This window comes from Trichosurus vulpecula, chromosome 3 (assembly GCF_011100635.1).
Source record: "Trichosurus vulpecula isolate mTriVul1 chromosome 3, mTriVul1.pri, whole genome shotgun sequence".
Lineage (NCBI taxonomy): Eukaryota > Metazoa > Chordata > Mammalia > Diprotodontia > Phalangeridae > Trichosurus > Trichosurus vulpecula.
The window spans coordinates 255,557,842-255,629,930 of record NC_050575.1 but is presented as its reverse complement, the minus strand read 5'-3'; the positions used below and the strand labels follow the sequence as shown (position 1 = coordinate 255,629,930).

Here is a 72,089-nt window from a genome sequence, read left to right as displayed (position 1 = left end):
TTAAGCCTTGTCTTGAACAAGTAGAAAGTCTGGCAAACTTTAGAGAAGAATATTTTCCTAAATTTAGGGATCTAAAGGAGGCAAGACGGGGGATTTCTTGCATTTTGTAAAATGTCCAGTTTTGTGCCCAAGTTCTTTCCTGTGGTAGGAGAGGAAAAGCTAGGTTCTCTCAGATTCATTTCACATAGATTTGGAGTAACTTCTCCCCCAAACAGGTATTGCTGAAAATGGAATCAATAGGGAGGTCTAGGTATCAATAGGACCAGTATCCCTGATGCCAAAAGGAGGCACTTCCCTACTAAAGCATCGAAAAGGAAAGAAAAAATGTAGATAACTCAGGAGGAATGTTGCTTTTCATGGGGAACTTTCTAAATCAGATACAGGAGGCAATGGTATAGATTGGAAAGAACACTAGATTTGGAATCAGGGACTTGGGTTCAAATCTTGACTCTGCTATTTACTACTTGCATAACCTTGGATGAGTCTCTTAATCTCCACAGACTTCCTCATTTGAAAAATAAAAAAGATGGTCTCTGAAGTCACTTCTAGCACTAAATCTATATGCCTATGATCCAGCTCAGTACAAAATAGGTTCCAGAATACAAACAAGGGGAAATATGGCATAATGAGATCAGTAGATAACACAGGGGGTACACAGTGGGCAGAGTGCTGGGTCTGGGGTCAAGGAAGGCCTGAGTTCAAATCCATCCTCGGATATTTACTAGCTGTGTGACCCTGGGCAAGTCACTCAACCCTCTTTGCTTCAGTTTCCTCATCTATAAAAAGAGCCAGAGAAGGAAACAGAAAACCACTCCAGTATCTTTGCCAAGAAAACCCTAAATGGGGTCACACAAAGAGTCAGATACTACTGAACAATGGCTGAACAGCAACAAATCTGACACTTACTAGCTGCGCAGGCCAAATCACTTAACATCCCCCAGCCTCAATTTCCTTGTCTGGGGATAATAACAACACCTATCTCACAAGGTTGCTGTGTATCTGTAGAGCAATTTCAAGCCTCAAAGAACTCTGTTTTGTTGTTGTTGTGTAGCTATTAATGGAAAGAATAGTGGATTTGGAGGAAGAGCACTTCAGTGTTAATCCCAGTTCTGCTATGTATTAGCTTTCTGACTTTGAGAAAGTCACCTAACCCATCTGGTTAGGCCTCTGTTTCCTCCCTAAGATGAGAGGATCAGGCGAGATGGTCTTGAAAGGTCTGCCCCATGTCTAAATATTATGTTCCTATATTAAGAACCAGTCGGTCTGACAAGCTGCTAAGCTTTCTTCCTGGCCAAGATCTTGGTTGTTTTACATGCCATCAGGCTATCCAGAAGACACATCTTACAAAATACCACCTCCCACTCAGGTGTGAGAAAGACCTAGGCACAATCAGACCTCATCAGATGGGATCACTCTGTCTTCTGACCTAACAGAGGTGTCCTGAGTAAAGTTTTAACATTCACTATGAGTCAAGAGGAGATTGCCATCGATATGGAAATCAGAGAGGAATAGAAGCCCCAAATATTATCTCTTGAGGAAGCCTCTCCGTATGGCAACAACTTAACACTAAGCTCAGCCACTTGGAATTTCTCAGCCTTCCAGACCCTGTAAGGAAACCTAGGATGTTTCCAGACTGAGAGTGTAAAAGGAAAGGGGAAGCCCTGCCATCTGCACCAGCCAGCCCTTTGTTTCTCAGACTTTTAAATCAAAAGGGGAGACACAACTGGCACATCCCTCCAGACTTTTGTAACTGGGGAAGAAACATTGTTTACATTTTCCAACTTCCCTCTTACCACCCTGCTAATGAATGGCCTCTCTCCCCAAGTCAGGAGTTTTCTCTCTATTTTTCCTTAACTGACATTTAGATGGCGCTTTAAGGTTTGCAAAGTATTTTTTAAATGCATATCATCTCATTTGATCTTTTCAATTATCCATGTGAGGTAGGTGCTGTTCCCATTTCACAGATGAAGAAACTTGGATTCTGAGAGGGTTGGTCACAGTCTCTTCTACACTTCTACATCTCATTTGCCTCAATTGTAAAAGGAAAGGATTGGATTAGATGTTTTTTTAAGGCCCCGTTAATTAATTTACATGATAAGCAGAATGTAGGCTCCTTGAAGGAATATTTCACTTTTGTATTTGTATCTCTAGTGTCTAGCACAGTGCCTAATACATAGCAGATGATGAATAAATTCTTGTTGAATGATTATATGGACAGTGGAAGAAAACAAAAGATTGAAATTCATCCACCCCACGCCACCAAGCTGGGTATATATGGAAAAGTTCTCCAAGGCTACTAGATTATAAACTCCTTCAGGGCAAAGATTTTGCTTGTGTTTCTTTGTATTCCTCATGGCCCTTTGTGCAGGATCTTGCATATAATCATTAATAAATTCCTGTCAGATTGTATATGATTGTGGAATATCGACTGATATGAAGTTTCATAGATGGGATTTGAAACCGCAAAAGAACAGGTGCTTTTATGAAATTTTAGGATTTTCATACTGTCAGAGTAAACCAGACACAGCTGGCACATCATTGCCATCTATGAAGTGCCTATGAAGAGTTAAGGTTTACTCCAGAATTAACAAATTTCCAGTATTTTAAACTTTCTGTTCTCACTTTAATTTTTTTAATATTTCTCCAATTAATTAGATCTGTTTCCATTTCCATAAAAAATATTTTGTAGTTGTATTTATATAGTTCTTGTGTATGTCTTGGTAGGGAGATTCCCAAGTATTTTTTACATTCAGGAGTTATTTTAAATACACTTTCTCAATCTCTTCTTGCTGGATTTTGCTGGCAATAGACAGAAATGCTGGGACTATGGAACCCTCTCTTCCTAGGCCTCTGTTTCCCTTCTCTCTAAATGCTGAAATGAGTTAATTACTTAAATTTATTCTGTAGCTTTGCTGAAATTGTTTCAATTAAATTTTAGTTAGTTCTTGGATTCTCAGAGTGAATTTTCACAGCACCTGTATAAAGTTGTTGCAGGCCCCCAGCCTGGCAACTATACTCGGGGTTCCCCCCAAGCCCCAGGCCTTTGCCTAGCAAAGGGCCTGATCTCGAGGACAATGTATGGGGCGGGAGCCGAAAGGTGGTGAATGACCTCGAATTTTATTTTGGCAAGCAGCATTTTTATATCTTTAGTGACGTAGGTACATTCTTTGGTTACGTGGGTGAAGGACAGGTAAAAATCAAAACACCTGGGTAATAAGACTGCCCCGACTCTGCCTACTCTCCTCCCCTTCTCTTCCCGGGCTAACCCAAAGCTCCCTTCGGGCAGGCAGTCCAGACAAAGAACCGGAAGTTCCATGTGTTCTGGCAAACTCAGAGAGCAGGAAGTTCCATGTGCTCAGGCAGGTCCGGGCAAAGACCTGGAATTGCTGGGAAGGCAACAAAGGTGAGACCCCTACTCCTGGCTCCACCCATATCTCAGAGGCCTGAGTTTATCTCAGGAGGCCCCAGGGCGTGGAGGTCGGAGGAGGGCAGGGCTCCGCTCTAACTTGGCCCGTAAGACAAAGTGATAATTTTTTTTTCTGTCTATGCCTAATTCCCTCAATTTCTTTTTCTTTTTCATTGCTATAGTTAGCATTTCTAGCACTATATAAAATACTAATGGTTAATGGATATCCTTGTTTGATTCCCTGATCTTCTTCTACTTTCCTCTAATTAAAAAAAAAAAACACGGGCCTTTCATAGATGGCTAAAGTATCCATTTAGAACTGATTGTGGGTATGTGGAGTAAGATGCTGGTCTATATCCATTAGCTTACTGTTTTCCCTGTAGATCTGGTCATATCAGGAGTTCATGGTCACGTGGAAGGACTTTCAAATGAGTGAAGAAAGCAGAGCAAGGAACATGCCCCCAAGGCAGTACCTCCTCCCCTGGCCCCTCTCTCTGAGGTGGCTCCCACTCAGGTCTCTTCGGTATCTCCTTCTCTGACCCCTACCCCTCTTCAGGTACCAGCTGATCTCTCTTGCCAGCCAGATGCCCTGGCCTTGCAGTCTAATCTAGGTCAGCTGGAGGCTCCCAGCCCCTCCCTCACCAGAAGCAGGACTTCCTATATCCCTCCCCAAGCTCCAGTTCCCACAGCGCCTTCAAGGCTTTTTCCCCTGAGGGAAATGCCTGCCTGCCCTGCTGGGACAAGGAGAGTGCATGTTCCATTCTTCATTTCAGATCTCATCCAAATTAAAGAAAGACTGGGGAGATACTCAGAAGATCCCACTAAGTTTATTGAGGGTTTTAGGGATCTGTCCCTACAATTTGAACTTTCTTGGTGTGATTTGCATATCCTCTTCTCTACCTGTTGTACCACTGAGGAGAAGAGGAGAATCTGGGAACAAGCCCAAAAATTTGGGGATAGTTTGGCTAGCAATAACCCCATAAAATGCCCCCCAGGTACAGCTGCTGTTCCCAATAGTGACCTAGGATGGAATTATCAAAGGAGTGAGGATAGAGAAAAGAGAGACCATATGGTAATTTGCCTGATAGAAGGCCTAAGAACTGCATTTCAAAAGCACATAAATTTTCAAAAAATTAGGGAAGTTACTCAGGGAGAAAAGGAAAACCCTGTTCTTTTCCAGGCCTGGCTAGTAGAAGCTATTAAGAAGTATACAGAATTGGATCCTGATTCTGTTGAAGGGGCGGCAATACTTAACATGTACTTCATTAATAAGTCTGCCCCAGATATTAGGAGGAAACTTCAGAAATTGGCAATGGGACCCCAAACACCTCAGGCCCAATTACTGGGCTTGGCCTTTGGAGTGTATAACAACAGACACCTGGTTGCAGCAGAGGAAAGAAAATGCAGGGAAAGAACTAGAGACAGAGAACATGCTCAATTCTTGGCTGCTGCCATGGCTAGAAAAAGACCCAAGGAGCACCCCTCCAGGGAGCCCCCTTGGAAGCCCATTGGCTTGGGCAGTGGGGAAACCTGCTTTCGATGCCACAAGGAGGGTCACTGGTCTAAGGAGTGTCCCTCTAGGGCGCCACCCTGGAAGAAGTCTCCAGGATCCAGGCCTCCAGGACTATGACCAGCATGTAACCAGGGGGAATATTGGAGGAAGGATTATCCCCGAGGTTGGAAAAGTGGTAGAGCCTCCTCCCAGTACCCTGTCCTCCAGTCTTCTCAAGACTTGGAAGGAGGGGAAAGCCTGGGGCTTGGCGGTGCTCCCACTTTCTCCGCCTCTCTCATGGAGCCCTGGGCAAAATCAAGATAGAAGGTAAGGTTACCCACTTTATAACGGCTATGTTCTCTTGTTTTAACTAATTGCTCTGGCCCTACATTCCCCTCGACCCATCACATCATGGGCATCAAGGATCTGTTGTCTGAACACTCCTTCTCTGGCCCTGCCCCCTTGTTGGGAAGGGACCTCATGGTGAAAATGGGAAGCCAATTTTCTCTAGTTAAACCTCATAACTCCCTTTTCCCTCTGTTTCCCAGACCTCCCCATGTTCCCTCAGAGGTGTGGGAGAGGGTTGAGCCAATTGTTTGGGATCAGGGCAAGCTACTTCTGCCACTCCAGCCATAGTTCCCCTCTATAGCCTTCAATATTCAATTAAGCCCAAGGCTTGGGAGGGACTGCAACCATTAGTTAGCACTCAAGGCCCTGACTCACTCCCTCTAGAGTGGGGCCCCTACCCAGAACAAGCTTTTGGGACTTTGAAAACTAAACTGACCACCACTCCTGCATTAGCTCTACCTAATCTAGAAAAACCTTTCACTCACTCTGCTGATGAAAGGAAAGGACAGGCTTTGGGAATCTTAACCCAGTCCTTAACACCTGACGGCAAGCCCTGTTTTTCAAAACAATTAGATTCTCCGGGTGCTACAGCCACTCCAATTGAGGAAGCTTCTAAACCTCTAGCTGACCATCCTTTGGAAGCTCTGACTCCCCATCAAGTTCAGAGCATCCTAGAAGCAGATGGCCACCAGTGCCTGGCTAACCACAGGCTCACCAAATATCAAACCTTGCTCTTAGATACCCCTGACTTAATTTGGATGTGCTACACACTTGTGAACCCAGAAGCAGTGTGGTATACAGAACAAGTAGTTAGGGGAGCTAGGTATGAAACAGTCATCTTTAATTCCCTCTGTGGAAATTGTCCTTTATCTATACTCCTATACTGTCTGTTTGGTTGTTTGCTTAACCTCTTTGCCAGGATTGTGTCCTCCAGGCTCCAAGCCATCAACTTCCAGGTGACCGCTCAGAGCATATACCCCTTGAACTGGACCCATCGAGGCAGGAACACTTCTACACCCCTTGCGAGCAGGAAGCAGTTTCTGAAGCTCAGATCTCCATCCCTGGCCCCAAAAGAATTTGGGTCCTATTTGTTTGAGGGGGGAATGATGAGGGCACAATCTCTGGGAACCCCCTTGAATCTGGAATACAGTCTCTGGGAGCCCCCTTGAGCTGTCCTTGAATTTTCCAACTATATCTGGCCTTCCCCAGAGACTATAGCCTCACATTATCATTAGGCCTAAACCTTGCCCTCTATTGCTAACTATAGATATGCATGCCTTCAGTTACTTCCCAACCTTGATATTATCAGTATCCATGCCTTCAGGAACTTCCTGCCCTTAATTCCATTCTCTTGGTTCCTGGACTCTGACCTCACCTGGTCCTCCTTAGACTTCCCCTCAAGACCCTCCCTAAACCCCTCCTTTGGTCACCCCGGACCACCCCTCAATCCCTCCTACAATCTTTGTGTATATAATCTCCATCTTGACTCCAAGAAGGTGCTCGGATTCAATCTAATTCAGTGGGTTGAATCTGGCCTGCTTGTGGAAACAGGCGTCACAAAGGAGGGGGATTTCTTAAGACAGCGCATTATGGTGAATCCTTAATAAACTTTCTCTTTTCCCTTGGCTGAGAAGGCTTGAGTCGAATTCTTTCAGCAGGACCCAGCGTGTAGATATTTTGGGGCTGCGGCAGTCACCCCTAGAAACATATGGTTCCGTACAATCTTCATTTTTACAAAAACCTCTACAGAGAGAGAGTTACCCTGTGGAATGAGCAAGGCTTTTGAGGTACCCCAAGCACTAAGAAGACCAGATAGGCATGGAGATGGATCATGTCAGGAAGTAGCCAAGCAACTCTTATCAATTCAAACAAACACATTTGCCATGAGGATAATTAATTTATTATACAATGTTCAGATGTGGACATAAAAAGAATTAGAAGTTGAGAGGAGTCTGGGAGCTCAAGGAACATTGAGTGGAAGCCTCTCGTTTTGGAGAGCAGGAAAACAAGCCTAGGAAGAGGATGTGACTCAGTGAGGGTCTCATAGTCAGTATAAGGCAAAGGCAGCTGGCTTTGGGCCAGGCCTCTTCAGAGTCAGCTGGGGAGAGGCCAATGAAAGGTTATAAGTGAGTCTTCTCCTTGCAGTGGATTGGAGCTTTCTGAAGCGTCGCCTTCGACTTCGTATTAAGGAGGCAAACATTCGATGTCGGTTCTGGAAGACTATCTGGCTGGAGTCCAGTTTCTTGTTCTCAGAAGCTTGTAGCATCAGAGCATGATCTATGCCTCCTGGGGCTGGTAAGTACCTGGTATTGTCTGTTGGGGGAATCAGGGCATTATCCTGATGGAGTAGCTGAAAGGGTGCTTCACCCAGAGGACACACCTGGGGCATCCAGTGACTCCTTTCAGCTGGCCGGCTATAGACAAAGTCCATCTCTGGCTTTTCCTGATTCTCCCAGCTTCTGGCCAGATTGTTGAGTTGTATTTGACTTGCTGAGGGGTGCATCTGGCCTTGGAGGTCTGAGGAAGTTTCATCATGATAGACAAAAATTTCTGACTGGTCTTTGACTTCTGACTGGTCTTCAAAGATGACACTCTCAGGATTCACTGTTTCTGAAGGGTACAACTGGTTCAGGAGGTCTGAGAGAGTTTCATCATCTCTAATGATGATTTCTGGCTGGTATCCGATTTCTGACTGGTCTTCAAAGATGAAAGTCTCAGGATTCACTGTTTCCAGGGGGTGCATCTGTCCCTGGAGGTCTGAGGAAGTTTCATCATGATAGATGAAGATTTCTGACTGGTCTTTGACTTCTGACTGGTCTTCGAAGATGACACTCTCAGGATTGACTGTTTCTGAAGGGTACAAGTTGTCCAGGAGGTCTGAGAGAGTTTCATCATCTCTAATGAAGATTTCTGACTGGTATTTGACTTCTGACTGGTCTTCGAAGATGACACTCTCAGGATTGACTGTTTCTGAAGGGTCTGAGAGAAGTTTATCATCTCCAATGATGATTTCTTGCTGGTTTCTGATTTCCGACTGGTCTTCAAAGTTGAAAATCTCAGGATTCACTGTTTCCAGGGGGTGCATCTGTCCCTGGAGGTCTGAGGAAGGTTCATCCTGATGGAGTAGCTGAAAGGGTGCTTCACCCAGAGGACACACCTGGGGCATCCAGTGACTCCTTTCAGCTGGCCGGCTGTAGACAAAGTCCATCTCTGGCTTTTCCTGATTCTCCCAGCTGCTGGCCAGATTGTTGAGTTGTATTTGACTTGCTGAGGGGTTCATCTGGCCTTGGAGGTCTGAGGAAGTTTCATCATGATAGATGAAAATTTCTGACTGGTCTTCAATTTCTGACTGGTCTTCGAAGATGAAACTCTCAGAACTCACTGTTTTCGAGGCGTACAACTGGTTCAGGAGGTCTGAGAGGGTTTCATCATGACCAATGATGATTTTTGGCCGGTCCTCTAAGATGAGAGTCTCAGGATTAATTCTTCTTGTGGGGGTAGTGAGCCCAATGAACTCCATTGTGTTGTCAGAGTGTGGGGCTTCCAGACGTTCAGACATCTCTAAGAGTCTTCTCCAGTCTTAGCTCCCTGATGCTCACTGCAATCTTCAGCCTGTTGTCTGTAGGGAATGCAGCCCATTGCCTGAGTTGGTCTTTTATACCAAGGTTTAGGGCGGAGCCTCAAAGTCTAGGTGAGAATTTCCAGCCACTGAGTTCTCACCTTCTTGTTGTTGTTTAGTAGTTTCATTTAAAACCCTATTTGGGATTTTCTTTGCAAAGATACTGGAGCAGTTTGGTTTGCCATTTTCTCTTCCAACTCTTTCTACACATGAGAAAACTGAGGCAAACAGGGTTAAGTGACTTGCTCAGGATCATACAGCTAGGAAGTATCTGAAGCCACATTTGAACTCAAGAAGATGAGTCTTTCTGACTCTGGGTCCTGCACTGAATCAGGTCTGCTGCCTAGCTTTCCCACTTAGAGTTCACACCTAGAAGGTGTTAATTACTTCCCAAAATTGACTAGTGTAAACCACAACTTCTGAATACACACTTCTCAGGTACTAAGTTCTCACCTGACAAGTGTGAATTCCTTGTTGGAAGGACCTGAGGAGTAAAAGCTTATAGCAGACCTGGCCATCTCCAGTTCCTAGTCATTTGAGTGATTAATAGGTACCTCACAATCTGTAAGCTAGGGTCCATGAGAGGGCAAAGGGAGTTATTCTTTCCTTGGAGAGGATCACTGGAGAGGGTAGGCAGCAGTTTGACCCCAGCTGTGGAATGGGCAGGACACTTGATAGAATCCTGGAAAATGAGCCTTTTTCTGAGTGAAGGACAGAAGACAATATTTCAAATTGAAAAAGTCCTTCATTCATTGGCTCCTGTCTCATTTGCTCCAAAAATCTCCTCTCCTTTGATGATTTTATAAGAAATCTCTCGTGGAACATTGTACACAACAACAGACATATTGATTCTGTGATGACTAACATTGATAGACTTGGCTCTCCTCAGCTATACAAGGCTCAAAGACAGATCCAAAGGACTCATGATGGAAAGAACTAGCTATATCCAGAAAAAGGACTTTGGAGTCTGAATGCAGATTGAGGCAAACTATTTGCTCTTTCTCTTTCTTTCTCTCTCTTCTTTTTTGGTTTTGTTTTGTCTCTCTCATGATTCATTCCATTGGTCATAATTCTTCTTTGCAACTTGACTATTGTGTAAATAAGTTTAATGCAAAGGTTTATATAGAATCTACATCAGACTATATACCATCTTGGTGGGGAGGGGGGAGGAGAAGGAAGGGAAGAAAATTTGAAACTCAAGAACATGTAGAACTAAGTGTTGTAAACTAAAAATAAAAAATCTAATTAAAAAAAAGGAATCTCTCATGGAAGGTGCCTTGTATGGGGAATGCCCTTAGAAATCTCCTTCTCTAGCTTTCCTGTCTCCTCTCCCAAAACTGGCTTTGTGGACAAACTGGGCCCTGAATGACTGAAGTGTACTCCAACATTTGAGCAAGACTGAAGGTGGACAAGTGCCTGGGCAAGAAATTTCTACTGAAGGCAGTGTCTCGATTTGTATTTTATATGTCTCAAACTGAGCACAGTACCTGGAACCTAATTGGCACTTCCATGTTGAGTGCTCTCTTAATTAAAAGATGGTAAAGGGAAGTGTGGAATTGCCTACAAAAAGAGGGAATAGGCCCAGAGTCCTTCCTGGCTTTGTCAGGAGGAGTGTTGATATTGGGAGCCATGAGACTCAGTAGCTCTCTTTGACCTAAGCACTTAACCTTTTACAGAGGGTGCTCCTTGTAGACATCTTGCCCAGTATTTGCCTGATAAATATGATCACCCTGGAATTACAGATAAGAAAATTGAGGCTCTTGAGGGGATATGACAGAGGATTACAGACTAGGAGTGATCTCATGAGGACTTTGGAAGACATCAAGACACCAGGCTGTGGGGCCTTCCACTCACTTAAAGACAGCTAGATACTGCTTCCTCGCCCCCCACCAGTCTTCTGTTTTCTGGGCTGAAGACTTCTGGAATTCTTTCAATAGAATGCCTCTGTGGAAAGATCTTGAGGCTTCTCCTAATTTGGGTTCTCCTCTGGGAGCTCGCCAGCTTATCTGGGTCCTTAGTAAAATGGAGTGCTCAGAACTGCTGACAATGCTCAGGAAAAGGTGAAATCCCAGATATGCTCTCTGTCTTCAGGCACCCTCAAAATGATTCTCTAGTAGAGTGACATCTGTGTGCCCTAAAAATGGTTCCCAGGGAGAAAAGAGGCTTATCCTTGTCTCCACCATCACAGGACACTCTCTGTTCTCACTTTTAGAGGTAGCTGAGTGGAAAAGTAGAAAGAATTCTGGACCTGGAATCAGGAAGACCTGAGTTCAAATGTGCTCTTAGACACTTACTGCCTGGGTGACTAGGGGCAACTCGATGAATCTTTCCCTGCCTCAGTTCACTCATCTGCAAAGTGAGGACAGCAATAGCACTCTATCCCTTATAGTTGTCATGAGGACAAAGTTAGATAATATTTGTAAGTCACTTTGCAAATTTAAACACTATATAAATGTTAGCTATTGTTCTATCTTTTAGCACTCACTGAGATCTTGGAAATTCCTTCATCCAATCATAATAGTTTATCATGCCATCTGTAGCAGCAATCTTGCTAGCAGCTACTGTGGCTGTATAAAACCAACAACAACCAGCACACAGAAGGCCACTAACACAGGTTCTTTTGATCTGCTTTACTAAGGAAAGCAACTTCAAGAGGTTAACAATCTCAGTTTAATTAAACATATGTATATCAATCACTTAGTTGGGAGGGGGGAGATCAGGCCCCTCAACTTCATTGCAAATACAAATTACAAATATCAACAGACAGACCTTGTCTGATTCAAATCACAATACATAGTTACCAGAGAAGAACCAATGGGTCTGGGTTAGCAAAGCGGGGGGCAGTTACAGCTTGCCCAGAGTCTCAACACTCCTTCCATGAGTGTGTCCCCAAAAGTCAAACACCAAGCTCCCCTCAATTATATACTGTTCAGAGCCCTGAGGGCTCTGACATCATCCAGGCTGGATGCATTAAAGTTCCCCATGCCCATTATCAGGACACCTGATTGTCTCAGTGCTGAGAAATACTCCTAAACAAAGATTGTAAAAAGGTTTCCTACCCATTCAAACAAAAGGGAGACTTGATAGTCTTAGCATCCCAAAAGGGAAGGTATACTATCCTCTATTTTCAAATCCCTTGACTTCTTGTGCCATCATTGATCACATCTTGTCAAACGTCAAACTGAATTATTTTCACAATCTATCTTATTTGGCCTATTCATGTGCTGCTGATTTAGAGCAGGAGAAAGTCTCAAGAGCAGATTCCATTTACTGAAAATTTGTAACATCATCTCAACTGGACTTTCACTGCAGCAAGGTAATCCTTTTACATCTTCCTAATGGATTTGCTCCCCCAAACACACAATGTCTCTTTCAAACCTTTTCATTGCCTTCAAACTTCCCACATTATTCATTTCTCTCTCCTTTCAATTGAAGACCTTGCCTCATATTCCACTAGTAAAAAAAAATTGAGGCCACTTTCCAAGAGCTCCTCCTGCCCTTCTGTAAAGGCAATCAGTAAGTGAGATCTTCCCCCACCCCCACCTCACCCCCAACCCCACCCGCACCCCTACTTGAGTAGGCTTCAGATGGGGCTCCAGGTGGGGCCAATAAAGGGAGGTCTGATTATATCTTAGCTCCTAAGTAGATCCCAAACCCCTAGCTACTACGTGCTAAGCTGATGTGGGTGTGAAGCCCTAAGGGTCCTAAGGGGAGTTGATAAGATCAGAGCCAATAGTAGGCACCCAAGTTCTGGTCACTCAGATGATGTTCTAGTCGATTGGATGATGTCTAAGGACCATATCAAAAGAGAGAACAGAGCTTGGAGAGGCAGGTGTGGTGGAGGCAGGAGAATGAGGAGAAGCAGAAGAAGCTGAAGCAGCAGGGACTACTGAGAGCAGGAATGACTCAAGAACTAGCTTCTGGAGCTTGCAGATCAGAGAGTGCTGAGCAAGGGCTTGAGACCAGTGGGTAATCTTCTTACAAGAGGGCCCAGGCATTGGGGGGAAGCACAAGTATGATTTGGCTTACTGCCATAATATTTTTTTTGTAACCTCCTGGTTACTATTGTGAGGCAGGCTTATTGGATCTGGAAGGTTTTGGTCATGATATCAAATTGGGGACATTGGTCCTTGGGTCTGCTACTTTGGAACTTGAATAAATGCTCTAATTCATCTGCCTTTTACTTAGAGAAATCCTTATATCCTGTGATTCTGAACCATTCAGCAATATTCATGATTTTCTTCGAAGTCAAGAATTCTGCCTTTATGCTATACCTTCTCACCTCATGTTACTCAGATATTTTCCCCAACTACCTTCTTCTTCAAATATTACCTACTATGAGAAGGTAGTCCTTCACTTTGCTAAAGAAACCCCCTCTACATCTATCCATGATGCTATCTCATTTAATTCTTTCCAGTAGATTGCTCCCAGTATCATACAAAATCTCTCTCTCTCTCTCTCTCTCTCTCTCTCTCTCTCTCTCTCTCTCTCTCCTTCTCTCTCTCGCTCTCATTTTCAATATCTCCATAGTTACTGGCTCCTTCCTTGCTACTACCAACAAGTCCATGTCTCTTCCCCATTCTCTAAAAAAAAGTTTAATTGTACCTATTTTCTGAGATCTCTCTTCTTCTTTGGTTACTCAGGCAGCTAGCAAGTATTTATTAAGCATTTATTATTTGCAGGCACTGCACTAAATATTGGAGATGCAAAAAAGGGCAAATATTTGGTCCCTGCCATTAAAAAGCTCCTATTCTAATGGTGGGGGTGAGGCATGTGCAAATAACTATATGTACACAAGATATAGAAAGAGTGGATAAAATTTAGAGAATGTGAGAAGTCCCTTGAAGAAATTGGGTTTTGCTTTGAGACTTGAAGGAACTCAGGGAAGTCAAGAGGTGGAAGGAGGGAGAACATTCTAAGATAGCTAAAGAAAAGGGGCAAAGTCAGGAGATGAAATGTGAGGAACATAGAGCAAGGAGGTCAGTGTCACTAGATAATACGGTACAGGGAGAGGAATAATTTGCAAGAAGATTGGAAATATAGGAAGGGGCAAGGTTACAAAGGGCTTTAAGGGTCAGAGGCTTTATTTATTTGATCCTGAAGGTAAAAGGGAACCACTGGAATTTACTGAGTAGGAGGATGACTGAGTAGGAGTCAGACCTGCACTTCTGGAAAATTGCTATGGAAGCTGAATGGAGGATGGATTGGAGTGGGGAGAGATTTGAGGCAGTGAGAATAACCAGATGGCTATTATAACCATCTAGGTATTAAGTAAAGAGGGCCTGGCTTAAAGCTAGAAAGGACAAGCTTAGCAATGAATTGGATATGTTGAACTGATGATGATACCATAGTTGCCAATGTGAGTAACTGGGAGGGCAAAAATAACATAACAAGGATAAGAAGGGAGGTAGTTGACTGTAAAAAAAATTATATATATACATATATGTATATATCTCTGATGTGAATCTGATATACAAGATATACACATAACTAATAGGAATATAGAAGCTCAAAAGCCATTCCACAATAATCTATCAAATAATATGAACAAACAGTTCTCAAAAGAAATACAAACTATTAATAGCCACATGAAAGAATGCTCCAAATCATTGATAATAAAAATGCAAGTCAGAAAAACCCCAAGATTTCACCTCTCACATAGTAAATTGGCAAAGATGAACAAATATGAGAATAGTATTATTGAATGAGTTGTAGAAAGATGGGTATACTAATGCATTGTTAATGGAGCTGTAGATTGGCATTTTGGCAAGCAATTTAGTATTAGGCAACCAATTGACTAAAATGTTTATACCCTTTGGCCTAGAGATTCCACTGCTAGGCATAAACTCCAATGAGGTCTATGACAAAAAGAAAGGACTCAAATACACAAAATGTGGATAGCAGTGTTTTTTGGAACAGCAAAGAGCTGAAAACAATGTGTATACCCATATATTGATTGTTGGCTAAATAACTTGTGGTACTTAGATATAATAGAATATTACTATTGTGTAAGAAATGATAAAAACAGAATTATGGAAAGATTTGTATGAACTGATAAAAAATGAAATAAGTAGAAACAGAAAAACAATATACGTAATGACTACAACAACGTAAGTGGAAAGAACCACAACAGAACTGTACAAACCAAATACTCTGAAATTATAATTCCAAGTTTGATCCCAAAGAGGAGATAGGAGAAAATACCTTCTGGGGGCAGCTAGGTGACTGTGTTGGTAACCAAAAATGGGCTCCTTAGCACTTAGTCAACAAGTGCCCTTGACTAGTTTGGCTTTTTCCCCTGAACTGAATGCTGTTTGTATGTTGGATTGGAGTAAGCTTGTCGGCCTCTTCACCTTGCTTCCCTTACTTAAACAGATTGAAAGAACCTGTGCTTTCCCCGGCGTACCTTACACCCCCAAAGAAGCTGGATGGTTAAAAACAGCTTCTGTTGGAGCCCGAGGCTGCTATAGCTACAGCCACAGCTGAAGCTGAAGCCGGAGCTGCCGGTAGCAGAGCTGACCTACAGGAGGAAGCTGAACAAGGACTTGAGGCCAGTAGGTAATCTTTTTACCATAGAGGGGAAGCATGTATATGATTTTGCTGTACACCATCATGCTTCTCTGTGGCCTCCTGGTTACTCTTGTGAAGCGTACTTATTGGGCCTGGAAGCTTTTGATCAATATATCAAAATGGGAATGCTGGTTCATGGGTTGGTTACTGTGGAGCCTAAATATATGCTTTGATTCTTCTGCCTCCTACTTTGAGAGTTTCTTATATCCGGTGGTTCCGAACCTTTCAGACATATATATGATCCTCTTTGAAATTATAAACTCTGCTCTTCTACTACATTTGGTGACAAGGATGGGATCCTCTTAGTTTAGTTTTCCTATTGTGTTTCCTTGTACATCTGGGGAAAGGCTGAGAGGAGAATCTTAGTCTCTATCTAGGGTGGGATCCTCTTGCCTTCCTCATTATGTTCCTTTCGAAAAGAAACATTTCCCATCCGAGTTTGGCTCTAATATTGGATCTTTGCATAACTGAAATCTCAACCAAACTGGAGATGATTTTATTTGAAGGATAATAGCCCATACTTGCCTACTCTTTTTGTTCTTTGCTTTGGCTAACCTTTTTGCTAGTTCTGTTTCCTTTAGGCTTAAGCACCCTGCACTTTCCAGTGACTGCCTAAGCATGTAGCATTCTTGGAATTCCTGCCAGCTCGTTAAAGAACTGACCTCTGGAATGGGACTTTTATGGGCAGGGACACCTCTACATCCAATTTCAGCAAGAAGAAGCTATGGAAAATGAGACCTTCACACCTTACCCCAAGATTTTGAGCCTCAATTGTTCGAAGGGGTGGGAATGATGGTAGTGTTCTGTGTACTTATTTTGTGTTATCCTTGCTATGTTGTTTTATTGTTATGATATTATTGATCCAATGTAATGGATACAAGGATCTAGGGGTGGACATTTCAATTATTAATGATTATTTTGGGGATGATTGATTGAAGAGATTATCTTGCTGGGACCTAGGGGAGGATCACATTTGAATCATAAACCAATATTTGGGAATGTCACTGAATGATATGTTTTGCTTTATTATGAATGATATGTTTTAGTTTCCTTTGTAATTGAATCACAATGTATGTTCTAGGATACATGGCTGATTAGATTATGTATCCTAGAACAAGGGGTGGAGGAGAGTGGCTGTGGGTGAATCTTATACCCCCACAGAAGTTGCTAGCCAGGTTGTCCAAACATATGGCGTAGTCAGCAGGATCTGGCTTTAACAAGGAAGCATGGTTGGGGTACTGGGTTGGTTGAATGTTTCCCAGTTTTTGGATTGCTCTTTGTACTTAGAGTGGCTATGGTTCTGTGCAGCCTCAGGAGCAACAAAGTCCTGAAGGAAAACAGGCTGGCGGAAGTGCTGGCCTGCCTGGTTTCAACTCCATGGAACAAGATACCCTTCCCAGGATTAGATAATCACTTCTAAGCTCACCACCATCCTGCTAATTCAAGCTTTGATTGATACCACCTCCCTCAGTCTCCTTTCTCCTCTCTGAGGGGAGGGCTGGAGTACTGAATACCCAACTCTTCCCAATGCCTTCCTTTATAGAGGGCAGACACTAGACTCAACTCACTCGACTTTGCACTTGCTGTCCTCCCTGGCTTCAACTCCACAGGACAAGATGCCTCTGTGCTGGGTACACCATCTCGCTCCCCAACATCCCCTTCATCACTCTACCCATCCCTTTCCTGCCTTCTTTTGTATATTGTCTACCCCCTTTAGGTTGTAAGCTTCTTGAAAGCAGGGACTGTCTTTTTATTAATTGCACCCTTAGCACTTAGCACAGTGCCTGGCTCTTAATAAATGTTTATTGGATTGAATTTATTTGATAGAAAAAAAGGAGGGGCATTGACAGGAATGACAGATGCAGGCCAACCCTTCTGCTAGGATAAATTTGAACTCTACACATTTCCTCCCATGATGCATCCTCTGTTCTTCAAATAGTGTATATAACAGTCAAACAAGGCTGCCATTGAGTGCCCGGGTCAGTGGTATATATAAGCATCAGTAAATAATCACTAAATTGTACAAGAATGTATAAATGCCACTTTGCAATTTGTACAAATTGCCTGGGGTTGCTGCAGCGGCAAGTGTTTTTAAAATTTTTCCACCACCCCTAGGTCTTAGATAAGAAAGCCCTATTTGGTCTCTAGTGCCTTCTGCTTCTCCAAAGCAGCAGTTCTCAAAGTGTTATCTCCTAAAAAGAGGTCTGCAAGGTCAAAATTATTTTCATAATAATTCTGGCATTTTCTTTTCTAATGTGGTAAATATGTAACCCAAATAAGTAAGAGATCTTTAGGGGCTCTTCAATAATTTTTAAGATGGTAAAGGGGTTCAAAGACCAAGAGGTCTGAGAATCATTCCCCAAAAGGACAGAATGCAAGTAGACCATTTCTCTACCTCCTCAGAGGAAGTAGAAGCCAGAGATCTCACACATCAGTTGTCCACAATGAACAGTAGAATGGTTGTTAGATTACGGTTATTGTCCAGTTATTGGGAGGCAGCAGGACCAGCCAGACCAGGACCCGTTCAGAACAGGACCTAGCACCCTGAATCAGTGAGCTGTGGCAGTTACCAGACTTTTCAATCCACAAACACCAAAGACAACAGAGAAGGTTAGTGGAAAAAGCTGCGGGGGACAGAGTTCGAGGTTTGGCCACCGCCCCAAGGGCAGCAGAGGAGGTGCAGCTAAAGAACTACAGTTGCAGTTACTTCCGCCACCAGGCCCACGTGGTGGGAGGAATTAAGTGGCGGATCAATGTAGGAGTGCAGAGCCTGCTGAAGATTTGTGTCAGGTCCGGGTTGGTGTTCCTTGAGGAAGGAGGAGTGCTGGGGTGGCAGAGCCGGCTATATAGAAATAGCTCTGAAATCAATGGTGAATCCCCTCAAGCTTGGAATAAAGTACTCTTTGCTCTACAAGCAGTCATACCCAGTCGAAAAACTCAAGGGTCAAGTTAGTTGGCTGGGAACATGGCCAGGCAGTGAAAATGCACCCAGATTCAGTCTCAGACTTTGGAATCTTTCTTTGGTGACAAAGAAGACCAAAACATATGGCCTGAAGAAGTCAACAAAGTGCAAGAGCCTACACCAAAAGCCTCCAAGAAAAACATAAACTGGTCTCAGGCCATGGAAGAGCTCAAAAAGGAGTTGGAAAAGCAAGTTCGGGAAGTAGAGGAAAAATTGGGAAGAGAAATGAGAAGGATGTAAGAAAACCATGAAAAACAAGTCAATGACTTGCTAAAGGAGACACAAAAAATACTGAAAAAATGTTGAAAATAACACTTTAAAAATAGACTAACTCAAATGGCAAAAGAGCTCCAAAAAGCCAATGAGGAGAAGAACGTCTTGAAAGGCAGAATTAGCCAAATGGAGAAGGAGGTCAAAAAGACCACTGAAGAAAATACTAACTTAAAAATGAGATTGGAGCAAGTGGAAGCTAGTGACTTGATGAGAAATCAAGAAGTTATAAAACAGAACCAAAGGAATGAAAAAATGGAAGACAATGTCAACTATCTCATTGGAAAAACCACTGACCTAGAAAATAGATCCAGGAGAGATAATTTAAAAATTATTGGACTACCTGAAAGCCATGATGAAAAAAAGAGCCTAGATATCATCTTTCAAGAAATTATCAAGGAGAATTGCCCTGATATTCTAGAGCCAGAGGGTAAAATAGAAATTGAAAGAATCCACAGATTGCCTCCTCAAATAGATCCCAAAAAGAAAATTCCTAGGAACATTGTTGCCAAGTTCCAGAGCTCCCAAGTCAAGGAGAAAATACTGCAAGCAGCCAGAAAGAAACAATTTGAATATTGTGGGAAAACAATTAGGATAACACACGATCAGGCAGCTTCCACATTAAGGTATCGATGGGCTTGAAATATGATATTCCGGAGGTCAATGGAGCTAGGATTAAAACCAAGAATCGCCTACCCAGCAAAACTGAGTATCATGCTCCAAGGCAAAATATGGATTTTCAGTAAAATAGAGGACTTTCAATCTTTCTCAGTGAAAATACCAGAGCTGAATAGAAAATTTGACTTTCAAATGCATCAATCAAGAGAAGCATGAAAAGGTAAACAAGAAAGAGAAATCATAAGGGACTTACTACAGTTGAACTGTTTTGTTTACATTCCTACATAGAAAGATGATGGGTATGATTCATAAGACCTCAATATCATAGTAGCTGAAAGGAATATGCATATATATATATATATATATATATATATTATGTGTCATTATAAGGAGAGTAAAGAACATTGTAGGACAAATGACAATTTTACTTCAGGAAGTCACCAGTGAATCTATATTTGACATGAGAAATCTTCTGTGAATGTAGCAACATCTTATAATTCTGTTCATATCACTTAGAATGAAGAATAAGTGCTAAGTCCATAGTGAACATTCCATAAATAGGATGATGGAGTCATAAATTTAGAAATGGAAAGAATTCCAGAGGCCATGTTGTCTAAATTCCATATTTTATAGAGGAGGAAACTGATGCTAATCAATATTAAAATCTTTACCGAATGCCCACAAGTAGGAGCTCTAATTCCAGATTCCATGCTCTTTCCATAGTACCAAAATGTGGACAGAAGCTGAATGTTTCTGCCATAAAAGATTATCACAAAAAAGGCATTTTATAACCTTAAGGTATTAGGGAAAATATGAGCTATTTTTATTATTTTTACTGTTGTTTATAAAGCATTATGGTGAGTGCTTAGGGAATTTTATACCTTATGAAAATGCAGTGCCTTCTTATGAAGTGCCCTAAGTAGGAGAAAAAAGGTGATCCTTTTTGGAATTTATATAAAATGCAAATAGTTCTCACTTAGAATATATCTCCCTTGACATAATTGGTATGTGAGAATACATGTACTCACATAGTCCCTTTGTTAAGGGAAAGATTAGGAGGTAGAGTACTACTGATGTCGATTGACTCTCTTTGAAAAGAGCTAAGATGGTAAAGAGACGATATTTGACTTGGCTTTAACCAACACTTATGAAAATCACTGATAAAATGCACCTCTTTACAGAGCTCAGTAACATGAATTATTTTCAGGCTAAGATGCATCTCTTTAAGAAGACCTGGGGCCTGTGATATAATATCCCCTATATTAAGTTCCTAGTGTCATAGAACTAGAGCTGGAAGGAAATGCAGAAGTGATCTAGTCTAACCCTTCAGTTTTACAGATGAAGGAGCTGAAGCCCAGAGTGGTGTGACTTACTGAAGGTCTCAAAGGTGGTATGAGACAGAGATAGAGGTATGCTGGAGCTAGGTGGAACCAGGTCAGAGGAGTTGATTGTTAAGTTTTCAGTTTGAGCATTTATAACTCAAAAATTAGCAAATATTACAAATAAAGGGCTTTGTTTTGCTAATTGACTAAATTTAGTAAAATGATAGCAAAAATGTTAGCAATGCATATTAAAATTAAAATTGTGCCTACATTTTTAAAAAAGAGCCAGTTGTTAGTCATGTACCAACTCATCCATGTGTAGAGTCTACCAGGATTTAAATCCAGGTTCTTTGATGCTAGATGCAGAATGCTTTCCACATTGTCAGGGTGAGACCTATAATACCAACAAAAGCACACAAAAAATGTGGGGAGAAGAATGTATAAGTATTAGACAAAAGTATGGTAATATACAAGTTCTTTTTAAAAATAATTTGACACTCTATTTTTTAATATTTTTATTTATTTTGTTAAATATTTTCAAATTACATGTAAAAAATCAATGATCTTTTTAAAAAAAATTGAAGTCCCAAATCCCCTCCCTCCAAAACTCACTCCATTAGAAGGCAAACAAATTAATATTGGTTATACCTGTGAAATCATGCAAAATATATTGCCACGTTAGCTATGTTGCAAAACAAAACGTAGGCAAAAACAAGAAAAATTAAGTCAAATATGTGTGTGTTTCACTTTCCATATTTTTCAGCTCTCCATATGGATTTGGATAGCATTTTTCCTCATGTGTCCTTTGGAATTATCTTCAATCATTTTCTTGCTCAGAGTAGCTAAGTCTTTCACAATTGTTCATCCTCACAATATTGCTCTTACTATACACAATATTCTTCTGTTCTGCTCATTTTCCTTTGCATGATTCATATGTCTTCCTATTTTTTTTATTTTTCTGAAATCATTTTACTTGTCATTTCTTATAGCACAATGATATTCTATCACAATCATGTTCCACAACTTATTCAACTATTCCTTATTTTATGGATATTCTCTCAATTTCCAATTACTTGCCACCACAAAGAGCTGATATAGATATCTTTATCACATGCTCAAGTATATACATATACATATCGTACACATGCATATATACATACACATATTATATATATATGCATACATCCATATATATGTGTATGCACACACCATATATGTATATAAACATACATATACATATATATACAAACACACATATGTATGTATTCACATGCACACGCACACACACACATACATACAGACACCAATAAGTGCTTTTCCTTTTCTTGGATCTCTTTGGGATACAGACCTAGTAGTGTTATTGCCAACTCAAAGGGTATGGAAAGTTTTGTAATTCTTTGGGCATAATTCAAATTCTTCTCCAGAATGGTAAGACTAGTTCACAACTCCACCCGCAGTTCATTAATGTCACAATTTTCCAAAATCCCCTCCAACATTTGCCATTTTTTTCTGTCATGTTAGGTATGAGATGGTGTCTCAGAGGCATTTTAATATGCATTTGATGTAATAAGTAGTGATTTAGAGGATTTTGCATGACTATTGATAGCTTTGGTTTCTTATTCTGAAACTGCCGGTTCATATGCTTTGACCATTTATTAATTGAGAAATGGCTCTTATTTCTTTTATAAATTTGCTTCAGTTCCCTTTATATTTGTGAAATAAGACCTTTGTCAGAGAAACTAGCTATATTTTTTTTCTTTCATCTTCCCATTTTCATTCTAATTTTGGCTTCATTTGTTTTGCTTGTGCAAAAGATTTTTAAATTATATGAAATCACAGTTATGTATTTTACTTCCTGTGGTCCTCTCCATTTCTTGTTTGTTCATAAATTTTTCCCTTCTTCATAGATCTGACAGGTACATTTTCCCATGCTCCCCTAATTTCTTATGATATTATCCTTTACTTCTAATCTATTTATCCATTTTGACTTTATCTTGGGATACAGTGTGAGGTGTTGGTCTTTGCCTAGTTTCTAACAAACTTTTCCAAATTTCCCAGCATTTTTGTCAAAACTACACAGGTTCTTAGCTGTTGCTGCTCTTTTAAAAATATAACAGTTTTATATTTTAATACAATTATTTTCATTTCTATTTCTATGAATTTTGTTTTATGCATTTGAAAATATTATTTTTGTGTGTGCATAGATAGACTTGAGCAGACTTCCAAAGGGACCTATGACATAAAGAAAATGTTAAGATCCCCTGAAAAGTGCAGAATATTATGTGGCTCTAGGCTAGGGATGCTGAGATCTATGTCTAGTTCAGCAATGAAATAATTCTGTGATATTGAGGAATTTATTCATTCATCTGGTCTTAAATTTTCTCATCTTCAAAATGAGGAGAGTAGCTTAAATGATCTTTGAAGACCTTTGTAAATTTGAAGTATTATAATTAGATTTCCATATATTTTAATTATTAATATTAAATTAAGGTTTACAGAAAATTATGTATTAAATGTACCATTCCTTGAAATAGGGGCGTGTGTGTGGGAATGTGTGTGCGCTTGTGTGTGTGTGTGTGTATGTGTATGTAAAGTTGATGATATTCTGCTTTGTGTTTTATGAAGAACAGGAAAGAGGGAGAGAATCTGAATGTCCTGGGAAAGTTGAGTGAAGGAATTCAAAGCAGAAGGTAATATTGTATACCCATCACAATCCTGTAGAGGGGCTGAATGCTTGTTTTCTTCCCCCCAAAATCATGTTTGAGCCTATTATGAATAAAAGGAAGGAGTGGATCAGTAGTGAGTTTTAATAATTTATAAAATAAATAAAATGCAGATTTATGGTCCATAGTGTTTAAAAGTCCCCTTCTAATGCCTCTTGATGGCAGGGAAGTGCTTTGGTCTTTTCAAGGTGATGCCAGTTATGGTAAGTTTCACCAAGCTGGGGAGTGAGTGTCTGCATACTGTCTTGGTGATGGATTGCAAATCAGTCATCATAAAACACTAATGAAGTCTAAAGAAGCTTATCCCTACTAGCAAGGTGATTTTGAGGGGAAGAGGGGATGTTGTCATTAACTCAAATAATAATAAAGCATTTAAGTATTTTATTTTGCAAAGTTTATTTTAAATCTCATTTTGTATTCCCAATAATCCTGGAAGGAAGGTACTTTTGTTATTACCATTTTATAAATGAGGAAATTGAGGAACAAATTGTTAAGAGACATGTTAATGGTGATACAGCTAATAAGTGTTTGAAATGGGATTTGAATTCAGGTCTTACTTACTCCAAGTACTTTGTGATTAAATTGATGCCCATACTGTCAACTAGGTAATAGAGATATCACCAGGACTGACTTTGGCAGAAGTGAATACGTCAGGGAAATAATTCATTCTTGATGCAATAATATGTGAATCTCTATGCAATAATAGGTGAAAACTAAAGCTGAATTAAACTTCAAACACATACATAGAGTTTCAGGCCATGACTGAGCTAAAACCTACTCCTAATTTGAGCTTTCTCTGGATTAAAAAGGACATAATTACTTGAGTTTTTGGAGAGTCACTTTGTAAGAAAACAAAGGGTAGGATAAAATATGTCTGGTCTTGAACCATTCATTCTTCTTCACTTCACTTCAAATTTAACCCTAGTTCAGGCACATACAATGAACTATAGATGTATAACTCAACAAGTTCTCCCACAGGCATTATGTGGTTTTGTTTGTCAGCTCAGAGATGTGAGGAGCATGAAAAAATAGCTGTCTGTAGGTTAATAAATACTTGCTTTGAAAGATTTCAGATATTCTACTGGAGGGTACTATATTATAACCTGGACTTTTTTGTTTTAACACTCTTTAGTTTTCCTTGGATTTTAGTCTTAAGGGGTTTTGTGTCTCTTGTCACCTTAAGTCATAGCCAAGAGAAGGCAGGATAGTGGTTTCATTAGCCCTTTCCTATTTCACTATTGATCCAACCCACTAAACTTATTATTAAAATGCCCTCCTCCCATTCCTCAATGGTGTTAAGTATGCATGTTATCCCCAAATCCCATTAGCCAGTCATTCTCCAGCTCTATGAGTCAAATCTGGCTCCCATTCTTTCAGAGGTGACTTTTAACTAATGAAAACTGACACAATATGCAGACACCTGATCCCCAAGAAAGTATGCAGCGACTTCATTTCCAGACATTGCAGAATGTGGGAGCCTCACAGGTCATTAGCATTCAGATAGGTCAATGACTGACAGTCTCCTGTGTGTTTGGACGTCTCTTTCTCACCTCAGGGGGTATTGAATGTGTTTTAAATGAAGGTATTTTTTCAGAAGATTTAGCAATGCTAATTGCCTAACATCAAATTTAAATTCATAATTAGTAATGATATTATTAGAGCACTTTTATGCCATATGATTTATCCTTTACTATATAAATTAATTCATATTGTAGGAAAAATCTCATGCTATGCATCAAACACCCAAACAACCACTAGTACAATTAAAGATAGAATATGTAAGCCTTGGTAACTAATTAGAGTAAATAGTGTATCTATACATTTGCTCAGACAGGTAGGTGATCCAAGTTTCACTCCAATAATGCTGATCACAATCTTTTCACGTCTGACAATCTTGTGGAGCTTTTGTACACAGCACCTCATAAAGTCACATACAGGAGCTCCACTTTATTAAAGTGTGTGTGTGTGTGTGTGTCTGTGTGTGTGTGTGTATGTCTGTTAATGTTTTTCATTCAAATCAAGTCAATAACATTTATTAGGGCCCTAACAGGAACTCTGTAAAATGAGAAGCCTATACTGGATAACTGGCTGAAGTCCTTTTCTGTGATCTTTTTTATTTTTATTTATTTTTTTTTTTTTGCTTTTTGGCAGGGCAGTTGGGGTTAAGTGACTTGCCCAAGGTCACACAGCTAGTACATGTGTCAAGTGTCTGAGGCCGGATTTGAACTCAGGTCCTCCTGACTCCAGGGCTGGTGCTCTACTGACTGCGCCACCTAGCTGCCCCTGTGATCTTTTTTATATATACCTTTTTTTTGTTTATTTTTTCTCCTCCCAAACAGTTCAGGTCTACTTACACATCCTAACTTTCCTTCAGAGCACACAGTTATTTACCTGTTAGTGAATCTCAAAAGAAATTAAACAAAATGAATACCCTTTCCCAAAAATAGGTGGGCAACAGATGAGAATACATCCCCTCCCTGTCTGCTCACATTAGACTTAGCTCCTTTGTTTATTAGTCTTGGGCTGCTACTAGAGGCTAGTTATGTATTCACAGCAACATTTCCCAATTTAGTGAGTGTGCCGGGCCAATTGATTCAGACAATACAATAGCTGTGAAAGCAATCGGGAGACACTCCAAATTTAAAAAGTAACAGGACACACAAAATTGAAGCCTATCGACTGTTTTTTTGTGATAATTGAATTCCATTGCATTTTAGCAGTGAAAGATGAGCATGAATGGAGCTGCTTCCACTGAGGAAAGGGTGAGGGCAGTATAAATTGGAGAAATACACCATTAACATTTCCATTCAGAAACCAGCTACATTATTGATGTCACCTAGAAAAGGCCAGGGCTCCCCCATCCTCTTCTTAAACAGAATGGAGCACATTGCAAAGCCAAAAGTCATGTGTTCAGTCATATGGCATCACTGATGTGATGGGGTAGAGGTAGAAGAAAGTGGCACTGCTTGCTTCTCCATGTCTTCCTTCCCCAGGGCGGAGGAATAGCTTGATTTTGGGGACAACATTTTGATATCTGACACTCCAAAACAGTTATGCAAATGAGGATCTTTTTCTGGAGCTGCTACTAAGAAAAGCTTTCCTAAGCAAAGTTGTTGTCTTGACTCATAAACCTTAATTCAGCTGAAAGGGAAATGTACATTTCCTTTTTATGATGTTGGAACTGCTTGCTCCCTGAGTTCTTGACTTCCAAAGGTCAGCCTTGGGGCCTAGCTTTCAGTGAGAACAGTGGTTCTCTTTCTTCTTACTGTAATAGTTCAAGACCCATTCAGTTGGTATTCACCATCAGTTTTATGAGAAATGGTCTTTGCAACTTCAGAGAACACAGGTTAAGCAGCTGTTCTGAGACTGCTGTCTTGTGCTAAAATAATTAAGATTCTCAACACACTTTTCTATTGATCCATACTTCCTTAAGCAAAAACCAGATAGAATTCATGCAGAATTTTTACAGTGGGAAATCTATAAGTAACTGTCACTGCAGTGACTAAAATTTTGTTCTTTTTTTCACCTGTAGCTTTATGTCCATTTTTTAGAGCACCTCCAGAGTAATCCATTTTACTCATAGATTATGACATGTTCCTCTGCTGCTCAAAAATCTTCAGTTGCTTTTTCTGACCTCTTGAATAGAGTTTAAACACCTCTGTCTGGCATACAAAGCCTTCCATCATTTGCCTCCAGACTCATCTCCTATTACTCCCCTCTATTCACTCTGTGGCGCTGCCACAGTGGATGGTATTTTGACTCTTAGACTTAAGCAGTACTCTTCTTCCTTTTTCCTCCTTTATACCTTTGATCACTCTGTTCCCTATGCATAGAATGCCAACCAAGCACTCACTTCTCTTTTCAATCCCTACCCATCATTTTTTTTTTCAATGCAATTTATTTATTTAACATATTTGGTTTTCAGCATTGATTTTCACAACAGTTTGGATTACAAATTTTCTCCCCATTTCTGCCCTCCCCCCCCACTCCAAGATGGCGTATATTCTGGTTGCCCTGTTCCCCAGTCAGCCCTCCCCTCTATCACCCCCCTCCCCTCTCATCCCCTTTTCCCTTCCTTTCTTGTAGGGCAAGATAAATTTCTACGCCCCATTGCCTGTGTATCTTATTTTTTAGTTGCATACAAAAAGTTTTTTTGTTTTTGAACATCTGATTTTAAAACTTTGAGTTCCAAATTCCCTTCCCTCTTCCCTTCCCACCCACCCTCCCTAAGAAGTTGAGCAATTCAACCTAGGCCACACATGTATTATTATGTATAACCCTTCCACAATATTCATGTTGTGAAAGGCTAACTACATTTTGCTCCTTCCCAACCCATCCCGCTTTATTGAATTTTCTTCCTTGACCCTGTCCCCTTTCCAAAGTGTTTGTTTTGATTACCTCCACCCCCATCTGCCCTCCACTCCATCATCCCCCTGCCTTTTATTTTTTTTTTTTTATCTTCCTCCCTCTTCTTTCCTGTGGGGTAAGATACCCAACTGAGTATGTATGGTATTCCCCCTCAGGCCAAATCTGATGAGAGCAAGGTTCACTCATTCCCCCCTCACCTGCCCACTCCCCTCCTCTCCTAGAACTGCTTCCTCTTGCCACCTTTATGGGAGATAATCCACCCCATTCTATCTCTCCCTATCTCCCTCTCTCAGTAAGTTACTCTCTCATCCCTTAATTTCATTTTATTTCTTTTAGCTATCTTCCCTTCATCCTCAACTCACCCTGTGTCTGCTCTCTCTCTTTTACATATATGTATATATACACATACATACACATACATACATATACACATAGATACATGCATACATACACATTCACTTATATATATACATAAACATATATATATGCATATATATATATATGCATATTCCCTTCAACTACCCTAATACTGAGGTCTCATGAATCATACTCATCATCTTTCCATGTAGGAATGTAAACAAAACAGTTCAACTTTAGTAAGTCCCTTGCAATTTCCGTTTCTTGATTACCTTTTCATGCTTCTCTTGATTCTTGTGTTTGAAAGTCAAATTTTCTATTCAGTTCTGGTCTTTTCACTGAGAAAACTTGAAAGTCCTCCATTTTATTGAAAGTCCATATTTGCCTTGGAACATGATACTTAGTTTTGCTGGGTAGGTGATTCTAGGTTTTAATCCTAGCTCCATTGACCTCCGGAATATCGCATTCCAAGCCCTTCGATCTCTTAATGTAGAAGCTGCCAGATCTTGGGTTATTCTGATTGGGTTTCCACAATATTCAAATTGTTTCTTTCTGGCTGCTTGCAGTATTTTCTCCTTGATTTGGGAGCTCTGGAATTTGGCAACAATATTCCTAGGAGATTTCTTTTTGGGATCTATTTGCGGAGGCGATCGATGGATTCTTTCAATTTCTATTTTGCCCTGTGGCTCTAGAATATCAGGGCAGTTCTCCTTGATAATTTCCTGAAAGATGGTATCTAGGCTCTTTTTTTGATCATGGCTTTCAGGTAGTCCAATAATTTTTAAATTATCTCTCCTGGATCTATTTTCCAGGTCAGTGGTTTTTCCAAGGAGATATTTCACATTGTCTTCCATTTTTTCATTTCTCTGGTTCTGTTTTATAATATCCTGATTTCTCATAAAGTCACTAGCTTCCACTTGCTCCAATCTAATTTTTAAAGTAGTATTTTCTTCAGTGGTCTTTTGGACCTCCTTTTCCATTTGGCTAATTCTGCCTTTCAAGGAATTCTTCTCCTCATTGGCTTTTTGGAGCTCTTTTGCCATTTGAGTTAGTCTATTTTGTAAGGTGTTGTTTTCTTCAGTGTATTTTTCAGTATTTTTTTGGGTCTCCTTTAGCAAGTCATTGACTTGTTTTTCATGGTTTTCTCGCGTCCTTCTTATTTCTCTTCCCAATTTTTCCTCTACTTCTCTAACTTGCTTTTCCAAATCCTTTTTGAGTTCTTCTATGGTCTGGGGCCAGTTCATGTTTTTCTTGGAGGCTTTGGTTGTAGGCTCTATGACTTTGCTGTCTTCTTTAGGCTGTATGCTTTGGTCTTCTTTGTCACCAAAGAAAGAATCCAAAGTCTGAGACTGAATCTGGGCGCGTTTTCGCGTCCTGGCCATATTCCCAACCAACTAACTTGACCCTTGAGTTTTTCAGTGGGGTATGACTGCTTGTAGATTACAGAGTTCTATGTTCTGTGTTTGGGGGGGAGGTGCCAGCTCTGTCAGAGCCGCACTCCTCCTTCCCCAAGGACCCCCAGTCCAGACTGGGCTCAGATCTTCGGCAGGCTGTGCACCCCTGCTGTGATCCGCCACTTAATTCCCCCCACCAGGTGGGCCTGGAGCCGGAAGTAACAACAGCTGTAGCTGCCCCACCTCCGCTGCCCCCGGGGCTGGAAGCCGAACCGCGAACTCCTTCCACTCCCGCAGCTTTTCCCACTAACCTTCTCTGCAGTCTTTGGTGTTTGTGGGTCGAGGGGTCTGGTAACTGCTCACGTATTCAGGGCGCTAGGGCCCCCTCCGCCCGGCTTCTGGACTGGATCGTCCACGCCGCTCAGGCTGGGCTCTGCTCCACTCCGTTCCCAGCTCCCAGCTCCCAGCTCCCAGCTCCGTGTGGAATAGAGCTCACCCAGAGACTATCCGGGCTGTCCTGGGCTGGAGCCCTGCTTCCCTCTGCTGTTCTGTGGGTTCTGCCGTTCTAGAATTGGTTCAGAGCCATTTTTATAGGTTTTTGGAGGGACTCGGGTACGGAGCTCACTCTAGTCCGTGCTTACCAGCCGCCATCTTGGCTCCGCCCCCCCCACCCATCATTTTAAGTCCAGTTCAAAGGTTGCCACTTCCATGAAGACTTCCCTATTGCCTTACACCAACCCTAGTGGTAATTACCTTCCTCCTTAGACCTCATGTAGCACTGTATTTTATTCTGTACTTCTGTAGTGCATTATATATTTAAAAGTCATGTACTTATTGTTATACAATGCATTATATAGAAATCTGAGTTTGTATCTCATTCCCTAGATAGATTATAAGACTTTGAGGGATAGGGGCTCTACCTTATGTTAACATTGTAAGAAAAGTCTGATATTATTGAAGAGTTGTTTAGACTTTAAAATTATCATTTAAGTAAGTGATTAGTTCTGTAGAAAGCAGGTTTACACAAGTAATACCCCTTCCTCTAATAAAGAAAATTCAAGTTTTTTTCTGACTCTGGGATACTGAAAAACATTGTAGAGCTATCTTATCAGGAATAGTAATAGTTTTTTTAGTCCATTTTAGGAGATATCTGCCTACCTTCCAGAAGCATTATAATAGGAAAAAAATTGTCCTACTTGAGAATTGGAACTGAATTTCATTCTACTCTTTCATCACTTTTAACAAGCTAGAGGCAGAGAGAGATGAGGAAAAGGGAGTCAGGCCATGGGAGTCTTTTTTTTTTCCTGAGTGCTAACTCAGCTGGTTGATGTCTTCCTTTTATGTATTCATATAGGAAACAGTGTTACCTTGAAGAAAGGGGAAAAAACTTGCTATGAATTTAAATATTATTCATGGTAATAGATTGGGGCTAGTGCTTAATCAAGAAGATGCAGGCCTCTGCATAAATAAATGTCACTTCTCTTTTTTGTACAATATGGTAGGCCAGTTAGGCCTTTCCAGGCAAAGCTATATTCATTTTTAAAATGAGTTACATGACACTGTTTGATTCTCCCATGAAACTTATTACACAGTAGTTAGAATAAATGGGGCTTCCACATTTAAGAGGATATATACTCATTTTTTATAGAGAGGGGATGAGGCCAAAGTTTAGGTGAATATTCAAGTGGATGGGACCTCCCATAAAGACAGTGAACAAAAAATGATGACAGCTCAAGGAGCCATAAATTCATGAATAAAAATGTGAACCTGCCTTTAACTTGTGATTAAGAACACTTAATCCTGAGAAATAACATAAGTTCCTTCTTACTGGTTTTGTGACTATTAAAACTATTTGGTAATGCAACATGTTTTTGAAGAAAAGGCACTCATCCTATAGGTGAGACCTGGGTTTTAATCCCAACTCTGTCTCTGAAGTACTTGTGTGTTAATATGTTGTCTCTCCTCTCTGGGACTCAGTTTCCTCATGTGAAAAATGAGAGGTTGGATCTCTAGAGTACCACATAGATTTAAATCCTATGCACATGTATTTATTAGATGGCTACTATGGGAAAATGCTTTGCTGGTGTTGAGGATATAAAATAAAAGTGACACAGTGCCTACCTCAAGGAACTTGCAGTCTATGGGGAGAGAGAGGGGGCATACAATAAGTACGCAAATAAGTATATTAAAGGTAGGATATGATAGTAGCAAAGGAGAAATCCAGATGCAATGGTTTATGGAAACTCTATGAAGGAGTATTTACATTCAGCCATTTAGATTAGAGCATAACTCTTTAATGTTACCAATTAATTCAGTCTCCTCTGAAGTGGAATTTGGGCAGCTAAGTGGTTCACTGAATACAGCACTGGGTTCAGAAACAGAAAGATTCATCTTCATGTGTTCAAAAGCAGTCTCAGCCACTTACTAGCTGTGTGACCCTGGGCAACTCACTTTACCCTGTTTGCCTCCGTTTCTTAACTGTAATATAAGTCAAAGAAGGATATGGCAAACCACTCCAGTATATTTGCCAAGAAAACCTCAAATGGGGTCATGAAGAGTAGTGGACAATTAAAATGACTGAACAACAATCATGTGGAATTTGTGATAATTTAAACACCTACTGGACTAAGTTTTGCTTTCAAATTATTGATTGATTTCTTTTTTTAATTTATTTATTTAACATATTTAGTTTTCAGCATTGATTTTCACAAGAGTTTGAATTACAAATTTTCTGCCCATTTCTGCCACCCCCCCACTCCAAGATGGTGTATATTCTGGTTGCCCTGTTCCCCAGTCAGCCCTCCCTTCTGACACCCCACTCCACTCCCATCCCCTTTTCCCTTCCTTTCTTGTAGGGCAAGATAAACTTCTATGCCCCATTGCCTGTGTATCTTATTTTCTAGTTGCATGCAAAAACTTTTTTTTTGGTTTTTGAATATCTGTTTTTAAAATTTTGAGTTCCAAATTCTCTCCCCTCTTCCTTTCCCTGCCACCCTCCCTAAGAAGTCAAGCAATTCAACATAGGCCACATATGTATCATTGTGTATAACCCTTCCACAATACTCATGTTGTGAAAGACTAACTATATTTTGCTCCTTCTCTACCCATCCCCCTTTATTGAATTTTCTCCCTTGTCCCTGTCCCTTTTCAAAAGTGTTTGTTTTTGAATACCTCCTCCCCCCGTCTGCCCTCCCCTCCATTATCCCCCCCCTTTTTTTAATCTTCTTCCCTCTTCTTTCCCGTGGGGTAAGATACCCAATTGAGTATGTATGGTATTCCCTCCTCAGGTCCAATCTGATGAGAGCAAGATTCCCTCCTTCCCTCCCTCTCCCCTCCTCCCACAGAACTGCTTCCTCTTGCACCTTTATGCAAGATAATCCACCCCATTCTATTTCTTCCTAATTCCATCTCTCAATATATTCCTCTCTCATCCCTTAATTTGATTTTATTTCTTTTAGATATCTTCCCTTCAACTTCACCTCACCCTGTCCCTCTCTCTCTCTCTCTCTCTCTCTCTCTCTCTCTCTCTCTCTCTCTCTCTCTGTCTATATATATATATACACACATACATATATACATACATACACATTCATATATATATATATTCCCTTCAGCTACCCTAATACTGAGGTCTCATGAATCATACACATCATCTTTCCATGTAGGAATGTAAACAAAACAGTTCAACTTTAGTAAGTCCCCTGCAATTTCTTTTTCTTGTTCTTTTTCTTGATTAACTTTTCATGCTTTTTCTTGATTCTTGTGTTTGAAAGTGAAATTTTCTATTCAGCTCTGATCTTTTCATTGAGAAAGCTTGAAAGTCCTCTATTTTATTGAAAATCCATATTTTGCCTTGGAACATAATAGTCAGTTTTGCTGGGTAGGTGATTCTAGGTTTTAATCCTAGCTCCATTGACCTCCAGAATATCGTATTCCAAGCCCTTCGATCTCTTAATGTAGAAGCTGCCAGATCTTGGATTATTCTGATTATGTTTCCCCAATACTCAAATTGTTTCTTTTGGGCTGCTTGTAGTATTTTCTCCTTGACCTGGGAGCTCTGGAATTTGGCCACAATATTCCTAGGAGATTTCTTTTTGGGATCTATTTGAGGAGGCGATCGATGGATTCTTTCAATTTCTATTTTGTCCTGTGGCTCTAGAATATCAGGGCAGTTCTTGAGAATTTCTTGAAAGATGATATCTATGCTCTTTTTTTGATCACGGCTTTCAGGTAGTCCAATAATTGTTAAATTATCTCTCCTGGATCTATTTTCCAGGTCAGTGGTTTTTCCAATGAGATATTTCACATTGTCTTCCATTTTTTCATTCCTTTGGTTCTGTTTTATAATATCTTGATTTCTCATAAAGTCACTAGCTTCCACTTGCTCCAATCTAATTTTTAAGGTAGTATTTTCTTCAGTGGTCTTTTGGACCTCCTTTTCCATTTGGCTAATTCTGCCTTTCAAGGCATTCTTCTCCTCATTGGCTTTTTGGAGCTCTTTTGCCATTTCAGTTAGTCTACTTTTTAAGGTGTTGTTTTCTTCAGTGTATTTTTCAGTATTTTTTTGTGTCTCCTTTAGAAAGTCATTGACTTGTTTTTCTTGGTTTTCTTGCATCCTTCTCATTTCTCTTCCCAATTTTTCCTCTACTTCTCTAACTTGCTTTTCCAAATCCTTTTTGAGCTCTTACATGGCCTGGGACCAGTTCATGTTTTTCTTGGAGGCTTTTGTTGCAGGCTCTTTGACTTTGTTAACTTCTTCTGTCTGTATGTTTTGGTCTTCTTTGTCACCAAATAAAGAATCCAAAGTCTGAGACTGAATCTTGGTGTGTTTTCACTGCCTGGCCATATTCCCAACCAACTAACCTGACCCTTGAGTTTTTCAGTGGCGTATGACTGCTTGTAGACTAAAGAGTTCTATGTTCCATGTTTGGGGGGGATGTGCCAGCTCTGCCACACCAGCACTCCTCCTTCCCCAAGAACCCCCAACCTGGACTGATCTTGGATCTTCAGCAGGCTGTGCCCTCCTGCTTTCATCCACCAATTAATTCCTCCCACCAGGTGTAGCTGCCCCACCTCTGCTGCCCCAGGGGTGGCAGCCGAACCAGGAACTCCTTCCACTCCCACAGCTTTTCCCACTAACCTTCTCTGCTGTCTTTGGTGTTTGTGGGTTGAGAAGTCTGGTAACTGCCACAGCTCACTGATTCAGGGTGCTAGAGCACACTCCACCTGGCTCCTGGTCTGGTAGGCTCATGCCGCTCATGCTGGGCTCTGCTCTGCTCAGCTCTGCTCCCAGCTCCCAGCTCCGTGTGGGATAGACAACACGCAGAGACCATCAAGGCTGTCCTGGGCTGGAGCCCTGCTTCCCTCTTCTGTTTTGTGGGTGCTGCAGTTCTAGAATTGGTTCAGAGCCAATTTTCTTATAGGTTTTTAGAGGAACTCAGCAGAGAGCTCACCCTAGTCCCTGCTTTCCAGCCGCCATCTTGGCTCTGCCCCCCCCCCCATTGATTGATTTCTTAAGCAGATTAATAGTGTAAAGTAAGGGAAGGATGAAGAAGATAAATGGTATTGTTTGACTATTAAGTTCTCCTTTCAAGCATTTGCAACTCATTGAGAGTTAAGTGATAAAGGAACAATCCATATGCTTAATGCAAATCAGCCTTTTCCACAACCTTAACTCAAATGGTAAAAGCAATATTTTTTGACTAATGCCAGTCCACTTGGGCATATTGGCTACCTTAATTTACATTTATCCCTTGGTTAGATTTTGCTGATTTAGATATCTAGACCTTTCTCCTAATTAGTCTGAACTACTATGGTTGGGTTTAATATTTTATATTTAGTATCATGATTTTAGAGCTGGAAGGAAATTTAGGGTATAAGTAACATCTCTTCCTTTACTTACAAATAAGAAATCTGAGCTGCAGAGATGTCATTGCTTACTCAAGATTATGCAGCCTAACAATGTAAGGTCAGAGAGATCTACATGGTACATTAGTTTACAAGCACAAAAACACTCATCTCTATCTTTTTGCTACTAGCTTATCTCATTAATTCTCAACCTAAGATAACCAAGGGTTAAAAATCATCACTGTTACTGGTAAATAATTTATTAACAGCGTAACAATACAATGACATTTCAATAATTTGACAATGTATCTGTTATGACAAAGATCTCATTCGGAATCCCCTATAGCCATCAATTTCAATTGCTGACTCCCCCAAAGATGATTGAAACACAGTTCTCACAGGTTGGTAATTCAAAGTCCCTCAGGAATTTCCTTTAGGATATCTTCTCCATAAGAGGAATTAAATTCATTTCTTTTAAAATGTCTCTTCAGTCTTCCATGAAACTGATATTTAGCTCGTTTAATTTCTCAAGAAAGAAATTCTGTCTTTTCTGTGCCTCACGGAGTCCCTGTCACCGTTACAGTTAACACTTTGCAGGTCACATTTAAACTATAATTCTCGTGGAAGCTATTCCTTTCAACACAGATATCTCAATAACATTTGAGGTACAATGCTCATAGGCTTTTTGTGAGAAAAAGAAAAAAATGCACCTTAGAGAAGTACAAAAACATTTCCTTTCCTCAAAAAAGTTGTGAACACAAAATGAATTTTAGAAAACATCCATTGGTAGGCAAAAGAGAAAGAAGGCAATAAGCAAAGTAATGATGTTTGTACGATATGTCATAATTTTTTAAGAGTGTTGAAGAATATTATTCAAGTTTTTGGTGAAGTATTTCGTCAAGAAATGGGGTGAGACTGCTATGCTTCCCCACACTTGGTTTTTCTCATTTTTCTTCATCTACTCTAAAACAGAAAACATTTAAACTTTTGCTTTATTAAATAACCTTTTTCTCACTATGAAAGAATGGCCTTACATAGTTGCAAAACATATTTGAATCTGAAAATAAGAATCTCAACTAATACTGCTCTTGCTTTAAAATTTTGCTTGCCTTAACATGATCCCTTTCACAGGCTCTCTGACCTTCCCTTTCTCATTCCCAGCCCTATTTAATTTCAAAGATATGCCAGCAGCATCTTCTAGGACTCATGCTGGCAGAGAGATTCAGATAACCTGGGTTCCTAGAGGGAATTGTTCAAGATACATTTCCACTGTAAGTGGAGAGCTTTTGGAATTCATTGACATATGAAGGCTATTTTCACCTTCCCATCTTCTGTTTTCTTTATTAAAGGAAACTATTAACAATTAGGAATCAATTTATATGAGTCATTGTCAAGAACTTCAGTCCAAGTTCCATAGGTGCATTCCTGGGAACCTCAATCATGCCTCTTCTAAGGACTCTTAAAAAGATTTAAAAACAGTCTAGCCTCACTTACTACCTCTCCTTAAAAAGAGTAAGCATACTTTCACTTCTATTATCAGGATTTCTTGAATAACAATCTATTCTGTTGCTCCGTGTGCTAGTAATTGGGCACAATTACAAAGACTTTCTTACTGAAGCACATAGCATACGTTCTAATTCCCCCTATTGTGGGCACTATGCACTGTCTTTCAAAGCTGGATTTGAGTATCTTTTTTTTTAATCTCTCTCACCCTGTATTCGGTCCTAAAATGTAAAACTAAGAAGTGACTTAGTCACAGTATATGAAGAACCATTACAATTCTCAAGCTGCAGAGATGATAGAAAGAACAAATGATCATAATTTATTAGGTAATTTCATTCAGTCATCCTTGACTTCTCATGGTCTCTTATTCCCTATATTCAATGTTTTCCCAAGGCCTGGCAATTTCAGCTGTGCAACAATTCTCAAATATACTCCTTCTCACTTCTGACAGTGCACCAATATGCTGTAGGCCCTCATCACCCCACACCTAGACTATTTTACTAGCCTGCTGATGGATCTACCTACTTCACGTCTATATCCGCTCTAATCCATCCTCTATTCAGGCTCTAAAGTGATTTTCCTTAAGCACAGGCCCAACTACATCACCTCCCTACTCAATAAAGTCCAGTGGTTTCTTACCACTCCCAGGATCAAATACAAATTCCTCTGCTTGGCCATCGAAGCTCTTAATTACCTAGCCCCCTCCTACCTTTACAATCTTGTTCTTCCTTATTCCCAGCAATGTATTCTTTGAATAAGTGACACTGAACTTTTTGCTGCCATGAGCAAAAACACTCTATCTCTCAGCTCAAGGCATTTTTCTTTTGATTGACTCCCATACCAGGAATGCTTGTCCTCCTGATTTCTGTTTATTGGATTCCCTGGTTTCCTTTAGGTCCCAAAGAAAATGCTGTATTCTACAGCAAAGCCTTCCCATCCTTTCTTAATTATACTGTCTTCCCTCTGTTATTTTCTATTTATCCTTGTTTGCATATGTTTATTTTTTTGTTGTCTCCCCATTTGATTGCTGTCTTTTATGAGGGCAAGGAGTATCTTTTGCCTCTTTTTGTATCCCCAGTACTTAGCACTGTGCCTGGCACTTAGTAGGCATTTAATAAACATTAATTGATTGATAGATTGTCTTTGGGGATTTTAACAAATATTTATATTTTTTTCTGGACAGAATAATTGATGGGGTAAATAACTTTGAGACTAGGAACTAGATCTGAAGGCTCAGAGAAGGCCTCAGGGCACTGAATCACTGAGCTGTAGCAGTTTCCAGACTTCTTAACCCACAAATGCCAAAGACAACTAAGCAGGTCAGTGGGAAAACTCTGTTGGACCAGTCCCAGACCCAGGAGCAAGAGAAGCCACTGCAGCAGCAGCAGCAGCAGCTCCAGGCCCACAAATGCTGTCCCCCTTTATTCAATTTTCTCCCTTCACCCTGTCCCTTTTCAAAAATGTTTGCTTTTGATTACCTCCTCCCCCTATCTGCCCTCCCTTCTATCATCCCCCCTTTTTATCCCCTTCCCCCTTCTTTCCTATGGGGTAAGATACACAATTAATTGTGTGCTATTCCCTCCTCAAGTCAAATCTGATGGCAGCAAGATTCACTCATTCCCCCTCACCTGCCCCTTCTTCCTTTCCAATGAACTCCTTTCTCTTGCCAGTTTTATGTGAGATAATTATTTTTCTTGTATTTTTAGGTACTTAATATTTATTTAATATTTTTAGTTTTCAGCATAAATTTTCACAAGAGTTTGAATTACAAATTTTCTCCCCATTTCTACCCTTCTCCCACTCCAAGATGGCATATATTCTGATTGCCCCATTCCCCAGTCAGCCCTCCCTTCTGTCACCCCAGTCCCCCCATCCCCTTTTCCTTCACTTTCTTGTAGGGTAAGATAGATGTTTATGCCCCATTGCCTGTATATCTTATTTCCTAGTTGCATACAAAAATTTTTTTTGAACATCTTCTTTTAAAATTTGAGTTCCAAATTTTCTCCCCTTTTCCCTTCCACCAACCACCCCCCCAAGAAGGCAAGCAATTCAACATTGGCCACACATGTGTCATCATGCAAAATCCTTCCACAATACTCATGTTGTGAAAGACTAACTATATTTTTCTCCTTCCTATCCTATCCCTCTTTTTCCAATTTTCTCCCTTGACCCTGTCCCTTTTCAAAAGTGTTTGCTTTTGATTATGTCCTCCCCCTATCTGCCCTCCCTTCTATCATCCCCCTTTGTGATCTCCTTCCTCCTTCTTTCCTGTGGGGTAAGATACCCAATTGAGAGTGTATGTTATTCTCTCCTCAGGTCACATCCAATGAGAGCAAGATTCACTCATTCCCCCTAACCTGCCCCCTCTTCCCTCCCAACAGAATTGCTATTTCTTGCCACTTTTATGCAAGGTAATTTACCCCATTCTCTCTCTCCCTTTCTCCCTCTCTCAATATATTCCTCTCTCATCCCTTAATTTGATTTTTTTTTTAGATATTGTCCCTTCATATTCAACTCACCCTGTGCCCTCTGTCATATTAGTCATTGACTTGTTTTTCATGGTTTTCTCCCATCATTCTCATTTCTCTTCCCAATTTTTCCTCTACTTCTCTAACTTGCTTTTCCAAATCATTTTTGAGCTGTTCCATGACCTGAGACCAGTTCAGGTTTTTCTTGGAGGCTTTTGATGTAGGCTCTTTGACTTTGTTGACTTCGTATATGTGTGCGTGTGTGTGTGTGTGTGTGTGTGTGTGTGTGTGTGTGTGTATTCCCTTCAGCTACCCTGATACTGAGAAAGGTCACACATCATCTTTCCGTGAAGGAATGTAAACAAAACAGTTCAACTTTAGTGAGTCCCTTGTGATTTCTCTTTCCTGTTTACCTTTTCATGCTTCTCTTGATTCTTGTGTTTGAAAGTCAAATTTTCTATTCAGCTCTGGTCTTTTCACTGAGAAAGCTTGAAAGTCCTCTATTATTGAAAGTCCAAATTTTGCCTTGGAGCATAACACACAGTTTTGCTGGGTTGGTGCCTGAAGTACTAGAACCAGACAGTAAAATAGTCAGCAAAAGAATCTACCAATTACCTCCCAAAAAAGATCCCAAATTAAAAATGCCAAAGAATATTATAGCCAAATTTCAGAATTATCAGATCAAGGAGAAAGTACTACAAGCAGCCACAAAGAAAAAAATTCAAATATTGTGGAACCATCCTCAGGATGGATTACACAGGACCTTGCAGCTTCTACAAAAGTCTTTGGAGGTGTTTGGGGGAAGGCTCAGGTGAGTCCGTCTTTTCTCCCCCATCTTCTTTCTTCCCTTCTTCAGTTTTTTCTCAGTGATATATTTCATACTTCCTTCTATTTTTGGATCCTTTTGGTTTTGTTTTATTGTTTCCTCATGTCTCATGGAGTCATCAACGTCGACTTGCCCAGTTCATATTTTCAAGGAATCATTTTTTTTCAATTAGCTTTTGAACCTCTTTTCCCATTTGACCAATTCTGCTTTTTAGTGAGTTCTTCTCTTCATTGGATTTTTGTTCCTCTTTTACCATTTGGCATATTTTGGTTTTTGAGGTGTTATTTTTGGTGCCTCCTTTGCTAATTATTTTTCATGATTTTCTTATATCACTCTCATTTCTTTTCCCAATTTTTCTCCTGTCTCTCTCTTATTTGATTTTTAAACTACTTTTTTGAGCTCTTTCAAGAATTCTCTTTTTGGTTTTCAAGAATAACTCAGAATAAGAGATTTCTGGCCAGGCTGGCAGCTTCAGAGGAGGAAAAACAAGCTGTAGTCACTGCTTCAGCCCCAGTCCGCACCCCAGGACCCAGAAGGACTTCAGGTGCTTTGTTTCCAAGCCTAGTCCCAGGCTCGCGGGGCTCATCCAGCAAATATTTGGTGGAGTTTCGGGCAGGAAAAATATCATTGAAATGAACTACAATTACCCCAGATAAATGGAAAGGGCTTGTATACATTCAGCAAACTGATGATTCCCTCATCCATTTCTGTTGGAAGGATAGGACTTCTGGGAATGTAGAAGATGACTTAATTATTTTTCCTGATGACTGTGAATTTAAGCGAGTACCTCAGTGCACTACTGGCAGAGTATAGGTACTGAAGTTCAAGGCAGGATCAAAGCGGCTCTTCTTCCGGATGCAGGAGCCTAAGACTGAAAAGGATGAAGAACATTGCAGGAAAGTAAATGAATATTTGAATAATCCACCTATGCCAGGAGCTTTGGTGCAAGCAGAAGTAGAGGCCATGAACTTTCAGCACTTGGAGGTGAAGGTGGTTTGCAGAGCCTTCTGGGTAACATGAGTCATAACCAGCTCATGCAACATATTGGACCAACTGGCTTGGGAGGACTTGGTGGGCTTGGTGCACTGACAGGTCTTTGTCTGGCTAGCTTACTGGGGAGTGGAGGGCCTCCAATGAGCAGCTTTTCTTCAGGCTCCTGAAGCCAGTCAGCTTCTGTAACCCCATCTTCCACCTCTTCTTCCGCTCATGCTACATCAGCACTCAGTGCTCAATCAATTGCCTCTGCAACTGGTCCAAGCCCTGCAATGAGTTCAGTTGACTTGCCCAGTGTACTAACTCCAGAGATCATGGCTCCTATTCTGGCCAGTGCTGAAGTCCAAGAGCAGTTGCTGCCTTATCTTCCCTCTGGAGAATCTCTTCCACAGACTGCAGAAGAGATTCAGAACACATTGACCTCTCCTCAGTTTCAGCAGGCATTGAGTATGTTCAGTGCTGCCTTAGCCTCAGGACAGCTTGGCCCACTTATGAGTCAGTTTGGTTTACCAACTGAAGCTGTAGATGTGGCAAATAAGGGTGATGTTGAAGCATTTGCCAAAGCCATGCAAAACAATGCCAAGTCAGACCAAAAGGAAAGAGATATAAAGGACAAGAAAGACAAAGAGGAAGATATGAGTGTAGATTAAATTATTTGCTGTCTTTTAAGATATTGGAAATTCTTAGTAATTAAGTGATTGCAGTAGTGTCACTAGTTTATTGCGTACATTCATGCCTACATTCAGCCTACAAAATAAAGGACTTTTAAAAAAAAAAGAATAACTCAAATTTTTCTTTGAGGCTTTGCATATAGCAGTTTTGATTTTGTTGTCTTCCTCTGAGTTTGTGTTTTGATCTTTCCTGTCGCTATACTAAGTTTCTATGGTCAGATTATTTTTGTTATCATTGTTTCTGCTACTGGTGCTGTTGCTTGCTCATTTTTCCAGCCTATTTTTTTACCTTTAATTTGTGTCACAGTTGGGCTCTGCTTCCAGAGCAGAAGGGGCACTTTTCCTACTTTCAAGCTGTTGTTGGTGGTAGTGGTGGTGGTGATGGTGGTGGTGTTGGTGTTTGTATGTGTGTGTGTGTATGTTTGTGTTTGTGTGTGTGTGTGTGTGTGTGTGTGTGTGTGTGCTCGCAGCTGTTTTCAGAACTCCTTCTTGGGATCTGTAATTTTTCACTTCTTGCAAGATGGTATGATCTAAGGGGTGATGTGTGTTAACTACTCTTCTGGCCTGTACTCTTATCTGTAAATGACCTCAAGCAATCTTTATTGTTTACCCTGGAATTGTAACCAGGTTCCCCTCTCTCTGCAGCCCTACAGACAGAAACTCTGGTGAGCTAGTTCTCCTCCTTGGCTTGGGATTATTATCCAGGACTGCAACCAAGATCCTTATATAGGAAATGCAACTGAGTCCTTCACCCAATGCTGGCAAAGAGAGCTCTGTAATCTCCTTCTGATCAGTTATGAATTGTGGGCTGTGAGCTCTAGAAGCTACTGCTGTTGAATCTTTGCACCGAAGGTCTGCTGCTGAGTTGCTGTGGAGCTGTCTGAAGTAGACTGTGTTCCATTTATACCCACTTAATAAATCTTTCCTGCTGAACTTCTAAGTTGTCTTGGGCTAGAAATGTGTTATGTGCTCTCCTTTTGTGGATTCTACCCCTTCAGAATTCATTTTGAGGATTTATTTAAATTTGTTTGGAGGAGAATTTGGAAGAGCTCAGGAGAGGCCCTGCCTTTTCTCTGCCATCTTTGCTCTGTCTTGGCCAAGACACTTCTTAAACTATTCTTGTCAAAAACTGAACACATTATCTTTTCCACTAAATCTCTTCTTCCCTCTTCTGCTTTTCATATTACTGTAAAGGGTAACAACATCCTCCCAGTCCCCTATACTCACAAACTAAATGTCATCTGCGACCCCTCATTTCCTTTCATTTCCTCATATCCAAACTGTTGCCAAGGCTTATTGATTTCACTTTTGCAACATCTCTTGAAAATTCTCCCCCTTTTCTTCTCTGAGAGCACCACCACTATCCCACAGGCCCTTACCACTTCATACATGGACTATTGCAGTAGCCTTGCCTGCTGTGAGGTCTGCATGTCTCAAGTCTTTCCCCCACTCCAAATCATCTTCCATTCAGCCAGTGGAGTGATTCGCCTAAAATAAACGTCAGACAACATCATTCCCTCTACTCAATAAAATTCCATTGTCTCCCTATCCTCTTCAGCATCAAATACAAAATCCTCTGTTTGGTGTTCAAATTCCTTCATAACCTAGACCTTTGTAGGGTTAATGGGACGGTAAGATCTTCCTTGCCCACATGGCCTCATGTGGAGCCCCTTGGGGAAGGGACTTGCCTAAGGAGGAGCTTGCTTAGATGAGACTTGCTTGTAGGAAGGCTTTCACACCTTTTGGTACTAAGCTAATTAGGCCCTGAGTCACAAGGTTTGTGATGCCTTCTGACTCTGAGTCTATTAACTAAAATTGTATATATACTCCGAGGTGAAGTTTTGCTTTGGGGGGTTCACTTATATGAATGATCTTTTGAGTTCCTGGTCAAGACTCTGAGTAGACATATGTTCAGAGCTCCCCAACTGCTCAGATGTAGAGGCTCTCTCAATCCAGTGATGTATATAAAGTGCATAGAAATATTGCTTTCATCAGGCCGTTAGAGCCCTATCTGTTGATCTGCACTATTTTCTCTGTTTGAATTTTCTCTGCTTGTATTTTCTCTGATGTTCAGAGTTCTGACCTTTCCCATGAACTAGTGAATGTAATTAAAAGTAGGATTGTTCACCCCTTTTTGAGCAAACCTTCCTAGAAAAGCAGATCAAAGAACCTGTGCTAGCAAGTGATCCTGGGTATACTAGGGTGCTTGCTGCTACACCCCTTCCTAACTCTCCAGTCTTCTTCTGGCTTCCTGCCTGTCATCTCCTCTTTGATCCACCAATGTGATTTTTTTCCATAAATAAGACAGTCCATCTTTTGGCTCTATGAATGTTCTCTGACTTTCCAACATGCCTGGAATGCTTGACCTCCTCATCTCTGCTAATTAGACTTCCTGATTTCCTTTATTTCTCAGCTAAAATATTATCTTCTATAGGAAACCTGTTCTGACTCCTCTAAATTCTAGTGCCTTCCCTCTATTATTTCTTATTTATCCTGTATATCACTTGTTTGAACATATTTCTTTATCATCTCCCTCATTATACTGAACTCTCATTGAGGGCAGGAACTGCCTTTTGCTTCTTTTTGTGTCTCCATTGTTTATCACTCTGTCAAGCACAGAGTAGGTGTTTATTAATAAAAGGTGGTTATTAGGCATGTAGGTGGTAAAGTGATTAGAGCACCAGGCTTGGAATCAGGAAGACCTGTGTTCTAATATGGCCACAGACACTCACTAGCTGTGTGGCACTAGCCCAATCATTTAACTCCTATTTGTCTCAGTTTCCTTATCTATAAAACGGGGGTAATAATCATACCTGCCTCACAGGGTTGTTTTGAGGATTAAATGAAATTATAATTTTATAGTGTTTAGCACAGTGCCTGGCACATAGTAAATACTATATGTATGTGTAGCAATAAGGGAAGATTCATGACCTCAAAGATCACCATGAACATGCCTGAATGGTTTGAAATTGCAAAGTATAAGAAATTCTCTAGATAGAAGGCAGAGGAAGTGTAACATTTATTTAGACATGAGAGAATCCAATACCAGGACCAATAATTCCAATTCCATATAGTAGCAATTATATTCCAAAACCAGTAAGCTCACCTCAATGTAGCAACAAGGAAATTATAGTGAAGTATTATAGCAAGGAGCCAAACCATCCTGCAACCTCCCCCCTGCTAGGGCCTTCCTTTAAACGATAACTCATGAATCCTAACTCAGCACTCTCACCTTCAGCTCTACGGACTTGGAGTTCCTCGATCTCCACAACGCTCTCTTGTTCTGCCCTCTCAGCTCTGCAGTCTCTCTTAATGTTGGCTCTCCTTCAATGTCTGCTGCCTCAATGTCCTCACAATGTCTGCTTCTGAATCCTGCCTCTCTCAGTTCTGCTGCTGCCAGTTCCACTGCTTACAGTTCTGGGTTCTTTTTTCATACGGTCCTAGCTGGCAACTGATTGGCTAGAATGCAGGTTTCTGACTGGCTGAATTCATAATTGACTAAAATTCAGTGCACATACCATTGGCTCTGATTTTAGCAACTCCTCTTAGGGTCCTGAGGGTTTCATGCCCAGATTGGCGTAAGCAGCTAGTAGGGACTTTAGGCCTACTTACAAACAAAGATATAATCAGGCTTTCCCACCAGGCCCACCTGAAGCCTAATGAATGGGTGGGGAAGATCTTTGATCACATTAACACTACAGAATGTTACAGATAAATGTTTATTGACTGATGGATGAAAGTTCCATGGAGTTTCTTATTTTTCAAAAGGTTTTCAATGTGTTAATGAGCAATGAGTTCAGTACAGCATTAGTCTACTAATATCTAGGGTATAATTTTACCCCATTAGTCTAAGTGTACACAGCCCTAACACATAGATGTGTTCTATCCAGCTGCCTCTTGGGAAAGGAAAGAACATCATGTTCTTCAAGTTAGAAATCATTTCTGGACTACTATCAATTAAATCAAAAGACTCAATTATCTTTCACTAGGTTTGGGTTGTTATTTCTACTACTGGGATTTTAATACCCTTCTTGGCTGTTTAAGTTGTATAATGTCAGAGTGTACTTTCATCTTCATCTTTTAAATTCTCACTGCTTAGATGATAAATGACTGTTTTCTACTCTATGTACAAGAAAAAAAAATGTTCCAAGAACAAAATATCTGAGCTGTATGTGTAATGGACATAAGCCATTTCTGCCTCTTTCTAATCTATGAATTGGCTGCACTTACATTATTCTTCACTAAATCTCCAAAGCCAAATATAATTGAAAATTTTAAATATTTTTCTAGATAAATCAGATCTCCAATCACTGAAAAATATAGGCATAGGAATGAATTTCCCAAATAATTTTCTGTTATGTTTGCACTCTTGGCAAAAAGCACCAGAGCAGTGGTGGGTAATAATATGCATATGATGTAAGTTCTCTTTTGTTTGTCTTACGATTATTTTTCTACTTCAAAATATTATATCAGTATGTGGAAGTAGTTTGGTCTTTTGTCTTATTCAGTAATTTAATTTCAAAGGGTTATAAGAAAGTCACTTCCCTATTTATTCTCCCTAAAATAAAATGATATTAATCTTAATGCAAATTAATCATTTATCTAGAGGTACAAATACAGTTATTTGTACCCATAGTTATGAAAACACAAAACCAACTACATTCAATTTCATCTCTTTAGACCAGTAGTCTATAAAGTGTCATCTGGGGACCCCCAGAGATTTCAAGGCCCTGGAAGGGACTCTGCAGTTTTAAAGTTTTCATAATAATGTTAAGGCAATTTAATATTTAATGTGGTAATTATCAATAAATTCAATCCAAGTTTTTTGGGGCCATCAATAATCTTTAAGAGTCTAAAAGTGTCTTGAGATGAAAAATCCTGAGAACTACATCTGGAAGACTAACTTTGCTAAATTTGGTAAGTAGGGAGGATGGCATTTCATTCTCTTCACCGAAGGGCACATCTTTGTACAAGCCACATAGTCCATATTATTTAATAAGAACATTTAAAGATAGATAATACAATTCTTTTCATCCTCCCTCCCATATCCTTTAGTCTATTGAGCCAAAATAGGAGTAGCTAACAAGGAGACATTTGTTGTGACATTACAACTAACACAGAAGACAAATCAAATTGTAAAATTCAGGTTCTTGTATAAAAATTAAATTAGATCAAGGAGTTTTGCTCTACATGCCTTCCAAATGTTCAACTTAATTTTATCACCCTCATAAGAGGTAACTTTTTTAGTAAATAAATTTCAATTTTGCTTTTCAGGAGACTTGTTAGTGAAACTCCCAGATAGGATCACAGAAACAATAGAACAACAACAGTGGGGGGAGAGGAGAATCCATTAACTTTCAAATCTGAGATGTGGATCTTTTATGTTGGAAGGATGAAATTCACTCTATGAATTCCCCATTCAAGTTCTGGGGAACAAGGTAAATGATATGAACAATATAAAAAGTGATTTTGCTGTTGTATTGTTTTTTTTTTTTGTAAACAGCAACCAAAAATCATTCTTTCACATTGACCAAAATTAAAGAACAAAATTAACAATAACAAATGAAAGCAAACATCATTTGATTACTTCTTCGGAATGCTGCTTGTTATATTTTTACAAAGTACTTTTGTTATCTCATTCCCACCATTCTGCCTGCATTCCATTGGTCCCCCTGGTGGGCATCTATCACAAGTGATATGAGGCATCTTTGAATTTGAATTGTGTTTGAAAATGTGGAATCACAGCAGAAATCTAATGGTGCATGAAAATCAAGTGAAATACTGGCACAGTTTTGTTGAATCTCCTATAATTACATTACAATAAATTCAGGGCTGGTAAAGGAAGAAAACAGTTTATTATGCATTAGCATTAAATAAATAACAGAAGAATGAACACCATTTGACTCAACATTTACTCTTTCTCATTTTAACCAAATCATGTTGCGTTGTATAAAAGGGAAATAAGAATTCACTAAAGACCTAAATGTCCATTGTGAATGTTATGGCTAAAAATGGAATACATGCTACATACCCACAGTAAGAAAGAAAATAGCAAAGGCAAGTTTTCTCCTTTCCTGATTCCAAGTAATACTATAATAATAGTGCCATCACTTTGATATTACTTCCAATTTATCACACGCACAAAATCACACACATTGGAGACAAGAATGATTACTAGGAAATTAGATGAACATTCATTTAGTAACAAGTCTCTCAACAAACAAGAGATTGTTGAGTTGTAAACAGATTGCCATCCTCCTCAGGGAGATTTGTCCTCAAGACCCAACTCTGACACATGCTGTCCTTGTGACACTGGGCAAGTCAATTGAATTCCAGGCAAGTGTCTAAGATAGTAGGTTACTAAGAAGGAATACATAGATATATTTATACATGCATTTGTATGTGTAAGTGTATGTATCTTATTGTGCATAATGTTTTGCATGGGTTTTCTTCCATAAAACAGTGAGTTCCCTGAGACAGAGACTATTTTTGCCTTTCTTTGTATCCCAAGCACTTAGCATAATGCCTGGCACATGGTGGGTGTTTAATAAATGTATGTTGATTTGGATTTGGAGGAAAGATATTTCAAAACCAGAAGAGGGCTTGTAACAGCACAGGGAGGAGGCAGAAGAAATATTGAATAGGCCAGCTTGGAAGAGTAAATTAAAGCCAATTTTTGAAGTGACCTACTTAGCTATGCTGTGGATTTCACATTTTATTTTATCCAATTGAAGGTCTTTGAAAGAACCACCAGAGTGCAGACTCCAAGATGGGAAGTACCTCGGTGGCTTTCTGGTCTAACTCCCTGATTTTACAAATGAGAACACTGAGGTAGAGTGAGGTCAATTGGCTTGCCCAAGTCACCAAACTATTAATTGGCAGATAGGATATAGTGGAGAAGTTCTGATTTCAATGCCACTGCTCTTTCCATCCTATTACTTATTAATATTTTTGTATGCAGACATTTATCACTTTGCAAATTACATTTTCCTAGTAGAATGTAAGCTTCTTGAGAATGGACTCTTTTTCATTTTTTTCTTTATACCTCCACCATCAGGAACAGTACCTTGCACACAGGTGAAAATTAATAAATACTCATTGGATTAGATTGGATGGTAGTGGGAAATATCAAAGTTTTTTTGAGTAGAGAGAGTTATTGTTGGAATTGCACATTCAAAATATTTTTATTAGTTTTATAAAGGAAGGTTACAGTGAAGGTAGAGAATCAAATTAGAAGGCTATTATGATAGTCCCACAGAGAGATGATCACAGTCTGAACAAAGGTATTGTCCCTGTGAGAGAAGTGAAAGGTGAAGTTTATGAGATAGGTCATAGAGGAAGAACTGAAAGGATTTGGCAATTAATTGGTCATGGATAGTAATGGGTAGGAAAGAGTCAAGAATGATTTGAAGGCTGTGAACCTGAGCAACTGAATCAATGGTAATGTAATTGATTGAAATGGAAATGTTTAGAGGAAAGAAAGGCATAGTGGAGATGATGATAAATTTACTTTTAGACATGGTAGCTATCATAGATGATAACTGAAACTATGGCAACAGCTTTTTTATCCATCAAAGGAAGGAGTGATGAAAAAGAGACCCAGAATGACTCTGCTCAACAAATTTCCTCTCTTATACCTTATACATCTAGTGGCATATGTTTTTGGTGGAACTTTAGGAATGATCAATTAAGGGGAAGATACAGATGACTAGACACTCATTAAGAGAAAATTCCTTCTATCAATACATATTGGAAAATTCTCTGAACCATATAATCCTAGGCAATTACCTGAGGACACTGAGAGTTAAAGTGACTTGTCCAATGTCACATAGCCAACACGCATCAGAGTCAAGCCTTGAAACCAAGTCTTCCTGACTCAGAGGAGGAAGGGTCTCCATTCACAATTCCACACTGACTTGGTTGCTGAAACTTCTTATTAAATGAATATTTCCTTTATTCTGTAATATTTACACCATTGCTCTACATTTTACAAGGTACTTTGCTTTTTTCAATGTAAAATCTTTCATGAATATGTACTTTACATTACAGAGAAAATCCCAGAAAACAGCCCTGCTCCTAGATAGCTGCCTGTCACTGGAAGGTTTACCTCTAACTTCCTTTGACAGAATGATCATTGTGTCTATTGACTTGCTTAGGGTGACATAAAAGTAGAAATAACATGTTACAAATCAGTTAAGCATGAGTTTTCCTCCCAGATGAAATTTTCCCAATTTTGGTGGGAAAAGTATGATTACAAAACCTCCAGTTTTACGCCATAGATAGAGCTAATTAATGAAAATAATTTTGTATTTAGAATTATTAGAGATGTTATTGCCTTTACCTCAGTGTCTATTTTTCTCTAATATAATATGAAAGTTATGGAGGTTGATATAGATTTTTAAGAATCTTAAGTTGATTGTTCTTATACACTTCTACAATTTTATTCTTTCTTTTTATCCTCTCAGTCTATCTTGCACATAAGAGAAGAAATGTGTTTGTATATGACATTCATATTGTCCTTTAAAGCAGCGTGTTTTACCAGAAAATTGTTGGCTTTGGAATCAAAGCTATAGTTTCAAGGTCTACCTGTAATACTTAATACCTATGAAAACACGGGCAAGTCATTTTCCTATTTTGGTCCCCAGTTAACTTGCCTATAAAATGAGTGGGTTCACTAATTGCCAAAATGTTCTTTTCCATCTCTAAATCTTTGATCCTTCTTTTTGCAGACTATATAGTATTCATGATCTCATTTGGGTCTCGCAATAACTTTACAAGGTAGAAAGAGCAGGTGTTATCCCCATTTTGCCTTTGAGAAAACTGAGGCTTGGACAGGTGAAATACTTTACTGAAGGTAATTCAGCTAGCATGTATCAAAGGAAGAATTTGATCTTCCTGACTACAAGTCCAGTAATCCGGCCACTGTGACATGCTGCCCATTAAATGAGGGCAAGAAGGAAATTACTATTAGAAGTTATTCATTTCAAAAACCAATTCTTTTAATCTGTCCAATGCCTTGGTGAACCCCCTGTCCTAAGAACACTTTAATACTCTTTTAAATGACCTCATCTTTCACATCCTGAACTATTTCCATCATGAGCCAAATTCTTTTCCTCTTTTTTTGTTATATACAACCAATCCTCAAGGGAGCTATAGATTTAAATGACCTATATGGTAGACTATAAAAAATCATAATTACGCCCAGAATTATTTGCTGCATAGGTAGGACTGTGCTTGACTTTGAGTAGAGGACACACCCAAATCCTGATAACCATGAACCTGACAAGGCTATTCCTAATTCTAATTAGTTTTTTTTTTTACTTATTGTGACATTACACAAACACACATATGTAAATGTATGTATGTATATATAATATACGTATATATGTGTGTATTATATGTACATATGTGTGTGTATATATGTGTGTATAAATATGTGTACATATATGTGTATATGTGTATATATATGTGTGTGTATATATATGTGTGTATATATGTGTATATATGTGTGTGTATATATATATATATATACACACACATATATATACAACAGTTGGTAGGAGATACTAAATACGTTTGTTTGAATAATAGGGTTTCTCTGTAGTACAGCAATTCAACAAAAACTTCGACATATCAAATTTCCCTACACCCTCCTAAAAAGTGCCAGAAGATGATAAGGAAGCTAGGTCACAAGATGGAAGAGATAAACTTTAACTGATGCAATTTTACCTCATCTCTCAAGCTAAATCTATAAGTAGAGAAGGCATGCTAAAGTACCATAAAAACTAGACATTCTATGAGGAGGACAATCCTCACTCTAGCCCTAACAATAGCTTTTATTTTCATAGCTTTTTATTTAGAAAGCATTTTTCACATATGCAGGTTGTCTCAAAAGTTTTATTATACATTTAAACTAACAACTTTAAAATGTACTAAGATTTTTGGGACACTCTGAATTATTTTATTTTCTCTTCATAGCTATTCCAATGATATTTGTAGTGCAAGGATTATCTCTACTTTCTAGATAATTCATGCATCCTGGCAGAATAAATAGAATAATATATAAAATAATAACAATAGCATTTATTTAACACTTTAAGATATGTACTTATACATGTTAATGCTTTTTATCCTCACAACAACTATGAGGTAGGTACTAGTATTATTCCCATTTTACAGATATGAAAATTAAGGCATACAGCAGTTTAATTATGAGTCCAAGTGCTAAGATCAGAGCAAGAAAAATCTGAACTCAAATCCCTTGTCTCACAATTGCTAGTTATTTGATCTTGGGCAATTTAATTAGCCATTAGGTACCTCACATTATTCCTCAAGATTTATCTACTGAGTAAGAGTTAGGTTGCAAGATCTTCCTTGGTTGTGTGAGTTTCCAAGCAGGTAGCTTTGAGTACTGAGGAAATCACAGATGTTTGTTTTTTCATATATGTTGTAAAAGGAACAGAAGTGTAGAGATGTCAAATGCCATATAGATTAAAAGTGTTGGCGATATGGCTCAAAATCAAGCTTTCTGATAAACACATCTTTCCCCTAACTTACACAATCTTCCATAAATTCTCTGGATTTCAGTTACTTCTATTGTAAATCAAGAATAGCAATGTTTACTTACATTATCTATTTCAAAGAGTTATCTTATAAGATAGAATCATAGAATTTCTGGGTTAGAAGAAAAATCAGATTATCTATTTCAACCCTTATATGAGCATAAAGCTGCTCTACAACAATCCTGACAAGGGGCCACTGAAAAACTAATTAATTTTTTTTGGTAACATAGAAGTAATTTACCTTTGTCCCACTCCTGGCCAGTATGAAATTGTTAAGGACTTTCTCTGATGGTGCTAAAACCTGCCAATGCGCATCTGCAAATCACCTATATTCATTGTTCTTTCTGGTTCTAAACAAAAACACCTAATCTTTCTCATGATACCTTTTCAATCATCTAATCTGACAGAACAGAATTCATTTTTCATATAATCCAACTCATTCATAACACAAATTCCCACTATAATATACATGAAAATGGTCATCTAGTTTTTGCCTGAAAACATACAAGAATGGGAAGAATGATAATTCTTAAGACAACCATTCTAATTTCAATAGTTTTAATTATGAGGAAGGGAAGTTTGCTGGCGCAGTAGGCAGTGCTTGACTCGATTCAGGAAAACTCATCTCTTCAAGTTCAAATGTGGCCTCAGGCACTTCTTAGCTGTGTGATTCTAGGCAAGTCACTTAACTCTGCCTCAGTAACCTCATATACAAAATGAGCTGGGGAAGGAATGACAAACCACTCCAATATCTTTGCCAAAGAAAACCCAAAATGGAGTCATCAAAAGTCAGATGTGACTGAGCAACAATAACAAATTTTCTAACATCACACCTTAATTTGCCTCTTTGAAACTTTTTCTGCTTCATTCTGGTTCTTTTATTTGGGATAAAACAGAATAAGTGTTCCTGTACATGACAATGTTTTAAATATATGACCCCATTCTAAAATGACACTGCCAAGTGATCATTGAGCACCAAATTCAACATTTATTTTAAATAGTTGAGGAACTTTTTTGATCCATTAAATAATAAGTTTTCTCTCCTCCAGAGAGGGGAAAAACATGCCCAAGTTGTTCAAGTGATTCTCACATAGCACAAATTCAAGGATCTTTGTTAGTCTAGGTGTCCTTGTCTGGAAACCACAGCTGATTATTCTCCTTTCTGAAACTGTGCTGCATAGAACCTAGTAAAATATTCCAGATGAGTTCAGATGAGGCCAAAATACAGTGGGACTATGATCTGCTTCCTTGAGAGAAATTTTGAGACCCAAATTTCTGAGCACAATCAATCTATTAATAAAACTAGTGATTCCCAGTAATTGGGGTCAAATGGCCTCTCAGTGACCATATGACTAAGATTTAAGGATGAGAGGATATTTTATAGTGATTAACAAGATGACAGAGCAAAATCTTGGGCAGTATAGGTATGTCTTCTTCTGATGTAGGTGATGGTTGAAGTTACAAAGGTAAAGGAACAACTCAAAAGAAAAGTGTGAAGATATGAGCCATGAGGATAGAATCAAGACCCAAGTGGCCTGAGGTTTCCTGAATCACAAGAATTTTATTGTGACCCAAGTGACCTGAAGTTACCTGAGTAAATTTGTAAGGGTAAGGAATGGTAGAGGGACAATATTAAATCTAGCTTGATTTTATCTTAACAAAATATAATGAAAAATAATTTTCAATCTCATATCTCCCTAGTCCTAAAATACATGACTCTTATTTGACTTCCAACTCTTTGTTAAAGTAGGGCTCTGCTTCCTGTGTGGAGGGTGTGCCATCCCAAGCTTGAGGGGTTTTGTGCAGCTGTTTTCACTTCTCCAAAGGTTGTATGATCAAAGGAGATGTGTTTAATCCTCCTTGTCTGTGCTCTGGTCTGTGATTGACCACAAGCACTCTTCTGCCTTGGAACTGTGAGGAAGATTCCCTCTCCACCACAAACTCTGCCACACCAGTGCTGCTCCTTGCTCCAGGACTGCCACTCAGGATTGAGACTCAGATCAAGAGACAGGAAAAGCAAGAGAATCCTGCTTCAGTGCCAGCCAAGAGATCCCTGCAATTCCCCTTGATCAGATTATTGATTCCTCCCACCATCTGTAGGCTGGAGCTCTGGAAGAAACCACTGATGCTGTCATTGCTCTGTTGCTGGGGCCTGACCATAAACCTTTCTAACAAAGGCCCGACAGACCTTTCCTACTGATCTTCTAAGTTTTCTTTGGCTTTTGTAGGATGAGAAGTCTGGAAACTGCCACAGCTGCCTGTGATTCAGTCCCCTGAGGCCTGCTCTAGGTAGAACCTGTCTGTGCTGGTGTGGCCCATGCTGGACTGCGCTCTTCTTTCAGACTCATGCAAGAGACCTTTCCTGTCAACTTTCCGGGTTATCTTGGGCTGGAAGTTTGTTTCACTCTGTCATTTTGTGGATTTTGCTGCTCTAGAATTTGTTTAGAGTCATTTTTACAGATATTTGGAGGAGTTCAGGGGAGAGCTCAACCAAGTTCCTGCCATCTTGGCTCTACCCCCCAAGAATTTCTATTAGGAAAATGAAAAGAATATTTGGGGCATCAGGAGGGATTTTAGGCCAAGAATCACTTTCAAAGTGTACTTAGAACCAGATCAGCTTGCCCAGGAAATATTTACTCTAAAGAGCTTAACCTCTTCTTTACATTCAAGTACTACATATAGGGGGAAAGAGTTGCAATAGTTTCTGTCCTGTGCCTTCTTCTTGGCAGCTAGGCAGCATAGTGGATAAAGCACTGGACTTGGAATCAGAAAGATTCATTTCCATAAGTTCAAATCTGGCCTCAGACACTTAGCAGCTGTGTGACTCTAGGCAAATTATTCAACCCTGTTTGCCCCACTTCATCTGTAAAATGAGCTGGAGAAGAAAATGACAAATCAATCCAGGATATTTGCCGTGAAAATCCCAAATGGGTTCACAAAGACTCTAAAGCAACTGAACAGCAGCCCTCTTTAACAACAATATGTCTTAAGCTGGGCTATATATACTATAGAAGAATTTAAAAAAAATATAAAGCTTGTGTCTTAAACCACACTTAATTTAATGACCAATTCTAAGTAACAAATGAGGAAGAGTTTATGTGGTTCTGAAATTCCCTAGAAGTTCTTTGCATTAGACACATTGTGTAAATTAAACTGACAATACAGAGTAACCTTTTCATTGAGTGTCTATCCGTCTAGGTAAGAGAATATAGCATACAGATATAGGAACATAATATGAATTATCGCTGCACCTTAGCTAAATTCACTTAGATTAAGAAAAATGAAATAACATTTTTAAAAAGCTTTAAAGTTTACAAAGATCTTCCCTTACAACCCTGTAAAAGTATCCAATTCAAGCATCATTCCTGTTTTAAAATGTATAAACAAAAGCCAAAAGAGGTGACACATCTTGGTTTTTAAAGTTATTCATCACCTAATCAATACAGAACCTTATGTTGTGTTAAAGAAAGCAAACATATTAAGAATACTTCATAGAGTTCCCAACGCAACTCCAAAAGAGGATGATGTTGCAACAGTGAAAGAATAACGTTCACAGAAATTGGGATTCTCATGTTCCATTCTCTCCTTGAATTACTCTGATGGCTGTTAAGTGAAGGTATTTGCATTTATTTACTGTTTATTGGTCATCAGGGAGCAGTTCTTCCTCTGGCCTAGACAAAAACCTGCACCTGATATAGTAAAGTACCAAATGTTAAATTTATACCTCCATTCCATTCTCTAAGCAAGGGATTCTTAACCATAGGTCCATTAAATTGTTTTTCCCCAATGTTTTAAAAACTTCATTTCAGTAAAATAGGTTTATTTTGTAACCTTGTATGTTTTTTAAAATTTTATTCATTTAAAAGCATTATTCTGAGAAGAGGTCCGTAGGCTTCCCTAGGCTTCCAAAAGGATCTATTGCACACACACACACACACACACACACACACACACACACACACACACACAAGAACCCCTGTTTTAAGTACTACATTAGTATTGCATCAAGCCTGAGAATAGTAATAGGGGAAATAGGAAAACATGAAAATGAAGAAAACACACTTCCAAACAAAAATAAACTGATACCCAATTTCACAACTTACAAGATCCTAGAATCCCTTGAGACCTTGGAACTGGGTATACACAGACACAGACACAGACACAGACACAGACACAGACACAGACACACACACATATATATATGTGTGTGTGTGTGTGTGTATACAAATACATATACATATATACATATACACATATATACACATACATATACATATATATACATACATATATTCATAGTTTACCTTTTTAGTTGAAAAATATGTGTTATTGAGAATCAAACCTTTTCTTATACATTTAATGAGTTGAATCGCCTTCAAGATATTAGTTTTTTTTCCCCACAGATATGTATGTTTCTGGTCAGGAATTCATATCCACTCAGGAAAACATGTGCATGGCTAAGATCAGTGATAATAGTTTTCATTTTTACCACATCTTATGGTAAGGAAAAGGTATCCTATTAAAGGTAAACTTATTAGGGCCGGGCACTGTCTGATTTTTTGTGTTTGTATTTCCTATGTTTAGCATAGGGCCGGGCACATAAGAAGTGCTAAATAAATGCTTATTGATTGATCAATTAATTAATGATATTTAGTTCATATTTCTTGATCAAGATTTAATCATACCAGCTTTTCAGTTGAGAGAGTTACTTTATCCCCATTTATTTAATGTGAGTGGAGGGAGAGACAACTTAGAAACAGCTGAAATTAATGGACATAATTTCAATCTCCTGTAATGGCTATTTGATTTTTTTCCAGTGATTGAAGTGCTTACACTTCCATTAATGAGAATTCCAGTGTTGCTCTTTCATAATTTTAGAGTTCATTTTCATTACTAATATTAACATCAAACAGGATAGAGAAAGTCTAGATAGAATTGTCATAATCTTGGCCTTGTTTCCTTGAAGCATGTTGGATACCGAAAAATGGTAGACATATTCCTGTTCCTGACCCCTTACACACACACACACACACACACACACACACAAACCCAAAAAAGGAAGGACTATGAAGGTGAACTTCACAAACTTTGGAGCTTAATTCAGAACCCTATAAATATTCTTATATAGATTCTTAGATAGTGTGTACACATCAAATGAGATAATGGTTGTAAAATGCTTTAGCAAACTATAAAGTAATACTTAAATAGTAGCTATTATTAAGGTACAAACGATTTTTATTTTTGACATAGAAAAAATACTTAAGATTTTTGTTTAACTTGAAAGATTAGTATAAGTCAACATTGTGACATGGTATTCAGAATTCTAATTCTATCTCAGGCTTCATTCATAGGAGCATGCTGTCTAGAATAAGGAAGGTAGTAGTCCCACTGTATTATGGCCTGAGGGTGCAATAGAGATACTAATAGGCTAGAGCTATGATATAGCCTGATTTTCTGGAAAATTTTTGGTGCATATATGTACATGTATATGTCCATGTATAAAAGAGACCCCATTAATTTATTGATTAAAGAAATAACTGAACAAATCATTTAATGTGAATATAGTAGAACATTATTGTACCTTTACACACATGAATAATTTAGAAAAATTAGCATGGTTTTATGAACTAAAAATGAGTGTAGTAAGCAGAACCAAGGAAATAGTTTACACAAATGAGAATAATGTTGAATACCTTCAGATCTCTGATCATGGCAGTGACTAAAACACTTCAGAGAACTTATGAAAGACCTCTCAAGAGAAAGAGAAAGACGATATATGACAAATGAATCAGGCATTTTCATATATGTTCAATTTGTTTATTTTTTTATTTAATTATACTTTGTTATAAGGAAGGTTTATATGGAGAAGGAATGGTCAAGGAAGTCATCGTGAAAGAATTATATGTATTTTAAATATACTTTTTCCTAAGAAAATACAAGGCTGTCTCACATGCTTTCAAGACATAGTATCAGATTAATGCCTGTCATGATACTGGGAGAATTAACAGTTTTATTTGCTAAACCAATGTGATGAAGCTTTGAAAGGGATGATGAGAATAAAGGAAATGCTCTAGATGGACTCTTGTAATAATACTGAATAGAAGCTATAAATCTAGGTCTGTGTCCATGACCCCCATTGTCATCAAAGCTGTAGTACACAAATTGGCCAACCAATCATTAGTCAACCAATGCATTTATTAAGTATTGGCTATGTTCTAGAAACATTTTAATAAATGAATGTCTAGTGAATATTAATAATAGCAGCAAAACTGACAGAGTATTGCACATGAAGAATTGATTCAAGGAGTGTTTCTCAAACTTTCTAGCTCCACAATCATGGGCAACTCATTTAACCACTTTTAATTTTAGATTCTTCATCTTTAAAATGGGAAAAATAATGCTTATACTCCACATAACCATTATGAGAAAGAAATGAAATAACACCTATAAAGTAATTTGAAAAAACTAAAATGTCATATAAATTTCAGTTGTGTAGCAAATAATGATGTAATCACAAAACACCGAGGTGACTTCTTAAAGCACAGATTATGCTAGGTTGATCTAATTTCTTTTCTGTAATGCTGTTAACATCAGGATAACACTATAGCTGTGGTTCACCCTGATTTTAGCAAACAGTTGTTTATTATCATACTATGATATTCTTATGAAAAACATATAGAGATGTGAGCTATGTCAGTGATGTCAAGCTCAAATAGAAACTGACCCAAACAGGTTGCATGTTGACTTAGAAAACCACAATTTAACATTATCTTTGTTGCATTGTATTCTAATTTATTTTGTTAAACATTTCACAATTACACTTTCAAGTGATTCTGACTGTCCTGGGCAAATTTATAGAGGCAAAAGGGATACAAGCCACGAATTTGATACCTCTAAAGATGATAGATCAAGGAGATTCAGAACTTTTTGAATGGATAGATATGAAGAGCAGCAATGAATATTTTAATATAAACTTGTAAGACTATCTCTAGTGAACTACCACAGTCATCAGTCCTTGGCCATTGCATAAATGACAAGCTTATCAAATTTACAGATGATATAAAGCTAAATGGATAGTTAATATGATGAATAACAGTGAGGTACTAAAAATATAGTCATTACTTTGATCAAATGTTTGGTCAGATCTCTAATAAGGTGATATATAATATATTATATATAATATAATACAATATAACATAATATAATATATATACTATATAATATATATGTATATGTGTGTGTGTATACACACACACACACACACACACACACACACACACACACACACATATATATATATATAATCACTCAAGAGTTTGGCCTAAATATCCATGGGAAAAATTTTAAAGCGCAAATAATACCTACTATTCAGACTATTACATCCAAGATCTATTTCAGATAGATATTCCCAATCGACAGTAAATTTGATATAGAATTAAAAAGGTAGAGGAAGGAAGCAGGGTGAGTTTCACTTGGAAAATTATACAGTGATTATGAGAATTTCAAGTATTTCTTGAGCCCAAGATTTTTTCAACAATATTCTTCTAATGAGTAAAGGTTGAATAGTTGAATGAGCCAACCTTGGAGTCAGAAAAACCTGGGGTCAAGTCCCACCTCTGAGACACATTGTTTTTATGAGCCTAGTAAAAATCAATTAGCCTTTCACTCTCAGGGGCTTCTCTCTAAGACTACACTGCTGAGCAAGTACATATCTATATTAGTAGGGTTTTCTTAATGTGAGTGCTCTATGACAATAAAGTAACAAGTTTGGTCTAAAACAAAGAAACAAGCAAAAAAATCTTCCAAATCTTCTATATGCCCATCGTTTGATATCACAATATTCAAAGAAGTATAATTCCAGGTCTTCCAAAAGACAATATTATAATTCATTGGATGAACAATTGAAAAAATGATATCCTTAAAATTTTAATAATTAGGGAAGGAGGTTGATAGCACACAGTGAAAGTAAAAGCAAGAGTCAATGCATGGAAAAAAATTCCGTCTAATATGGCTAAACATATAATGATGAGCTCTGGAAGGTGACCCCAAACACAATGGACAAGCCCTCTGTGAAAAGTTTGTGGGAGGACATGAGGAAAAATGTTACCATGTGAGAAGTTGCATAAGTGTAAGTTGTGTTTAGGATTTTATTTAACTTATGAAGGCATTCTTTAAAATTAGAACTGATATCCATTGAAGAATTAACTATAAATTTTTCAATGACAGTCAAATAATTAACTATAGTCTAAAAAAGGTAAGGGAGAATGGCTAAATAACACTTTATCTATCCATCTATCTATCTATAGACATAGATTTGAAGATTTTAGTGGACTACAAGCTCAATTTGAACTAAGATAATGCTATGCTAACTGAAAAAGGTAACAATCTGAGATGGAACTGAAGAGACAGTCTTCTGAACTATGGAGATGATAACCACATTGCACTCTTCCTCAGAAGATGATAACTAATTGAGTATGTGCCATTTCACCTGAGAAATGGTAAAAATATAGTCTACTGTGCAATATCACTGGAGAAATCCTGCCAAATAACTTTTAATATGCTCATCAATGATGCACTTTAAATGTGCACAGTATTCTCATAACTACTTTTCCAGAAAGCAAGCAGACAAATAGACTAAATATTATTGATGATTTTTGAGGTAATGTTACATATATATGTGCGTGTGTGTGTATGTGTGTGTGTTGGAGGATAACTTTTGCATTCTTCTCTCTTTTATATTCCTTCCAAATTTATCTTTAAATACTCTCAAATTCTGATTGATTCCAGCATGAACTTCCCCTATGTGTGCATTAGATCTAGTCTGAATTCTCTGAACATATTTGTTTTCTTCACTGCACTTTTATTTCCTTCACTAGTTTCTCTAGTACAGCTATGTTGGAGTTTAAAGGTCACAGCTTCACTGTTCTGGATAAGGAATGGAAAGTTTGTTATAAAAATCTTTACTTACGTTTTCAATGTATTCATTACTTTTATTCAATTTACATTCTAGACACTCTTGGTATGATTTTGCTTTGTTGGATCTTTCACCACTTTCTTTTATTTTTTTTCTCTTTGTTGTTTCTCAATATTTTATAAGGTAATATGGTTTATAATCTTCTATCATCCTTTTCTGTAAGATTTTATAAATGACTATATTCCAAAATTGTTTTCCTTTTTCTAGCAATATTTTCACTTGATGAAGAAATCAAGCATTTCCTGGCTCAGGTCATCTCTAGACTCTTTCAGACTACTTGTTATGACAAATGATTTTATAAATTCAATTTATTCATGAAATTGTTGTAATGATTATTGATGTTCTCTCTATCCATTTCCTACTTTTTCGTATGAATAGCTTATTTAAATAGGTTAGTTTGGAGTAGTCCATTGCATGAAATATTTTTTATCACTTTCATTCTTCATACTTTTAAATTAATTTTTATCTAATTAGTCAGTGGTCAGACTGGACATAGTTGTGTTAGAAATAACATCTGTATCTGAAACAATTAACTTCCTATCAATTAAAATATCATTTATTTCATTGTTTTTAATATAATTTTGCCAAATCTGGGACTCTAATTCATTTTATCATAGTTTTAAACTTCTTTGTAGTCTACCAGTCTTTGGCTTCACTTAAGTTTTATAAATCAACCATAATATCCAATTGAGAATCAAAGCATATGGTGAATTAATTTATAGGAATTTCTTAGGGTTTTCTTAATCCACAGGATTTCTCTACCTCCTCATTCTTTGCACCCAGTAACCATATAAACTGAAGTTATTTTCATGGTAGTCTTCTATCTCTGTCACTTCATAGCAAAAGGGTACCACACAGGACTGAGGCAAGTTTATGGTTCTCTGTTCCTCCAAAAAAATCTTACTTTGATGTCTCATTGTGTTGTGAGAGTGACCCTACTTTCTTGAAGGTTATTCCACTAGTGCACAAAATCTGACAGTTTCTTCCATGGTGTAAAGGCTAGGATGGTCCTGACAGTAGAATATATTGGATAATTAAGGAACAGTCAATCTTCATACAGTTACCCTCATTCCCAGTAGTCTGGCTACTTCATTAGAAATTAATTGACTTGGGGCAGCTAGGTGGCACAGTGAGCAGAGCACTGGCCCTGCAGTTAGGAGGATCTGAATTCAAATTCAGCCTCAGACACTTGACACACTTACTAGCTGCGTGACCTTGGGCAAGTCACTTAACCTCAATTGCCCTGCCTTCTGCCCTCCAAAAAAATGACTATGGCAACTTATGAAATAAAGAGAAATTAAAAAAATAACTTACATACCATAATAAACTATACCTTAGACTCAAACATGAAGATGAAAATTCCTAATAATGTCTTCAAGGTTTAAATAATAAAACAACAGAATTTCAAATCTGGAAGAAGCCTCAGAAGTCAACTAGTGATACCCCTTCCCCCATTCATAGCTGAAAGATATAATAATCACCTAATATCTTCTTAAATACTTCCATTAATGGGAAAGTCACTATCTCTTGGAGCAGCCTATTCAAATTTAGAATTGCTCTTTTTGGCCTAGACATGCAATGAATGTGAGCAAGTCAACACCTCCAGCCTATACTTCACATACACATACCATTGTTGGGAATATTTTGCTTGCATTAAGTAAAAAATCTGTCCTCTGTGACCGTTACTGATTATTCTTACTTCTGTCCCCTGTGACCAAGCAAAAAAATTTAATCATTTCAGATGAATATTTCTCACATACTTGAAGACAACTATCCTAATTCTACTCTTTTCCATGCTAAACATTCCCAGTTCCTTCAAATGGTTCTTGTATGGTAACACAGTGATGTTAGTTGGCTGTGAGAATGCAATACCACAGTAACACTTGTGTAGAAATGGAATTGAAGATATCACTGGGGCAACGGGGAGAATTACATTGTGGTCATTACAGAGCAACAACAAAGACATCACAAATGTTAATTAATATTGAGTAAATCAGCATACAGGATGTAATAAAACAATATGATTTAAAAGAATAAAAAATATTAAGGGTTTGTCACATACCATAAGGAACATCCATGCAATGCCAAATAATTTATAATTATCTTCCAGTATGTTGTATAGAAAACTTGTTGAATATTTATCAAAGAATATGGACAGGAACCTCAAAGGATTAATAGTAACGGATGAGATAAAATTTTCTTCATCACAAAAATTAGTTCAGAGATTCAGCAATGTATGGAAGTATCAAATATTGTATGGCTTCCTGTCCTCTCACTGTCCTGGTCTCTATGAATATGAGGATATTCTCCTTTAGAGTTACTAAATTTTGTTAATGTCCTTCCTCAACTATGACACTAAGAATTAAATACAACATTCCAAAAATAAGTTCTTCATTTTGGTTACTTTGCTTCTCATTACTTAGCCTTAGAATGCACTAATATTTTGCTATGTCATGCTGTTAACTTGTGCCCCAGGAGCAGCATCATTCATGGGAATTAATCTAAGAGACTAAGGCTCAAACTTTTGCCATAGTTTCTGGTGTTTTGCATGCCAAAGTCAGCAAGGGAGGAGTCAGGGGTTTTTCCTTCAGGTTTTACCCTGGTATCCTACTAGGACAAATACAGAGTTAGAGACATTGTATGTCTTTGCTGAATGTCTTCTCCATGTAATACTTATGAAATTTGTCGCATTGTTAAATTGTTAAATAAATAGAGGATTAAATGTTAGTTGATCTCATTTCATGTCTCATACCTTATTTCATAGCAATCTCAAACTAGAATGACCAGGCAAGCTTAAGTCAGGCTTGGCTCACAAATCATATTCACCTTATGGTCCACTAATGCCCCTTATTTTTCATGTAAACTCTTGTTCAATTTAGTCTTCCTCTTCAATTCTTGTATAATTTAATTTATTTCTAATTAATTTTGCCCCCTAATTATAATATAATTAAATGTTTTGGATTCCTCTCATCCAACATATTAGTGATTACATCCATCTTTATCTCATTCAAAATCTGGTAACTATAAAATGATGTTTTGATTTAAAGTCACTGATACAAATCTGATCAGAAGAGAACTAAGGAGAGTGTCCTATAGAACTGCATCAGAAACTTCCAACCAAATAGATATAATTCTTTATCCTTTGTGTTTGGTTGTTCACAGAAATTTTTGATTATATCAACAATAAAAGTTCTTTTAAAAAAAAACAAATCATCATGGGGGGCGGAGCCAAGATGGCGGCTGGTAAGCATGGACTAGAGTGAGCTCCATACCCGAGTCCCTCCAAAAAACCATAAAAATGGCTCTGAACCAATTCTAGAGTGGCAGAACCCACAGAACAGCAGAGGGAAGCAGGGCTCCATCCCAGGACAGCCTGGATGGTCTCTGGGTGAGGTCTATTCCACACAGAGCTGGGAGCTGGGAGCTGGGAACGGAGTGGAGCAGAGCCCAGCCTGAGCGGCGTGGACGATCCAGACCAGAAGCTGGGCGGAGGGGGCCCTAGCGCCCTGAATATGTGAGCTGCGGCAGTTACCAGAGCCCTCGACCCACAAACACCAAAGACTGTGGAGAAGGTTAGTGGGAAAAGCTGCGGGAGTGGAAGGAGTTCGCAGTTCGGCTTCCAGCCCTGGGGGCAGCGGAGGTGGGGCAGCTACAGCTGTTGTTACTTCCGGCTCCAGGCCCACCTGGTGGGAGGAATTAAGTGGCGGATCAGAGCAGGAGTGCAACAGCCTGCTGAAGATCTAAGCCCAGCCTGGACTGGGGGTTCTTGGGGAAGGAGTAGTGCGGGTCTGACAGAGCTGGCACCTCCCCCCCAAACGTGGAACATAGAACTCTGTAGTCTACAAGCAGTCATACCCCACTGAAAAACTCAAGGATCAAGTTAGTTGGTTGGGAATATGGCCAGGCAGCGAAAACGTGCCCAGATTCAGTCTCAGACTTTGGATTCTTTTTTTGGTGACAAAGAAGACCAACACATACAGCCTAAAGAAGACAACAAAGTCATAGAGCCTACAACAAAAGCCTCCAAGAAAAACATGAACTGGCCCCAGGCCATAGAAGAACTCAAAAAGGATTGGGAAAAGCAAGTTAGAGAAGTAGAGGAAAAATTGAGAAGAGAAATGAGAAGGATGCGAGAAAACCATGAAAAGCAAATCAATGACTTGCTAAAGGAGACCCAAAAAAATACTGAAAAATACACTGAAGAAAACAACACCTTAAAAAACAGACTAACTCAAATGGCAAAAGAGCTCCAAAAAGCCAATGAGGAGAAGAATGCCTTGAAAGGCAGAATTAGCCAAATGGAAAAGGAGGTCCAAAAGACCACTGAAGAAAATACTACTTTAAAAATTAGATTGGAGCAAGTGGAAGCTAGTGACTTTATGAGAAATCAGGATATTATAAAACAGAACCAGAGGAATGAAAAAATGGAAGACAATGTGAAATATCTCCTTGGAAAAACCACTGACCTGGAAAATAGATCCAGGAGAGATAATTTAAAAATTATTGGACTACCTGAAAGCCATGATCAAAAAAAGAGCCTAGATGCCATCTTTCAGGAAATTATCAAGGAGAACTGCCCTGATATTCTAGAGCCACGGGGCAAAATAGAAATTGAAAGAATTCATCGATCGCCTCCTCAAATAGATACCAAAAAGAAATCTCCTAGGAATATTGTTGCCAAATTCCAGAGCTCCCAGATCAAGGAGAAAATACTGCAAGCAGCCAGAAAGAAACAATTTGAGTATTGTGGAAACCCAATCAGAATAACCCAAGATCTGGCAGCTTCTACATTAAGAGATCGAAGGGCTTGGAATGCGATATTCCGGAGATCAATGGAGCTAGGATTAAAACCTAGAATCACCTACCCAGCAAAACTGAGTATCATGTTCCAAGGCAAAATATGGATTTTCAATAAAATAGAGGACTTTCAAGCTTTCTCAGTGAAAAGACCAGAACTGAATAGAAAATTTGACTTTCAAACACAAGAATCAAGAGAAGCATGAAAAGGTAATCAAGAAACGGAAATTGCAAGGGACTTACTAAAGTTGAACTGTTTTGTTTACATTCCTACATGGAAAGATGATGAGTATGATTCATGAGACCTCAGTATTAGGGTAGTTGAAGGGAATATGCATATATATATATATATATATATATATATATATATATATATATATATATATATGTTTATGTATATATATAAGTGAATGTGTATGTAAGTATATATCTATGTGTATATGAATGTATGTATATGTATGTGTATATATATGGGTGTTTATATATATATATATATATATATATATATATATATATATATATATATACATATATATGTAAAAGAGAGAGCAGACACAGGGTGAGTTGAAGATGAAGGGAAGATATCTAAAAGAAATAAAATGAAATTAAGGGATGAGAGAGCAGCATACTGAGAGAGGGAGATAGGGAGAGATAGAATGGGGTGGATTATCTCGCATAAAGGTGGCAAGAGGAAGCATTCTATGGGAGGAGGGGAGAGGGCAGGTGAGGGGGGAATGAGTGAACCTTGCTCTCATCAGATTTGGCCTGAGGGGGAATACCATACATACTCAGTTGGATATCTTACCCCACAGGAAAGAAGAGGGAGGAAGATAAAAAAAAATAAAAGGTGGGGGGATGATGGAGGGGAGGGCAGATGGGGGTGGAGGTAATCAAAACAAACACTTCGGAAAGGGGACAGGGTCAAGGGAGAAAATTCAATAAAGCGGGATTGGTTGAGAAGGAGCAAAATGTAGTTAGCCTTTCACAACATGAGTATTGTGGAAGGGTTATACATAATAATACATGTGTGGCCTAGGTTGAATTGCTCAACTTCTTAGGGTGGGTGAGTGGGAAGGGAAGAGGGAAGAGAATTTGGAACTCAAAGTTTTAAAATCAGATGTTCAAAAACAAAAAAAGTTTTTGTATGCAACTAAAAAATAAGATACACAGGCAATGGGGCGTAGAAATTTATCTTGCCCTACAAGAAAGGAAGGGAAAAGGGGATGAAAGGGGAGGGGGGTGATAGAGGGGAGGGCTGACTGGGGAACAGGGGAACCAGAATATAAGCCATCTTGGAGTGGGGGGGAGGGTAGAAATGGGGATAAAATTTGTAATTCAAACTGTTGTGAAAATCAATGCTGAAAACCAAATATGTTAAATAAATAAATTTAAATAAATATATTTAAATAAAAAAAATTGGAAGCTGAATGGGGTATCCATATATTAGGGAATAGAAGAACAAGTATAGTATATAAATGTGATGGGATACTATGGTGCTGTAAGCAATGATAAAGGTCTTGGTTTCAGAGAAACTTGGGAAGATTTGTATGAACTGATACATAGTAAATAAAACAGATCCAGAAGAGTGGTTAATGCAATGACAATAATATTGCAATGACAAACAATTTTGAAACACTTAGGAAATCTGATCATTGCAATGACCAACCATGATTCTAGAGGACCTTTGTTGAAATATGCTACCCAGATAGAGAAGTGATGGATTGAGAGTGTAGATTGAGGCATTTTTGTTTTGTTTTGCTAAAGTATACATGTTTGTTTCAAAAAAAAATCATATGATTTTGTCAATAGATGAAGAAAGCTTTTGATAAAGTTCAACCCTCAGTTTTATTAAAACCCACTTGAAAGTATTGGTATAAATGATTTTTCCCTTAAACTGATAACAAAATTATATAAAACCACAAGCAAGCATTATTTATAATGGGGATAAACTAAAAGCCTTCCCAACAAAATGGGATGTGAAGCAGGGATTCCTATTGTCACCAATAATATTCAATATTTATTGGACATCCCAGCACCGGAAATAAAAGAAGAAAAAGAAATGGAATCAAAATTTGGAATGAAAATCTTTTTGCAGATGATATGATGATATTTTTGGAAAATTCCAAACACTCAACTAAATGTTATTTGAAATAGTTAATAATTTTAGCAAAGTAGCAGGACATAAAAATACACTCAAATCAACATTCAACAAATGTCACAAACTAAACTGTACTAGAAGAGATAGTATAAAAAATACCCCATATATAGTATAAAAAATAGCTCTAGACAGTATAAAATACCAGGGAGTATACCTGCCAAATAAACTAGGAGATTAAATTATTGAGAAATATTAATTATTCATGGATAGACAGTGTCAATATAATAAAAAAGACAATTTTACCCAAACTAGTTTATATATTCAATAACATCCCAATAAAATTATCAAATTTTAATGAATTAGCAAAAAATCAAGGATATCAAAGGAAATAATGAAAAAAAAATGTAAAGGTAGGAGCTTTAGCAGTACCATATCTTAACCTATAATATAGGCCAGTAATTATCAAAACTAGTTAGGACTAAGAAATAGAAAAGTAGATCAATAGAATAGAGTAGGCATACAATTTAAAGCAGCAAATAATCATAATAACCTTGTATTTGACAAATGTAAAAACTTAAGATTTTGGGAAAAGAATTCATTATTCAGTAAAAATTTTGGGAAAAATGGAAAGTAGTGTGGCAGAAGCTGGGCATATACCAATATCTTACATCATCTATCATGATAGGGTGAAAATGGACACATGACCTAGATGTAAAGAGAGATTTTACAAGAAAATTAGAACACAGAACATATTACTTATCACATTTATTGATAGTGAACTATATGTGAATAAACAAGAGATAGAGAAGAAAGGTATGTGTAAAATGTATCATTTTGACTAGACTAAATTAAAAAGTTCTGGTACAAATTAAACAAATGTAGCCAAGATCAGAAGGAGAGCAGAAAATTGGGGGGGATCAGATAATGGTCTCATATCTAAAATATATGAAGAACTTTGTCAAATATATAATGTCAGACTCCAATTGATAAGTGGTCAAAGGATATGAAGAGGTAATTTTCCAAAGAAGAAATCAAAACAATTTAGAGTCATATGGAAAAAATGCTCTAAATAATTATTGATTAGAGAAATGCTTGAGCTATCATTTTATACCTATCTTGATATATCATTTTACACTTACCAGATTGGCTAAAATGATAGAACAGGAAAGTAACACATGTTGAAGGAGATGTGGAAAAAATCAGGACATTAATTCACTGATGGTGGTACTGTGAACTGATCCAACCATGTTTGAGAGCTGTCTGGAATTGTGCCCAAAGAGTTATTAAACTACCTATACCCTTTAACCCAGTAATACTTGCTCTATTTCTGAAGATGACTAGAAGAAAAGGAAAAGAAGCTACAAGTTCTAAAATGTTTATAGCAGCTCTCTTTGTCTTGGCAAAGAATTGTAAATTACAGGGATGCCCATCAATTGTGGGAATGCTGAACAAGTTGTGGTATGTGATTGTGATGGAATACTGCTGTGTTATAAGAAATGATGAACTCAATGATTTTAGAAAAAAATGAAAAGACTTGCATGAAATATTGAAGAGTGAAATGAGCAGAACCAAAAGAACATTCTAGACACTAACAGCAATATTGTTTTAAGAATGACTTTGAGTAATATATTTTGATTAATATAAATACTCAAATTAACTATAAAGGCCATATAAAGAAAGATGCTATCTGCATGCAGAGAAAGAATTGACAAATAAAAGTGTGTATATATAATAATTTCACGTATATAATTGTATATACATATCTATATGTTATAATTTTACATATATGGGTATGTATGTGTGTATATATATGCATATATTAAACATACATATATTTGTGTCTCCTGTAGACATCTCTAGGAATGGGGGAAGAAAGAAGATGAAATTTACATGACAATTTTGTTGTATATTTGAAAGGAATAGCAAGTTGTACCTAGTAGATTTACAGTTTCATATGCAATCATCTTTTTTTTTATTGTACTATGATGTGGAAATGCTTGCTTTTTCCCATAAATGAAAAATTAAATAAAAAGAAATTATGTTAATGTAAGAACTATAATGGAGCCCAAATCTCTCCATCTTGTCCCTCAAGGTATGGTAAAAGACACTATTCTGATATTTCTAAGCCATCTCCCATATGTCACAGGTACTCTGTCATTGTCTCTGCTCAACACAGGTGCTGCTGCTAACCCAAAGCCTGCTATGATTTCCTCAGCTGCTTAGTGCTCTCCTCTGCCTAAGTACACCTGGAACTTAACTGGATACATGTAGAATATATGAGCCATGAGGGAAGTGACAATTTTCTTGTACCTTTATTTAATTTATTTTTTAAATGCCCTTTAACAGTAGAAGAAAAATAATAGTTGTCAAATTCCTTGCTGATATCCTACAGCATTACCCTAAGCAACAATTCTCCTAACACTGTACCAGAAGAAAATCCGGTTAATCTGGGATGATGGGTTTAGATTCACATCAATGAGAAAGATTTCTCTAAGTAAAAAGAGCACTGGATCATGCTTTTATGGTAAATTTATCCTTTTCACCTAAATTGAGATTGATGACTTTTGACATATAAACATAAAAGTGTGTGACAATCACAGAAACATCTTTGCTGCTTAAGAGTTAATTTCAATAAACATTTTAAGTCAAATAATCATAATCCAAAAGGAGGTATTTATTCAACATAGGTAATATTTTCATGAAAAATCCAATTACAGGAGGATTGGTTTTTAATACCCTCTTATTTGCTGAGAAGAGTGATACTAATGTGATATTCTATTAGACAGTAAAGCTTTACACAATGGCAAAAGAGCTGGTATCCTAAGCTCTATACTGTCTTCTAAATAATAGATAGCAATACATGGGATTCTGCTATTTTTGGATACTTATATCTGGTTTAGGCTGTGTGGGTCTAGCAATTCCTGGTTAAAGGTAAATTGCTTACTCAGGATAACCTAAAAAGACATATAGGTAATAACCCATTAATTGCCATTAATAGGTAAAGATGAATTAGAAAATAATGGGCAACATTTTATTATTTTTTAAATTATTGTTGAGTACAAGGTATCATGGTCATAAAACTCAAGTGAGGTGAATGTGTTCGTTAGGTCACTAGTATGGGATCCTATGAAGGAGGTCACACTTGAATGGATAACTGCAGTGATGGAAGGGCAATCTGACATGGAGGAAAGCACATACTAAGGAAAGGAGAACATCTCTGAAACAGAAGATCTGAAGACAAATCTTACAGACTTCACCTTTATTTGCATAGAACTGGCCCTAATTTTAGGGTTTTACTGAGAGTCATAAAAGGTGATATTGAATTATTCATATGGCTTATAGAATCTGGCCCAGGAATTTGAATACACATCTTAAATTTGGAGAGTGTTACTTGATGTGGTTATTCTTGGTCTGTTTTGTCAAATATATTTGACAAGTGATTTCTTCACACACTATGTAATACATGCATAATACACCCATTATATAATATATACTGTTCAATAAACACATAATCCCTATCAGGATTGTCCTTATCTTTATGTTGTGACAGATTGTAGTAAAAAAAGAAAGGAATGATCAGGATTTATGAGAGGCATCATTGCATAGTGAATAAGGACAATGTTCTTGTAGTAAGAAGTACTAGGTTGTTTGAATTACAGATGCTTATTAGATGGTTGATCCATGCATGTTACTTCTATGCTCCCATTTCTTTATCCTCAAAAGGCGGGAGGAGTACAAGACTTGATTGTTTCTAAGGTTCAGTTGTAAATATAAGAATCTATGATTACAAGAGTCTGTTATTGCTGCAAAACTACTCTAAGACAATTCCATACAATTTTTGAAGCATGTAAACAATAAAACCACTAATGGACTATATATATATACACACATACACACACAT

General features: G+C 38.3%; 1 pseudogene; it reads left to right on the top strand.

Moving 5' to 3' along the window:
* The first annotated feature begins 14,961 nt into the window (after window positions 1-14,961).
* On the top strand, window positions 14,962-41,736 carry LOC118842451 (annotated as a pseudogene).
* Window positions 41,737-72,089: the final 30,353 nt, after the last annotated feature.